The sequence below is a fragment of the Thunnus maccoyii genome, chromosome 9 (genome assembly GCF_910596095.1).
Source record: "Thunnus maccoyii chromosome 9, fThuMac1.1, whole genome shotgun sequence".
Taxonomy (NCBI): Eukaryota; Metazoa; Chordata; class Actinopteri; order Scombriformes; family Scombridae; genus Thunnus; species Thunnus maccoyii.
In genome coordinates, this window is record NC_056541.1 from 20,227,859 (window position 1) to 20,299,614 (window position 71,756).

A 71,756-nucleotide genomic window follows, 5' to 3' on the forward strand; every position below is an offset into this window, starting at 1 on the left:
ATATGCACACTAAGTAAAAAATTACCTAGAACTGTAGATGCTTCAGTGCTTTCTTTGAAACCTGTCCAACTCCATAACCTTTATTCCAGAAAGGCATTTTGGATCAGGTTCAACTTCTTTGCAATAAAAAAAAAAGAAAAAAGTTTTAAATGCATTTCAACAACCTTCAGAAAGTGGGTGTGAAGTTATTCATTTATGAGTCATAGCTGTAGGTGGAGAGAACAATAGATAGCAAGGTACATGCTGTTTTGCATATTTAACTGTGTATTCAGTGTTCAGTATCTGTCATTATGGCCTGGGGGTGTTTACATTGTCTACTCACCTTGTACCTCCTGCAGTTTTGTTCTTTTGACTGTATAGATTTTACGACTGTTAAGGTGCAAATAGTTTGGTGTTTCTGTGAGTTGTAATGTGCGGACTGTTCTGTCTCACATACTGTAGGTGCTCATTTCACATTGTGTTCTGTTTCTGTTTCTGTAAATGCAAACTTCACTTCAGAAGACCACGGAGGAAGGTTGGCACACAACTCTCTCCAATTGCAACATAATTATCCCAAATAAGGTTAAAAGAGTGAAGTCTAACTCCTTGAGGGTTTCATAAGAAAACATAAAACAAGAAATGAATAGTGAATAACCCGCCAATTAATAACATTTTCTCCCACAAAACATGCAACTCATTTGGTCAGCAGATCAAAGAAATCAGAGGCTTCATAAATTAGATTTAAATTACAGCAGGGAGGAAAACAGGGAATCATGCTGCATTAAAAGTTGTATGAAAAAGTAGTGTGAAGACTTTTCAGATTGTGATTTTATTATAGATTAAATAGGTTTATATTTTATTTTCAGTATAATAAATTTAATCTCAGAGTGTGTGGGCATGGCATCTGAAAAAATACACAAAAATGATTAATTTACACTTAAAAAGTAAGAGTTCTGATTCACCTTTATGAGCTTGTTTCTACTGTAAAAAACAGTTTTATATTTACAGCAACTCTCAGGAAAGTTCATGTTTCCAACTTGACTTCAGTGTCATTCAGTTAAACAGAAATAATGTATCTGCTCTGGACATAAGACGTGATTTTGTTGATATTGAGTCTGGGATGATACTATTCTGTATTTATTCTATTTCTCTCTAAGAAACACATTTAGACATAATAAATGAATAAATAATAATTATAATTATTTTGTTGTTTATTTATCTGGGAATGAGTGTGATTATAACCACTATTAACTATTTTTACATATCCACCACATATGATTCCTCTTGTTGTTTGGATGGTAGTACTACTTGTAGTAGTGTTAGTAGTATTTTAATGTTAGGACATGTTATGATCATCATAAAAAATGAAGGAGACAAAACTCGCCCATAAAATGGACACACAAAATGAAATATTATGTTTATGGTTTGTCTTGATCAGCTTCCACTCTGCCAAATAAAGTCCCATGGCAGCTCTTCATTATTCCCTTCAGCATATACAGTGATTTAATGGCATCTTACCAACGTTTTAAAACTTTTATCACAGTCCTCTTCATTATTCTGTGGCCTGCTCTCTCTCTCTCTCTCTCTCTCTCTCTCTCTCTCTCTCTCTCTCTCTCTCTCTCTCTCTCTCTCTCTCTCTCTCTCTCTCTGTAGTCATGGTAGGCGGGTTTTCCGCCAGCAGGGTTTGGTTGATTCTCTATTGATTTGTTGGAGGGGCAGAGGAGGAGGAGGAGAAAGTGAAAGGGGAGGAGTGGAGGAGAAACCCGGCCTGGTGAGGGAGAGAGAGAGGCAGAGAGAGAGGGAGAGAGAGAGAGAGAGAGAGAGAGAGAGAGAGAGAGAGAGAGAGAGAGATGTGATAGTGCGTGTTTAGGACGAGAGAGGAGAGCGCAGAGTGATCATAATCAAGGCAAAAGTCCGACCGCGGAGGGAGCGCACTTAAATCACGTGGGGGTGTGGATTTGTACGGGGAAAAAGTAAAAGTGTCGTCGGAGTGACTTGTGCTTACACTTTGTTTTCCTCCTCTCCTTGCCTTTCCAACCCCCCCTCCGCCCTGCATTCCGCGGAGCAGCTGTGTTTTAATGCCCCTGCGCACCCGAGGAGGAGAGGAAGGAGAGAAGAGTGAGGAAGAAGAGGCAGAAGAAGAAGAAGAAGAAGAAGAAGAAGAAGCAGAAGTGAGAAGGCCTGGACACCACCCCTCCTCGCCCTTTGGAGGTCTGTCCACTCTCCCCTCCTGGCCCTGCATGGACGGGGATGGGGAGAGCCGGATGCTGTTGCCGCGGGGCTGAGCGCCTCGCCTCCCCGTCTCTGGTGCGCCGCTTCCGGCCACTGCTGCTGCTGATCATCGCTTTGTGCTGCGGTGCCCACATAGGTGAGTAACTGCACTTAAACACTGCAACGACTTGCGTGCCTCTCGCAACTAATACGTGATTTTACGCACTTTGTTATCACATTTCGCTCTCATTTCTGCACAACATCCAAAGTAACTACATTTCTTTTCAGTTGCATATGGAAGTGATCAGCCATACTCTATCAGTTATTAAACGTGGGTAATCATTGTGTAGCCAATCTTTGTGTTAAGGCCCAGTGGTGCCTGACAATAGCTCTCTCTCCAGCGGCAGTGCAGCAGTCTGAGCACGGATCGAGTTTCTCCTCCTCTCTCCTGGGCCGTCATTCTCCTGTCTGCCCCTTAATGGCTCATGGAGGAGGGGAAGAGAAAGGAAGAGAGAGTGACTACCTCTCCTCATATCCATATATTACAGACTACAGCTTTTATCAATATCAGAATCTCTCTGAGTGTAAATCTGTTCATAAAAAGTTAGGATCAGTGATTTAATGTGTTGTAAGTCTGATCTACAGTGTGTTATGTTCAGTTGCATGATGCAAAATAATACTGTGCATCTTAATTAATAGTATTGAAGTGATCTAAGTCGCACAGGGAAGAGCACTTTAAAGAGATAAGCATAAATTAATGCTTCTCTGAAAATCTAACAATATTTCTTTATATTAGTGGTTCTTCTGACAATAATTAAGGGCAGAAACTGAAACAAAATCTGGACAGAAAAGAAAACAAAGCATTAAACAAAAGAAGAGTCCGTTCACTGGAAGCCAAAGGTTAATAAGGTGTTGTTAAGAATTACTGGCCCTGAAACACAAAGTGGCTTCTGGATAGACTACTGAGCTGTGGCTGTGTAGAGGTTATGATTTACTTGATTTGGTTTGTTTTAAATTCAGTTGGTTACATTTGACACAGATGTATGTTTCATTTGGTACAAAAAGCAGGATGTCCGACTTTTTTTCAGGTCGAGTCTGTGCGTGTGGTGTGTATGTGCAGGGGGTCTGCTGTTGTGGCGGCTGTCTGTTGAGCAGTCACACCTCCAGTAATTAGTTTAACACGGCTCAGGCAGCGGGACAAAACCGCCTCTGCGCGCAGCCTGGTGAGACCCACTTCACATTAAAGATCTTGGCACCTTCTGCAACATGTGCGCCACCTGGAAAGAATGTGTATTATTTAGTCTGTTGAAGGAAACAGAATGTTTTATTTTTTATAACTTGTACATTTCAGGGTATTTCAGACAAATTTCATCGTCAGCTCCATTTGTCTGTTTAGGTGGGGAGGCAGGAATGTCTGAATTGTTCACACTCCTGAGTGTCTAGTCGAGACAGACAGAAACAGAGGGTGCTTGCTGTAGTGAGCTCCCGTAAAGCTTTGTATCTCTGTGCTTGGAGCTGTTTGTGTGATTTGAGCTCAGCGTGTAAGAGAGTGCACAACAGTGTGATCAATAAGCACTTCACAAGCCATTCCCTCGGTTGAGAGATGATCCCAGTAGATCCTTTTCTGATCTCCGGAGATCAGAGGCAGTTGGAGGCTGTCGGATAAGTAGACCAAGCCTGTGAGGTTCGGCTTGTGGGTCTCTTGACCTCTGTCTGATCATAGAGAAGGTGCCTACGGAGCACCGTGCAGGAGGAGTACAGGAGGAGAGATGACTAAAGGGTGAGGAGGCTGGTCAGGGAATCAGGCTGAGAACAGAGTTTGCTGAAGGCTGAAAACTGAAAACTGAATAGTGCTGATGGAGGCAAATGATCTGAGGTGGAGAAAAAGAAAATCTTACAACAGATGGGGCTCGAGAGGAAAGAAGGGATGAGACTTACAGTATGAGATGATAAAGGAAGCTGTGGGGGTGTGAAAAAAAGAGGTTAATATTGTGGTAGGAGACGGAAGAAGTGCTTTGGGCATTGCTGACTGTTTTATTGTGTCTATATTAGATACTCACCCGAGGGGATGAAGCAAACCAGGCTCTGGATGTGTCGAATCTTTGTCTCTCATGCATTAGTCCTTCCCACGAGGAGTTTATCCTCTTCTTAATAATATTTTCAGTTCAATTCGGTATTCATCACCTCGACTCGTCTTACTACAAATTGCTTATTTATATGCATAGATTGGATTTTCTTTTCAAAGAAAGGCCGTGCATGCTTAGAGAGGGCGCTTAAGAGGACAGCTTCACAAAAGGGAGATCATGGGAAGCCTTGAAGAACAAAAAAAATGTGTTTTAATATTGATTTGGAACATAATTAATCATCATGGGGAAATCCTCTTTTTGGATGGGAGGGAGGCAAGTGTGCAGGAGCAGCATAATGAGACCTGCTGCTTGGATCCAATGTCTTGCTCAGTGAAACTTCAGCAGATGCTTGTCATCAGAGAGGTTTTAACCTTTATATAAGCCAGTGGTTTTGAACCCAAGTCCTTCAGTTAGGGGGTCGACTCCCTCCTCGCTGCGTCACCCTGCTGGGAAATGTTGGTGAATGAGCGCTTTTGTGCGTTTTAGAGCAGCTCATGATTCTGATACCCTCCGAAAGAGAATAAACCCGCTCTGATTAGATTGGGAGCGGTATTTAGGTACTGCCTGCAGATAGGGAAAGAAGGGAGGCTGTTGGTGCGCCAGTCAAAGAGACAATGCGTCCTCAGTGCTCGGACCGTCTGTACAGTGGTGGTTGGCATGGCATGCAGCCTGTGTATGTGTGTGTGTGTGTGTGTGTGTGTCTGTTTGTGTGTGTGTCTGTGGGTTGGTGTCAGTATTTAACAGGCAGGAGAGAGATTCTGAAGCGTGGTGCGAGTGGGGGTCCGTACCTGCACCCTGATTTCTAAAACTAAGAGCACTACTGCCCCCAAATGGTGGCGCCCAACTCCTTCATGCCCCAAAATCAAATACATGTGCAAAGAAAAGCTGGAATGTGCTGTTTGCTTGTGTGTGTGTGTGTGTTTATGTGTTAGCAGTGTCGTATGGTTGTTAAGTGATGGTGTGACATTAAGGGAATCTCTTGATTTCAGTTAAAACCATGTACAGTCTGATTTTGCTCGGCCATTAGGAGATCATACCACCATCTGAAGATCACGGACTGTGTGCGTTGAACGGAAGCACAACCAGCATTCTTTCTAAGATAGCTATTTGTGTATGTCTGTATGTGTGTGTGTGTGTGTGTGTATGTGTGTGTGTGTGCAGCTGCCCATACACTGCAGAGCCTCTCTCTGGCCTAATCTAATAGGAGCACGTTGTGACTGATGCATTAGGTCTGGTCTCTAATCTCTCTCTCTCGCTCTAACTCTCTCTCTCTCTCTCTGATGATCTATGATATAAAAGGCTGATTTGACCCTTGTTACATTCAGAAATGTTGCAATAGATAAAACATCAGGGACCATTTCGGACCAAGAAATTTGTTCCTGCTGGGTACAGGGACAGAATAATCAGTCTCCTGGATGCATTTCCTTACTTTAGCCTGCTCTGGTGCTTGTGGTTATAGCTGTAAACAAACATTAAAGTGACATAAAACATAACTTATTTAGTCATATTTAATAAAGGTACATTTGCGACGTGTATTTTCCGGTATGGTAGTGTGTATGTGTAAATAATACACCTTGTATTGTTTAGCTCTTTCTCTCTTTAGTACCACATGTGTTAGGGATTTGTAGTCTTTTTCTTCCCTCACTGGCTATATAAGCAGTATTATCTCACTCCTTGTGGGAAAATGGTCTTTATCTTTTCTCTCTGCCTGCTCTTTGGTTTATTACACTCCAGGTTTATTACACTCACAGAGCAGCACTGCTGATTGATTGAAACTTTCAACTAGCAGCAGGTTCCTTTTCCAGTTTTATTAGGTTTGATTGCAACAGGCCGGTATAAAATCAAAGCTTACAGTCCTTTTAGATGTCTTCCGCATGCGCATAAACTTTTTCTTTTCTAGTTCGATCCAACTGAAAGACTTGTGTGATAATCTTTCAGGCAGTTTTTAGCTGGTTATATCAATTTGCTGACAGTATCTCTGTCTGCCTGTGTCCTCTCTAGGTCAGTGCCAGGTGGCCACCCCTCAGTGCCGTATCCAGAAGTGCACCACCGACTTCGTCTCCCTGACCTCCCACCTCACGCCGGCCGTGGATGGCTTTCACACCGAATTTTGCAAGGCTTTGCGGGCGTACTCGGCCTGCACGCAGAGGACAGCCAAGTCCTGCCGGGGGAACCTGGTCTTCCACTCTGCCGTGCTGGGCATCTCAGACCTCATGAGCCAGAGGAATTGCTCCAGGGACGGGCCCACTTCTTCCACGCACCCCGAGGTCCACCCGGAGCCTTGCAACTACCACAGTCGCACCCAGCACGCCCACACACACTCCCATGCGCACGCACACACGCACTCCCACACTCACGGCCACAGCCACTCGCGGCCTGGGTACCTGTTCTGCGGGCTGTTCGGAGACCCCCATCTGAGGACGTTTAAGGACAGCTTCCAGACTTGTAAGGTGGAGGGGGCTTGGCCTCTCATCGATAATGACTATCTGTCGGTGCAGGTCACTAATGTTCCAGTGGTAACAGGCTCCAGTGCCACAGCAACCAATAAGGTGAGGAGAAAGCCGTTTTAAAGGGGGAGGCAGAGAGAACTTGGCTTTTTTGGGGTGTAATTTGCTGTGATTACACTTATAAGAGTTTCTTAAGTGAGAGCAGCCGGTGAAATCTACTTTATTCCTGTGTGAGTGTGTGTGTGCTTTAGAGAGAGAAACATTCTCCATAATGACCTCTAAGTTGCTTTTCTGTGCCTCAGAGTAAGAAATCTTATCACTGCGAGGCTGGAACACGTCCCTGCTCTCCCTGCTCTACTTTTTTCTCTCTTTCTTTCACTTTCTGTGTCTCTCGCTCCCTCAGACTCACAGGTGTGAGGCAAACAGCCTGATCTTGTGACTGTCTCTTGTGACTCAAGCAGTGTTGGAAACCTAACTTGGTTAATGGCTGCATATAGCCTGACCTCTAATAACATGGAATGAGATGTGTGAAAGGATCCACTGTTTACTTATGTGTGTGTTTGCAAGCATTTGTGTGTGTGTGTGTGTGTGTGTCTCATAAGTGGCACTCCTTGCACTCAGTAACCAGCTTAAAGCACTATGTGTGTTATAGGTCCTTATCCCTGTACGACAAAAAAGAGACACATGCACAAAGACACACACACACACACCACCAAATGGATGATGAACCACACAAGGTGATCTTTGTGGTGTTAAAGAAGCTATGTTGATGTTTCCCCCGATGATCAGCCCTCTCCTGCTTAGTCGATAGCTTTAATTATTAAAACACATACACACCCATGTATACACTTAGTCATGCACACGCTGGCTGATACACACACACACATTAAGCAAATAGTATGGTTGCTTCACTGTGGAGCTGAAGGTTTGACCTTGCGTCAGAGGTGGGGCAAGTTATTAGTCACGATTATTAGGGACACACACACACACACACACACACACACTCACACACACATACACACATTAACAGCCCTCCAGGCTTAATGGCCTACCAGGCCTCATTCCTCATGGCTGTCATGTGAACAAAGCAGCCATTCACCGGAACTATGATGCTAGTGCTAACCGTAATGCTCACACCACACCCTGTATCCACCACTGCTTCCACTCACCACTGGAGCCCTGTGTGTTTTTATGTATATGTGTGTATGTGTGTGTGTGTGCGTGTGTCAGCATGTTTGCTTAGCTGTGTCAAATTACAACTTGTTAAAAAGTCATTTAGTCTTTTCTCACATGTAGTGCAATGAGAGTCAATAACCTGTGTAATGGGTGAATGTTAATATTTGTACTGGTGTGTGTGAGAGAGACCTTTTAGCTTATCTGTAGAGCTGCAGCCATTGATCATTTATATTATCTATTAATCTGATGATTATATTCTCAATTCATTGATTAAATGTCAGAATAGTGAAAACTGTGCACCACAATGTCCCAGAACCAGAGGTAAAAGCATCAAATTGTGAGGTTTGTCCAATTAACAGTCCAAACTCCAAAAGATATGAAATTTACAATGACACGAGAGAGAAAAACACAGCAAATTAAAAAATAAAAGGAATTTAAACAATAAATCAACTATTAAATTATTTTCTGTTGATTGACTAAACAATTAATCAACTTATCGTTTCGGCTCTAGTTATCTCCCTAATGAAAATTGTGTTTGTTCTATAACTTAAACACACTTTAAACTACAACTTACCTGATGCTCCGTCTCTCCCCTCTATAGATCACCATTATCTTCAAGCCCTATGAGGGTTGCACAGACCAGAGGGTCTACCAGGCCGTCACAGACAACCTCCCTGCTGCCTTTGACGATGGCACTGTGAGCAGCGGAGACCCAATCCACGCTTCTGCTGGTGCCGACGGTGCAACCGGGAAGGTCCGGGCTCTGTGGATCTCTGAGCGCAGCCCGGGGCGCCATGTGGAGCTGCACGCTGGCTACATTGGCGTAACGGTGATTGTCCGCCAGCTGGGTCACTACCTGACCCTGGCGGTGCGGATCCCCGAGGAGCTGGCTCAGGCCTACGATGCCACCCAGGACCTGCAGCTCTGTCTGAACGGCTGCCCCAGCAGCGAACGCATCGACCAGGGAGGGCACCTGCCCCTGCCCCTGTCCCCACCTGCACTCGGCCTACAGCTTCAGCAGCTTCGGCGGCCCAGCTACTCCTCACAGACACAATCATCCCCCTACGGTGCCCCGCAGGTTTTCGGTGTGGAGGGGGCGAAGGAACGTTGTCGGGAGCAGCTGGAGGTGCCAGACATTTACTTCCACTCATGCGTGTTTGATCTCCTGACCACCGGGGATGCTAACTTCACAGTGGCGGCGTACAGTGCCCTGAAGGACATGGAGAGTCTTCACCCACACCAGGACAGATGGAGGATCTACCCCCGCGGCTCTGCCACTTCCACCTTACACCTTGATACTCAACATATCAAACACCTCGCTCTGCTCCTGCTGTGTGCACTGAGCGTTGGGTTCATGTAAGAGTGGATGTCTTTGTGCCTGCATGCGTGTGGGCTTGTGTATGTGTGTGCACTAGAAATAGAGTTTTGGGAGTTTTTTGCTGAGCACTGAAACTGAGCACTGGTTCCTCTCCCCTGCAGAGAGGTAACAACAGGCTGGACAGTTACTGGGAACTAGAAGTCTTTTTTTAGGAGAAGTGGCACACCTCCCAGCGGGCACAAGAGATACTGACAACACTAACAGCATCTCACTGCAAGGGTCGACCCGGCAGAATCAGCCGTCTGGGGAATAACACAGGAGATGTGATGAGGATGGGATGCCATAAATGTTCCTGTGTGGGTGAATTGAGTGTGTATCACACAATATGGATATACACTCCAGACTGTAAATAGTTTGTTTTGTCTTCAGTGCACAGTGTAATGGCGTAGGGTTTGTCTTATTGTGCCATTTGATGTGATTTTTCTTTAATACCTCAGACAGAGGATGTTTGTTTTAACAGAAGCACTTTATTTTGATTTTTTTTTTGTTTTGTACAAATCCACATCAGTGTTTCTTCCTCACACAAACTGTCCTCCACCAAAATCTCCAATGGCTCACGTTTTGAAGACCTTTTTAGAAGTTGGTTTTGGATCCTGTCAATGTAAAAGTCAGTAGAATACAAGGAGCTGCCATTTTTTTGTTAAAATGCATCATTCTTTCAGTAGCTGATTTGACACAGTGTCTCATTTTATGTCAGTTAATGTGAGTTGTTCTCTTTTGAATGTATTATGAATATTGTCACAGCAAATGCCATCAGTACTATTATGTTGTTGTATGAATTTGTTGTTTTTCCTCAGATTTCAAAATGTGCGTGTGTGTGTGTGTGTGTGTGTGTGTGTGTGTGTGTGTGTGTGAGTGCGTCATTGTTTTTTTTTAACCAGTTGGTGACAAGCTTGGATGTGTTTTTATTTCCTCTAAGAATCATGTTAGAGGCACTCCCACCTTTTTGCCAAGAGGCTGTGACCATATGGGCTCATGTTTGTTGCTCACCGTATTCTTTGTTGTGTTCATTTGAGCCAAAGACAGATTATGGAAGCCTTGTAAGAGGGGCGCAAAGGTTTTCATGTACAAAGGAAATCATAACTTATCACCAAACCAGCACCTTCCCTTTTCCTCTGTTTTTAAACTTGCTACTGTAGACTGTTTTTCTCCTACTGCCAGAATTGACAAGCTGCTCCTCACTGGGACATGTGTAAGATACTGGAGAGTAGACAAAACACTGCAAATCACTGAGAAAACTTCCCCACAGCGCCTGCTGTCATATGTGCCTCAGCAGTGCGTTGTGGGAAATGTATGCTTTTTTGATACCTGATGGAAATGTGTTAACTCTCTCGAGACTATGAGCCTTTATGACATATAACATTCTGTATAATTATGCCCCATTCGGTTGGCCATAAACTTAATCTCAGTTTTGGCATTGTGATCTCTTACATCATGTGTGAGTGTCAGTTTGGTGAAGAGTGACTGGTCAATGTTGAAATACTTAACTTATTTATGAACGTAGTGTCCTGTAGAGGAAGTTAAGCTCCATATTCTTGCTGTTGGATAATAATTTAAAAAATGTCAGATGTGATTGTACTGCCACCTAGTGGTGCTCTGTTGCTATGTCAGTGTGTTATTCAAGGCGCTTAAAAAAAAAACATGGAGGAAAAAAACTGTGTGCAAGTGTTTTATTTTAAAAACAATAAAGTCAAAACAAGCTTACTTCCTGTTTATTAATCATATTTTTAACAGGAATATAAAAAAGAAAAAACAACAACAAAAAAAGATGTATATTTGTAAACACCAAAAAACCTTGAGCAAAGCTATTACACTTTTTTTCCCCTTTTTTCTTAAAATTCAAGAAGTTCAGAATTAAAGCTGAATAAGACTCAACACATAGATCACACACAGACATACACACACATTCATATAACAGTGTGTTCACTAACCCATCTGTCTGAGGTTAAGTTTTTTGATCAGATACCAGGTTTGGCCTCACAAACATAACCTGTTTCCAACTGCCACAGTTGGCAACACCTGGGATGTCAATGAGAAAAGGCTAAAAGAGACGCGCTAAAAGCTAAGAGTGGCCTCTCCTGTGATCCTAAAAGTGGATAAGTTCTCATTTAATCCATGATATTTTAATCCAAAATTTAGTGTAAAACCATTTTCATGAAGCCAACCACAAGGATGGAACATGCTTATCATCTTCCCGTGTAGAAATCCTCACTGTGCAGAGTTCAGAGACGAAACAAACTCCCAACCTCTTCTTTCTGGGTTAGTTTGCTTTTGAAGGTCATGTGGAGCACCAGAAGCACTTTATTTCTAACCATCTGAAAAGTCAAACACAATGTTAAGATTTATGAAATAATAACATTCAGTTAAGTTAAATAGGATGATTTCCCACTCTGTAAGACAACAACATATACTGTAAAACGCATAACACCAAAGTCACCTGCACACATCTGCTCTGTGTCTCTGTGGTTAATGTTACACTGATGGCCCTGTAATCCAATTAAATAAAACAGACTCATTTTCTTACCACTTTATAACAGCGTAAGTGGTCATCAGAGTGTTAAAGACAATAATCTTCAAGAGAAGCAGCCTCATAGCCAGGACAGTCACCGTGTTTGTCCTCACAACAACATCTGGAGATCAAACCACACAGACCAACATAAAGAACCACATCTATCTGGGTCACAGGGAGTGTTTTTAATAGTTTAAAAACAATTAAATACTACCTATTGTCTCATCATCTTCATAGCAGATCTTGTCCTCTGAAATGATAAAAAAGTGTTAAAGGTTTAGTGAAAAATCTAAGATAATTCAAGCTGTGAATAGAAATAACAATTAACACATTCAGGCTCTGACCAACTATAGTCCTACCTGAGGAGGTGGTGTGGTGTTTCCTGTTGACTCTGGGGTGTCGTCGATGACTCACAGAGCAGCTGTATGATGGCCAGTCACTGGTCGCCACTGTGATAATTGCTACAGGGCTGTGGTCACGATGCTTCCTGTTTACAGCAATGCTGTATAGTGTGCTGGGCATCTGGCCTTCCGATGGTGACCGCCAGCTGACCTCGAGGTGCACTCTCCTTAGGTCACTCACCATACAGACCAGTAGCGTCAAGCCCAGCCTTTCCCCTGACAGGTGGACTGGAGGGGCAAGAGACGCCAGCACATCACCCTCTACTCCTCCTGGGTCAGGAGGAGGAAGGAGGACCACATGAAGGAAGTTACAGTTAAGCAAAGAGAGAAGATGAAGAGGCAGGATGACTGTCTAACCGAAGGCTGGGAACTGGTTGAAGCACAGCAATGCAGTGAAATGCAGTATAAGTGCTATAGTTGTAGATATTAAGCATATTTTTCCTACTTAACTTATGAGAAAAAAATCTCAAACACTGACATCAAAATGAATACATACTGTAACAGTTTATAATGAAATCCTTCATGCATTTAACATCATTGCCAGATATAATTGCTTATATGTTTGAACATCAGTATCAAAATCACAATCATTTGTTTTTTCCATAGTGCTTTCTGCCATCAAGTCAAATTTCATAAAAGATTTTTATGTTGTAACTCCAGTAGGAGTCAATACTTTTCTATAGGCTAAAGGACACAAGCAGTGGTACAGTATGTGCTACCAGATTTTTAAGCTCTTTCAGGCAAAGTTTTGATTTTGGGCAATATAAATAATATTGATATGACTTTACTTGAATTTCAGCCACTGAATAAACTCAAATACCCATGGTGGTCATGATATAAATACAAAACAAAAAGGTCTTCTGAAAGGTTGATATTTTGGACATAAGGTTTTCATTGATACAAAAATTTCAAGCTCATTGATTAAAAATATATAAATCACAATCAAGTGTTAGAAAGGAAAAGTTCAGGGCACGCTGGCAGAATAATAGGGACCCTTGTTGTCATACCTTTCTCTGTCCCCTCGTTTTCTGTCTTCTTTATTATTTATCTAATAAAAATAATCAAACAGTTTTTAAATCTCTTACCTGTCCATAAATAGATGATAGGAAGGTAAAAGAGACTCCTGGATGACTCCGTCATGTCTGTCTGTTAGTTGGAGAAGCTTCAGTGATGACTGCTTTGCGTGAGAGTGTGTGTTCATGAGCCTTGTGTATGTGTATGTGAGTGTGTGAAATGGGGGCATGCTGTTTGACTTTGCCAAGAGCATTGCATTATGGGGGACTGACATGCCTCATTGTTGTGACCTTATACTGATAACGGACCCTCCTCTACCCACCCCAAAACACACACACACAAACACACACAGATATGGAGAGAGAGAACAAAAAGGAAGCAGTGTGAGCTCTTACACATATGTGGCTCAATCTGCATTTATAATGAAGGAGAAAACCAGACATTAATGTGGACAGAAGAGAGTCAGTGAAGAGTTATTTGAACAACTGGATACACACCTGCCTACGGCTGTTAGATCTGAGGTGAGAAACTGATCATATCAACACAACCAGAACATTAGACAACACTGTTGTAGGGAACACCTGCAGACGCACACACACACACACATACACACACACACACACTAAAGAAACTGTTGTGTGGACAGCTGTGTGTGACTGTATATTAACCACCTAACTACCTAAGCAGAATATAAAATGTATTAATGATAACTCTACAAATTATATTGATAATAAATCTACTTATAATAGGCTACACTAACATCAGCATCTGAACCTTCTAACATTAGTTCGAAAATACATTACATAAGACATTAAACAGTGAGGCTACATTATCTGTCTCATTATCTCTCTCTCTCTCTCTCTCTCACACGCACACACACGCACACACCAGCAGCTTTTGTGCCTGAGCAGTAGGCGGGAGGTTTAAAGAGAAAGTGAAACCCAACAGTGTGGACAGACCGGATGATGAAGCAGAAATTATCGAGGTAAACCTTTTTGACATTTGCATCTACAGTATTCGACGTTTCTGTTTAAACATGAGCCCTGAAGCAGGCACAGTAAAAGCATTATTTTACATATTATAACTGTGCGACTATTAGTTACATTTCTGTTGCTTGTAGGTTGTTGTGACTAACACAAGATTAATCTTTTCCCACATGCTACAGCATAACTGCTGCTTGTGCAACCTGATTTGTACTGCAGCTATGCTCCTGCAGCTGTTGTCACCATACAGTTATAGCTGTGTCCTGATCTTGTTTTATCCGCATGGAAAATCATGTGATACAGTTGTTGGATGTTTGAGTCTCCTTCAGGGCGAGATGTATTGTGGCTAAACCTTAAGCTCTGCTAAATTTACCAGCAGTAACCGACCTCTCACATATGCTGTATGAGGAAGAGCCAATAACAGAGTGATTTAATGGACTGCCAGTAGAGTTATTTTAAAGTGACGGCCGCTCTTTGTTAACTGTTTTAATGTTCATCCATAATAGTTTGTCAGAAGAAGTTTTAAAGTGAATGTAGTAACCTTTGAAACCATTACCGCCAAACCAAAAGCTGACTGAATTAAGGAATTAAGACTCTGGTTTTCTAGTTTCTACAACAGTGTCAGTGTGGTGTGTCCTAAATTCTCCCCTATTGTCTTACAGGTTTAAGAAATAAGGTCCTGAGAACTTGCCTTACTTTTTTGATCCGACTACATTCAGTGTAACAACTGGACAAACCACCTCTGCAGCCATTCAGCTCTCCCATCAGGCGGTCCTTAGTCACTCCTCATGTTTGGGATGTGACAGACTGATTTCATTACTAGTCGTCAGCCTGCCACTCTTAAGGCTTTTTGTTTTATCAGTGGTTTAAGGACATTTCTTCTACAATGGCCTTGGTGAGGTTGTTAGTGCTGTCTCTGTTCCATGTGTCTCTGGTTGGGTCGCAACCTGCCAAAATTTCACAGCAGCCGTCAAGCCCTCCTCACCCTGCAGGAGAGCAATCTCCTCCTGGGATTGACAATCTGTCCTTCCCCTGGAGTCGCCTTCGTCTGCCAAGGTAGTCTCCATGCCAGTTTTTTATAGCTACTGTATACTCAGAAAATTGACAAGAAAATTGCTGGACTTCCATTTTTTACGTCATTTATTAAAAGGGCAAGATATATTTCCTTGTTTTAGATACATCATTCCTCTTCACTACCGCCTCCTCCTGCACCCAAACCTCACAAGTCTCAGTTTCACTGGCTCAGTGCAGATCCAGATTGAGGTCCGGAACAACACAAATTGGGTTGTATTGCACAGCAAGGGTCTGCAGATCTCAAAGGCCACCATACTGAACCAGAACCTCCGTCATCTGTCTGATCAGGTAGTTGTGAATTCAGAGCAGCTATTATTACATCTTATTTATCATTTTTACCTGCAATAGACTTAACTTCTTTTCTTTCCTTCCTGTTTTAGGATCTCCCAGTTCTTCATAACCCTTCCCACGAGCAGATAGGCATTTTCTCACCCTGGGTGCTCAGCAGTGGGCAGAAGTACTTCCTGTATATTGAGTTTGGGGCAGAGCTTTCAGAGGGCTTCAATGGTTTCTATAAGAGCACCTACAGGACCAGTGCAGGAGAGTTCAGGTAAAGAGGTAGACTTTTTCACAGCAAGCTTGGTAAATTATCCTACACATACATCTACAGTGCAATATTCTATTGTCTGTGTACAATAGTTTCTGCTTGTGTTTCTTTTTAGAACTTTAGCTTCAACTCACTTTGAGCCCACCAGTGCTCGGATGGCGTTCCCTTGTTTTGATGAGCCAAACTTCAAAGCCAACTTCTCCCTACGGATCAGGAGGAGCCCAGAGTACATTTCTCTGTCCAACATGGCTATAGTGAGTGTTGCATATGTGCTATTCGCTACACATGTTCAAATGTGAATGAAAAATGGCTACACTGAAATTTTTGTATATTTCAGTTCAAGACAGTTGAAGTAAACGACGGTCTGCTGGAGGACCACTTTGCCGCAAGTGTAAAGATGAGCACGTACCTCGTAGCTTTTGTCATCTGTGATTTCAAATCTGTTACTGCAACAACAGCCTCTGGTGTGCAGGTATGGCCTCTCTGAAGATGCTGTTTTTCCTTCATTTCTTGCTTTGAATATTAATATCATAGTCACAAATGTTTTGTATTGTTGTATTTCTATAGGTGTCAATCTATGCTGCCCCTGAGAAGTGGAATCAGACCCACTACGCCTTGGAGGCTGCTGTCAAAATGCTTGACTTCTATGATGAGTATTTCAACATCCCATATCCTCTACCCAAACAAGGTAAACTTCTTTTTCTATTTTTATGTAACCAAGTAACAAAGCTTTCATTTTTTCCCTTTTCGCCCTGCCAATTTCTGTCTCCTGACCTTTGTTTTCCTTCTCTCAGACCTGATAGCCATCCCAGACTTCCAGTCCGGTGCAATGGAAAATTGGGGTCTGACCACCTACAGAGAGACCAGCCTTCTCTTTGATCCGCTTACATCCTCTGTTTCTGATAAACTGTGGGTTACTATGGTGATTGGCCATGAGCTGGCCCATCAGGTGAGTGTTTCAGTGTATCTGCACTCAAATGACATGAAGGATTAAGTGTTTGTTTAGCTTCAGTAGTTCAGATACTCATAAATCACTTCATTACATAAACAGTCAATGCAGAGAGCTGAAATTCAAAATCTGTTTTGTTTGCAGTGGTTTGGTAATTTGGTGACCATGGAGTGGTGGAATGATATCTGGCTGAATGAAGGCTTTGCCAGATACATGGAGTACATTTCAGTCGAGGCCACCTACCCTGAACTGAAAGTGGTATGTGCTTAGTTTAATCTGACAACCGACTGAATTGATTAATAGTGATAGATTAATATTAAGCCCTGAAGAGGGGATTGATCATCCTGTTTTGTGCACATTCTTGCAGGAAGAATATCTGCTTCACACCTGTTTTGCAGCAGTTGGTCATGATTCGTTGAATTCCTCTCGGCCAATATCTAGTCCAGCAGATAACCCCACTCAAATCCAAGAGATGTTTGACACAGTCTCCTATGACAAGGTATGGTTTCAGTCACAAATGTGTGTTGTGCTTTCAGTCAATCACAGTTTACCACAAGTATATTATCTGTGCAAAATGATTACCTGCAGATTCAGTGACAAATAACACAAACATTAAAAAGACAATTAACCCATTCATGTTTGAAAATGTTAGAAAACACAACACCCAGTGAGGACACACATCTGACTGCATAACTATTGATTTATATATTATATTGTTATTATATTGTATATATTATATTATATATTATATTGTGACAGAAAATCACCCTTTTCACATTTATAGCTAACGACAGTCCTGTTGGCTTATTGTGTAAAAAGACTTCTTCTCTCTCCCCCACCAGGGAGCATGCATCCTGCACATGCTGCGACACTTTCTAACAGATGATGTGTTCCAGAGCGGGATAGTGCGATACCTCCGCAAATACAGCTACAAAAATGCACAAAACCAAGACCTGTGGGACAGTCTGGCCAATGTATGAACACAAATTACATGTAATGCACTGTGTAATGTAATTTATGTAAAAAAAAATTACATTATAAAGGGGCAGCAAGACAGAGCTTTTAATTTGTCAAAATGATCTTAGCCAACCTTTTTTGTATGGAGCTGTACGACTTTTTAAAAAAAACCTTTGCTTGGCATTACAATCACACAAAGAACAAAGAGTGACCAATCCATTTACAGAAATCATGTATTTCACACATTTCTGTCTGCCTATTTTGATGTTTAATCCATGTACTACAAATTGGGTACATTACTGCTATCCATCTCTTAATGTGTGCTGCAGTGTGTTTCCCTCAGACAGCCATTGTTTTCTGTTCATTTCACCAAGGTTTAAAAACCAATTTGCAGACTTGATTGATTTATATAATTAGTCAAAGTGAACATAATGTCTGTTTTTATTTCCATCAAAGTTACAATGTCTTTGCCCAGTAATACAATTGTAAGTGCAGATTGATTGAAATGCACTTACAAAGCGACATGGTGTTCATTGTGAGGGATTCCAAGCTCAGACATTTTCAAACTGTACAGAAATTAATTCAAACATTCAAAAATCTAAAAGACTGCAGCATACTATAGTCAGCAGTAACGTAAGGTAATGTGTTTTGTAGTAAATAGATTAAACCTAAGTGTTCAATTTCATTTTTCAGACATGCTCAGAGGAGGATTTCATCTCAGGAAAACACTGTTACAGCAGCAGCCAAGCCTCCAAGAATGCAGTGAGTAAACACACAACACTGTTGAACATCAACTCACTGACCTCTCCTCATGGTTTACCTCTTATAATATATATATATTATGTGATTATCACAGACCTTGTGACTTGGTGTGGTCACATGTATTTATCTCTGATTGTCTTTTACAGTACCTGTTTGCAGGGGAGCACCTGAACCTGACAGCCATGATGAACACTTGGACTCTGCAGAAAGGTATTCCTCTGGTGACTGTAACCAGGAAGGGGTCTCGTCTGCTGCTTAGACAGGACAGGTTCTTGAGGACAGTGCTGCCTTCTGACCCCCACTGGTCCACATTGCAACAGGGGTGAGTATGCACACACACTCACAACTACATAACCATTGTCAGCAAGACTTTTTAATTTTAAGTATCAGGGTCTGATTTTATGTTGTGCATGTTAAAAATATTCTCTTCTCTTGTATAGTTATCTTTGGCATATCCCTCTGACATACAAGACCGATACTTCTAGCACCATCCACAGACACCTGATGACGACACACACAGGTAAGGGGGAAGAGACAATACATTAAATTCAATCCATGCACACATATTCCTATATACTGTACGTATTTTTTGTTTTGCCTTTCAATTGTTTTTCATCCTATCTTTGGCTATGTGTCATTCAGACAGTGTACCCATAGGAGAGGACGTCAACTGGGTAAAGGTAAACTCTGACATGACAGGCTACTATGTGGTTCATTACGAGGATGGTGGTTGGGATGAGATGACAAAGCTACTGAGAGAAAACCACACTGCTCTCAGCTACAAAGATAGGACTCAGTTGATACACAACGCTTTTCAACTGGTCACGTAAGCATATACTGTATGTGTGTGTTTGTTTGTCTGTTTTAGAGAGCTAAAGAGAAAGAGATATTTTCAGCAAAACAAAATTGCTTTGTTTACCCCACCTGAAATAGCACCCAACCTTTCAAATATTCTTTATCTGTGTCTCTAAAGGGCAGGTCATCTACCACTCAATAAAGCCTTAGACTTGATTGGTTATCTGCAATTGGAGACACACACAGTTCCTCTCCTTGAAGGACTTGGCTATCTGGAGACCTTCTACCGGCTCATTGAGAAAAGGAATGAGCTTGATCTAGCACACAACCTGGGGGTAAGAAGACAAGTATACACAGCGCGCATGAAATCCAGGCCAATGTCAGTATGAAACTGAGTTCATGTAATATGCTGTTTCTCTGTGTGCTTTGGTGCAGATGTACATCCTGCGATTTTTCCGTGGTGTCATTGACCAACAGACATGGAGTGACGCGGGCTCTGTGTCAGAGCGACGGCTGAGGTCAGAGGTCCTCTCTCTGGCGTGCCACCTGGATGACCCTCCCTGTCTGGAGCAAGCGCGTCAGAGCTTCAAAGACTGGCTTCAGTCCGACGGAACACTCAAGTCTGTTTGTCTAAATTATATTTTAGCTCACGTCATTATCAGCTGTTGATATGATTCACATAAACAGGAGGCTGTTGTTTTTCCCTGTGCAAGGCTGGACCATATAATTTGATATTTCATCATGTCCCTAATATGCACGTCTCTGCTTGTGTTTACTCCAGCCTGCCCACGGATGTGGTGGACACTGTGTTTTCAGTGGGAGCACAGGATGACCACGGCTGGGATTCACTCCTCCACGCATACAACACCTCCCTCTCTGCAGCACAAAAACGAAAAATCCTGTTTGCCTTGACCTGCAGCAGGGACACCAACAAACTACACAGGTACATCTTCTCCCACTGTATTCTTCACTCTGTTAATGCTGCCATCATGTGGCAAATATGGGGTATTGTATCACAGCACTGGTGCCAACAGATTCCCAGTATTAATTCTGATGGTAAACAGGTAAAGGCTCTTGAAGTGATGGCAAATAATGCGGTGTTAATAAATTGTGTGTGTTTGTGGTGCAGACTGCTGAAGCTAGGTCTGGAAGGGAAGGTGATACGATCCCAGGACCTGTCCTCTGTCATCCTGATGGTGGCCAGAAACCCGCAGGGACATCACCTCACCTGGAACTTTGTCAAAAAGAACTGGAGCACACTGGTTGAAAAGTTAGTACAATAGACATACAAAATGACCCTGTACTATCAGTCAAAGCATGTAATGCTATGAAAATACAGTTTGCCCTACTTTAAAATATTACAACAATATCCTGCTAAGTACTTACTATGAAAAAAAAAGATTTTTACTCATCAAGCATGTCTTGTGAATTGGCAAAAACTGTGTGTAAACCAGTAAGACTTGCCTTTTTAGTGGCATCTGTATAGTCTAATAACAAGTGGAACAGGTTTTTGATTTGATAACGATATGATTATACCACAAAAAATTGATTACACAACTACGAAAGCCCCAAATTATATTGTACTCTAGTATATAGGAGGAGATTTTGGTCTCTGAGTGTCTTCTCTGTTGTATTTCTGTTCTGCAGATTCCAATTGGGCTCATCTTGCATTAGAAACAGCATCATTGGCACCACCGGCCAGTTTTCATCTCCAGAGGAACTCGACGATGTAAATATGCTCTTACAGTATATTGTGAACTGCTTCATTTGTTATAAGACAATTTAGAAAGAGGTGCACTGATATATCAGCATGCTAATGATGTTAGCTAGTTGGCTAGTATTAGCACTACCAGCAATATTGTTTCAGTGTAAGTATTGCCAAATGTTGATTAGTATAGTTTGATTGATAGACACATTTCACCATATACAACAAAAATGTCTAATTAATGACGATATTAAAGTATTGTGGACTTTTTAAAAACACTTTAAAATAGGGATATACTTAACCTAACCTGTGTTGCAGCTGCATTTGGACTCAAACTCACACAAAAACTCAAATAATAATTGTTTTCAGTTGTTAAATATTTTGGTATTGACCTATAAAAACATATATACTGTATATATATATTCCTAAGCATTGTCAAATATGTGCTACCTCTGTTGTCAATATAACAATGTGACTTTGACAGAATAGGGAGATTTACTTACATTTACTTTTTATACATTTTTTATTTTCTGTCATATGTTTGTGTGTATTTGTGTAAATGTATGTGTGTTTGACCCCCAGGTAAAGAAGTTCTTTGAGTCCATCAAAGAACAGGCGTCTCAGCTGAGAGCTACCCAGGTTGCCCTGGACAACGTGCAGAAAAATGTTCGCTGGGTCCAGAGGAACCTAGAGCCTCTGAGAAACTGGGTGAATGAGAAGAATTAAGTGGAAAAATGTTGGAGGACAGTTTATGTGGAAATTGTAATGTGCTTAACACTGGAGAGTTGATAGTTTTGTATGTAAAAAAAAAAAGTTTTGTAAATTTTCAGGGGACTTATTTAGAGAACAGCATTGTGTGTGTGTATGTGTGTGCGCACATTTTTGTTACCTCACTGGGACCTTTTCCGGTACAAACACCAACCTTGTCGGGACCAGTAGTCCTCATATGGACCAAAGCCCAGTCCTAATGAAGCAAAACGTCATTTCTGAGGTCCTGGTTAAGGTTAGGGTTAGAGGTTGGGTTAGGCTGTCCTTAATGTCCATGCAATGTCCTAACAATGATAGCTGCGCAAACGTGTGTGTGTGTAAGTGTATATGTGTGTGTGTGTGTGTGTGTGTGTGTGTGTGTGTATGTGCGAGAGAGAGAGATCCATAGCAAAATGACACACAAATGCTGTGTAAATGATTGTTCACCAAACAGACAATAAAAAAGTTCACTGTAACTATTGGTACCTTTGTGTCTGTTATTTAAACTGAAACATATAATTGTGTTATTGTGTATGTGCTATGTTCAACCATTGTGTCTGCACTTGTGTGTATGCGCGTGTGTGTGTGGTATAGTCACTTTAAGGGACACAAACCAGATTTAAGACCAGTTTATTTGGGACAGCTTGTGCAATTGGTGACAAAAGCCATGTCCCCCAATTGATTTTTGGGTCAATGGTTAGAGTTAGGGTTAGGTTTAGGTTTGTAAGTAGGTATGGTTAAGTGTGTGTGTTTGTGTGTGTGTGTGTGGGGGGGGTGGACCTGACAGTTTTTTTTAGTTCGGGTAAAAACTGTGGGTTTGGGGTTTGAGGTTAGGGCAGGGTTGAAGTTATGCCTGTAACAGTTAGGGTTTAGGATTAAGGAATGACTGTAAAGCACTACAGAGTCCCCACAAGTATACGTGCATCTAAGTGTGTTTGGTGCTGTTTAGCCCCGCCCCCGGAAGTATCAGCCAATAGGAAGCCAGTATTGTAATTTGATGGGCGGTACCAACAACTGGTCGGAGAGGCAGGAAAGTGTCATTTGCTCTGTCGTTAGTTTGCCGAGCGTCTGGAGAGATTTATTTACATGCTGTAAATGTAAGGTTTGGTTTTTACAATTCCGCCGTAGCCCCATATTGGTCTACAAAACAGCTATGGGCGATAAAGTCCTGGAAATCAGTTTACGTTAGTAAGCTGGATATCTTTCAGTCAGTTAGCTACAATTGTTAGAAGTTGGCTAGTTCAGAGCTAGCTTACTACGTAGCTGACGTTAGTACAGTGAGGATAGGCTGCTGTTTACTGTGAGCGTCTGATCCACATCTACAAAAACATCACGTCTGCCGAGCTGCTGCAACCGTGTTGAGTGCCCCTGGTTTTGGACGCGAGGAGCCGTTTTCAGATACCCTACCATGGATCCATTTGATAGTAACAGTACAGGTGAGGAGGGAAGATGGGGGGTACAGTAACACCAAGCTAACTAACAAGCAGCAGCAGCAGCAGGCCAGCTAATAACTAACGGGACATTAGCTGCAAGCTCACTGGGAGTGACATTCACTCGAGGACACATGTTGAGAGGGGTCGGGTTGACTTTTGTCAAGCCAAATGAAAGCTACCTTTATGTCTTCTGAATGACTGGCTTGTTTTCTTACAGTTGGGATTCCCAGAAGCTAACTTCATCGCAGTGCCAGTCTGTTGTCAGTCCTGCATCAGCGTGATAACATTAAACTGCACACGACTGTCTCTTCCTTTTAAACACTAAATCAAAGTCGACTGTGTGTGAATCTTGTAGTTACGTGATGGTTGAATTAAACTTGTACACGACACATGTCTAACAGCTTGAACAATCTTTATATTGAGCGATAAAGCTACACAGCCTGCCAGTGTACACACTCATATTGTGAGATATAAACACAGCAGCTCTGTTTGCCTTTCGGTTTGATAATAGCTATTTTTTGTCTTGCCGTGGAGAGCAGATAAGTCATGCTCAGCTTAACTATGGCTACCAACTGCTTTATAACCTCAGCTATGGTCCCTGGGCGTCCAGGGTTTTATTAAAACAAACAAAATAGACCAGTACACGCACTATATAACAGCTCTCAGGAAAGGTGTGTGCTCTCCTTGGTGGGTGTTGTTTCATTTCAGTTTTTTCCTCCCCATTGAAAGAGCAACAACCAAATCACAGCTTGTTTGAGTTCCTGTTTCTTTGTGTATTTGGTTGTGACCAAATGATTTTAATAAATACAGAAATTATATTTGACAGTCTCATTTTGATCAGATTGTGATGAGATACCTCTTTCCCAACCATAGTGATAACAGTGTTGTAGCTCAGTTTATGCAGTGTGTCTGGCCTGAATCAGTGGACACACCTGTCAAACTTGGACGCATATATTTAACTGCAGTTCTGTGACTCTAAGGTAGTCTTGATACATGTTTTTGGTAAACAGGAAGGGCACAGTCAGCAAAAGAGGTGCCTTACTTCTGTATTTACATAGAAGCGTGACAAAAGTACCGGAGTGGTTTGTCCTTCCCGTTTGCTCTACATGTTTTTTAAATTGTTGTCTAGATGATAACTGTCACTGTTAACTACCTCTCTTGTCTGACCATGTGATCTGGCTCGTATGATATAACTAACACCATAATATCTCAGCAGCTGTCAGAAGTAGGGTTAACATTCATCAAAGTTTAATGTGGTTTTTTTTTTTGGGTTTTATTTTTATCATATCCTCCTCTGGACATTACACATTACCTACTACTTAGCTCCTCGCCTATTAATAGACGTTCATGCCACAGCAGTGTGGACCAGATAGAGAGACTGTGACAGCCCATACAGTCTTATCAAAAACACTATACAGGACAGACAAGGAGCTAAATCCACCTCTTACATTTCTTGATTCTTGTTTTCCTTTTGGGGAGATAGTACGCACTTCTGTTTAGTGTCGTCGGCTCTGTTTGTACACTGTGTATACAGTCTGTGTTTCCTGGCTCTCTCTGTGGTTTCCACTGAAATTCATCACCATCTAAGACTGAAAGTGCATTGTCTTTACCATGTAAAGCATGAGTGGAGTGTGAGGCAATATGGGAAACTTGCAACGCATAGTGTTTTACTACTTTCGTCGTTATTGAATTAGGAAGTTGAACATACCTCCGATTGTTACAAGAATGACCTGAGTTGAGGAGTTGGCATCCTAAATCATGTGGCCTTTGTAAGACACTCTTGTCACAATGCTGAAGATGCAGGTTAGTTTGTGGAAATGCATGCTTTTGTAACCTGCAGTAGCATGTGACATGGCCAGATGACATTTTCTCATTGTGTTTGTGTTTTCTCACTTCTGAGGACAGTTTGTCTTTTGTTTGGGTCACTGCACTTAAACGACTGAACTATGAAGGAAATTGATTTTTGTCAATGTCTGTCTTAACAGATTTCCTAATACTGGTACTGAAAAGCCGTAAAACCACCAGCCTGATGAACCTACTATGTAGGTCAAAGAACCAGGAAATAGTCCAGGAGGTTTACTAACAGGAAACTGAAGAAACCCAGTCAGTCCTTTGTTACATGAGGCTTCATGTCGCCTGCACAATCCAATGACAGATAACAAGCTTTTGTGTTGAATGTTGGCTTGTTGCCATTACTCTCTACAGAAAGCTCCAAAAACACTGCACATATGCTAACATATTGTGTGTGTGTGTGTGTGTGTGTCAGCGTATAATGATACATGATTGTTTTTTTTTGTTTTTGTTGTTTTTGTTGTTTGGAGTTACCTTTCAATTAAACATAACGTGTGTTAAAAGGTTAGGCATTATAAGCTGCAGTTTCAGCCTACAGAAAAAAAAACAACAACTTTAAGTTGGGTTATTGTGCTGTTTTGAGCTGCTCTATTTAAGTATCCGTCTCTTTTTTTGTGTGTTTATGTATGTATAAACATGAATTTATACAGGCTATACAGACCGGAAAATCAATTCTAAATGTATATAATCACGATTCGTTTCTGTGTCTCGCCTCTCTCATTTCCCCTTGTGAGAATCCTCTGTCTTATTTCTCTTCCTCTGTGTGGTGTAGATCGAGCCAACCTGCCGCGGAACATGATAGAGAACAGCATGTTTGAAGAAGAGCCTGATGTCGTGGATTTGGCCAAAGACTCCACAGCATTTCCGGTATGCTAATGTAATCTTATGCCATGCATGCTATGCATAACTAACAATGCATATCTGCACCACTGCACATTTCTCACAAGTGCTTTCATCTGTTGGCAATATAGATAAAGATCAATGAGAGGATGGTTGACACAATTCGAGCACTTTCCATCCTGCATACAGCATGCTCTTTCACTGGTCTGTAAATGTTTTTAGATCTGTCACCTTCAACTATCTGAACTTCTCAATATTGGAGAAGTATTTCCTGCAAAAAGAAGCCTCCTTAAAGCATAACAAAGATGTTGTTTCTTCATTAGGCCTATATTCTGTCTGTTATAATAGTATCTATATCTTTCTCTTCTGAGCCACATTGACCCACTTTCCCCCACAAACGCCATACATACTGCATCATAAAGCCTTATAAACTTAATTCCCATCCCTCAGTCCACACTACCTCTATCCTCCCTCACTGTCTCACATCCAACCGACCTTATCCTAAATTTCATTCTCCTTCACATCCCTTATGTTCATGATCTTCGTTTCTGCATCAAACACCCCAGCGCTCTGGTATAATGATGATTTTCCTGTCATCTATACACGGTACTGTGTCGATGGCCCTTTTCTGTCCTGATCATTAATTTTTCCTTCGCCTCCACACATAACATCCTATGCTAATTAATTTACATGCAAAGGCAATCCAGTTATTGACATTATATGGGGAAACACTGCACAGCTTAACTATAGTGTACTGTACATGCTCTCTGCAGTCGTTTCCGGCCCTTGACCCAGATGAAGTGGTGTACGAGCCTCGCAGCTCACGGTTGCTGGTGCGTGGCCTGGGAGAAAATGACATGGACGAGGATGAGGAAGACTGCGAGTCTTCAGCCCGTCTGCTGGGCATGTCCTTCATGAACCGCAGCTCTGCTCACAGATCCAGCTCTTCCCCTTACACCAGACAGGCTCCACCCAGGTAATGTTTCGAAAAAGTCTAGCGGGATATACCTTGTGGGACTTTTGTCTCAAAGCGGAACTGCATAAGTAATGATTTATTTTGTATGCAGTTGTCCCTGTGATTGGTATTTGTAGAGTTTAATGATGAACAAATGTTGAATTTATATGAATGTATTGTTATTGTCCAACCAACCTCTTTATGTGGTTGTTTCGAAAACTTTCATTTAAAAAAAATACTGAAGAACTTACGTAATTTTCAGGAAAGACATTTTGAAATAGTTAAGCTTTACGGATCTGGTAACTTCATTAATAAACACATAGTAGAGAGTACCACACTATCTGTTAGTTTAATAACAATCGTATGTCTTCCATGACCACAGCTTTGACAAAGATTTACATAGACTCATAAAACAAACAGTGGTGGTGATGGTGAACAGCTTGCACTTAGATTTGTGGAGACACATTTCCTGAAATTGCTGCTATATTCAAGGTCCTGACGGTAACATTGTGGTTGCAATAGCAGAGTAAAGAAGCAGAAGCATCTACTAAGTAAGATGCCAACAATATTTCAGTAGTAATGCACAATCATCACAAAATCCTGTATAATTAATGCATGTTGGTCAAGGTTGCTCCAGCATCTTGATTTACATCTGTACCAACAATACTACGCAGGTGAACTTTCAATTGGATTTCCAGACCCATAGAAGGATGATAAATCTGAAAGTATCCGGGGGGTTTTTTCATACAAGCTGCCCAAATGACACAATTTCAACTTGTTTAAATCTGTCTATAAATCTAATAAGACTTCACTTCCCATGTGATGCAGTAACACTAAACCACCCAAATATGTACAGGTTAAGGGGGCATGGAAAATTGCTTTAGTCAGCTGAGCAACAAAAATCCAATTTGAAGCTTCACTTTTGCAGCCTCCGTCTGCTCACAGCACCACCATCCTCAGCTTCTTCATAAACACCACTCCTTCCTGTCCGTCTTTATTTGTAGAATTTGTCAAAGTAAGTACTCTTATCTCTCTCAGGTCATGTTCACGGCCCTCAGCTCGCACCATGGTCGTCTGTGTGTTATTCCTGGTGATAGTGGCCTCCATGACCATGGTGCTGTACTTCTTACCAGGGTGCACCTTTACCAAGGTAAGAAAAGTAATCACTAGTTCTGTTTTGTTTTGTGAGCACATGTAGATACACAATAATTACTCTTTGTTTCAAGATTGTTTCCATTTTTATTTCTGTCATGCTCAATCACACATCCGTTTCCCTGGCTAACCGCAACCCTCAATCCTTTTGCAGACGGGTTGTCGTAAGGTGAACAAAACCACTCCCTTTGAGCCGGTCTACCCTATATCCACCAATGGTGAACCGTTCCCTTGGGCACAATTCCGACTGCCTCAAAGCATACATCCTCTCAGCTATGACCTCACCCTGAACCCTGACCTCAACAGCATGACCTTCACCGGCAAAACTGTTATCAACATGATTGTGCTTCACAACACCAAGCGCATCGTCCTGCACAGTGCTAATCTCAACATTACCAAAGCTACCTTTAAGGTGAGACTGCAAGAGGTTTGAGATTTAAGCGTACTGACCAAGTAGAGGTGACTCAGATGTTATAGAGCCTGCTTGTCTAGATATATAGAACTGTATACGAAGATGTCTCAGTTTTGTCTTTGGTCAAGTGAGAACATGCATTTCGAGCATAAACAAAAAGTTTAGTGTGCGTGTGTACTTTCTCTATTCCAGCTGGGTGATGGGAAGGCCAGTGAAGTAACTGTACTTGAGTACAAACCCAGACAGCAGATAGCTGTTAAGTTCTCTGAAGACCTGAAGGCAGGCCAGCACTGTGTTTTGACCCTGGATTACTTTGCCAACCTGTCACACACCTATGATGGTTTCTACAACAGTTCATACACTGATAAGGATGGAAACAAAAGGTACACTTGACTAATTTGCTGTGGCCTCAAATACTTTACAGCAGCTGAAAGATGTGCTACAGAGTGAGGACTCTAAATAAAAGTCTGTATGAAGAGGATCATGTGTCTTAACAGTTAATCTCTTGACCTTCTGCTAAGCTCATGACTCGACAAATCAGTGCTGTAAAAATAACAATTAAAAACAGAAATTGGATTTTTAAATAGATTTTTACAGTGTTTATCGAATTTACTATTTCAGCATGATCATGCTCATCTCCCTCTTGTCCCCAGGGTGCTCGCAGCAACCCAGTTTGAGCCGCTATCAGCCAGGAAGGCCTTCCCTTGCTTTGATGAGCCAGCTTTCAAAGCCACCTTTCTGATTAAAATCAGCAGAAAACCAAGCTACATGACCCTCTCCAACATGCCTAAGGTACTGTAACATTCATTAAGTGCAATTTAATTTTATATTGTTATATATTGAATATTATATTTTATATTATTTATAATATATATATATATATATATATATATGTGTGTGTGTGTGTGTGTGTATATATATTTATATTGTATTTGTCCAGGGTTTAAACACTGTCATGATGTGCTTAATGCTTTATTTGTTTGACATAATTTCTTCCACTGTATCATTTACAGAGCATCTGCTATAAGGGATGGCAGTATTTGACAGCCAAATTTGAGATTTAATACAAAAACAGAAACACATACTGAACATACCAAAAAAGTAAATAGACACCAAATAATTACTGAGTAAGTTTAGTCCAGAAACAGTCAGTGTCGGGGTCTAGTAATGACTAGCATTAGGCTGGCAGTATATACCAAATTAATTTGGCATATTCACTGGCAAAGTGATGGGTCATGACCTAAGAAAGACCTCAGTGTGCAACATTATATTATGTCACTCGCTCTGACGGAGCTTAATTAACAGAGCTGTGTTCCACAACATGCCAAAATAGATTTATCATACCACCAACATTACCTGCTTGTCATCTTGTCCTTTTGATGTGTGTCTCAGGCTAGCACCACAACACTTCCAAACGGCCTCCTGGAAGATAAGTTTGAAAAGACCAGCGTCAACATGAGCACTTACCTGGTGGCCTTCATCGTCGCTAACTTTACTCCTATTGAAAAGAATGTCTCAGAAATTCTGGTAGGTCTGACACAGATATGACTCCTTCTTGCTTTCAGTGCAGCCTGAAGGGTTTTACACCAATATATTTTTGCATTTAATATTCAGTGAGGTTGTGACCTTGCTGATAAACTGTTACACACTATATCTGTGTGTTTTAGGTGTCTGTGTACTCTGTACCAGAGAAGAAGGAGCACACTGACTATGCTCTGGAAACAGCCTCCAAATTGCTGGAGTTTTACAATAAGTTCTTTGAAATTGTATACCCCCTCAAAAAACTAGGTGAGTACATACGCACACTTGCACATTTCACACATGGTGCAAACACAGGCTTTTCATTCCCCTCTGCTTTCTTTTCACTCCTCTTTACACACCACAATATGCTCTGTCTCTCTTTTGTCAGACTTGGTAGCCATCCCGGACTTCCTGGCAGGAGCCATGGAGAACTGGGGTCTGATTACCTTCAGAGAGACAAGCCTGCTTGTGGGGAAACAGTCGTCTCCTCTGGAAAAACAAGTAGTTGCCTCTGTAATAGCGCACGAGCTCGCTCATCAGGTAGTTGTATATGCCTGTGTGTTTGTGAAAGCAGCTGAGACAGTAAATAATCTACAGGTACTAATCTAGCTCTGATGTTGTGTCCCAGTGGTTTGGGAACTTGGTGACCATGAGCTGGTGGAATGACCTGTGGCTCAACGAAGGCTTTGCCACTTACATGCAGTACATGTCACTGCAGACAGTGTTGCCTCAGCTGGACATTGTAAGTTCACACATCTGACTCGTAGATTAATCCTCACATATTTTGAAGCAGATAAAGTTGTGCCTTGGTAGTAAGTCGTGTGTCTGTTTGCAGGGTAATTTGTTTCTGGCGGTGCGGTTCAGAGCCTTGGACAAAGACGCACTAAACTCTTCCCACGCGGTGTCGACAGAGGTTAACACACCGGAGCAGGTGGAAGAGATGTTTGACTCTGTCTCCTATGAGAAGGTGCACTTTATACATATTATAAGTACTTCCATATTCAGCTGTTTGTCATATATACTTGATCTCTTGATCTGAACTGCAGTAGCAGTCTGTTTCGAGTCTGACCACAGCTGGTTTGTGCCTCTGTCGTCTAGGGTGCATCCATTCTTCTGATGCTGAATGCCTCCCTGCCAGGGGATCAACAGTTCAGAAAGGGAATCATTGAATACCTAAAACAGTTCAACGGATCAAACACAGACACTGACGACCTCTGGAACAGCCTCACACAGGTAGCTGTGTGTGTGTGTGTGTGTGTGCGTGCGTGCATGTACTGTATCTGCGTGACTTATTGTTATTTGCTGACATTTTTCATTGATTTAACAGTTGATACTTTTAACATATAACTCCCCTCTGCAATCTTTCAAGCAGCCATCTAGCTAAAATATGCTCTTCATTATATCATCACATAGTAACTGATCACAGAGGACTTTCTCAGGAGCTCTATTATCAAGACAAATGGTAGAAAATTACTGGTAACAATCATGCATACAGTTATTATTTGTTTATATGTATAAGATTGTTCATCGTTTGGCTTACTCCCCTCTGAAGGGAGGTCAGAGCACTACACAGATGCAGACAGTAGGCTGTATCATTACTGACAAGAGGTTTTGAACCCATTGCCCTTATATGAGGGGCAGTCTGCCAACTCAATACTCACCCCCCACCTCCCCTGTTAAAGCTTTACTTGCACTTTCACAGTCTCACATATATTATGTGGTTGTTTGCCACAATGATACCAGTCCTAAAAGTCTGTCAGTATTAAAAACTCAATTAACCCACAGGGGAGGCAAAATATGTACAGGTGAGGCTAATAACAATTAAGAACGTCAAATATCCCCATCCTCTTCTTCACTATATAGCCGATAAAACAATGAACATGACATTTGACTGCACAGACTCAGGATTTGTCTTTCTGTCCTCAGGTTGAGGTCTCTGCTCAGCATCAAAATGTGTCAGAGATGATGAGCTCATGGACATCACAGAAAGGCTTCCCATTGGTAACTGTAAGCCGCAAGGGAGATCAGGTGACCCTCACACAGGAGCACTTCCTGCTCACATCTGACAATGCCACGCACACTTCCAGGTGGGCTATTTTAACATCACACACATACACGTACAGGGTCTTAGAAACACACTGCAACCTAGAGATAATTGTGTTTTGTCTTTAGCTTGTGGAATATCCCAGTGACATACGTAAACGACAGCTGCAGTTTGGCCCCTGAATGCAGACAGGTGTTCACTCTGAGGACCAAGTCAGGTAAAACAGTATTAGTCAGTAAACAAGTATTAATTCTCTTCTCAGTGTCCCAGGTACTGTGTTAAATGATGATTTTTTTGTGATTTTGTGTTTTTGTGTGTTTTCAGGGACTCTTAAGGTGCCAGAAAGTGTAAAGTGGCTGAAACTAAACTACAAAAACACCGGCTTCTACATTGTCCACTATGGAAATGATGGTTGGACTGCGCTCATAGAAGCCTTGTCTAAAAATGTCAATGTTCTTACAAGTGAGGACCGTGCCTCACTTATACACAACATCTTTGCTCTCTCCAGGTATACAACACAACCTAAATAGTTGAATTTTTTTCAAATGCACTCAATAACTTGAGAAACTAAAGGACAGGAGTAGTCTCCAATTCCTGTATTTGACTTTAAAATGCTTCCATTTCTTTCTTTTCTCTCTCTTTGTTGTTTCGTCAACAGACTGGGACGTGTGTCCTTCCGTCTTGTCCTCAACCTTTTGAACTACATGTCCAATGAAACTGAGACCTCTCCTGTGACAGAGGCCTTGTTACAGCTCAACAGAATCTGCCAGCTGCTCGACAAAAGACAGGAGCAAGATCTCGTTTCCCGCATGAAGGTACATACTCTACATACACATCTACATGTCAGGAAATTGATTTGAGAAATAAAAATACCTGTTTAGTATTGAATTTGAATTTGGCAGTATGCTTTAGATGTACAGTCATGTTGATGTAGTGGTTCTTTTAAAAGTAACATAAAAGCAGTAGCTGAAGTTTAAGCTGTAAAAATGCTTACATGAAATGATTGCCCGTTTTGAGAAATGGTCTTTTGTGACATTTATAAAATATTTTTTAAATCAACTACAATACTGAAATATATTAATTTGATAAAATCACTAGCTTCATGGCAGAAAATGCACAATAATACTTTTCATTTGTTTAACTGAACCACTGTTTTTAATCTTTGTAACTGTGTGTCTGATTAATTTCCAGACTGCTTAACTCAGTGTACTGTATGTGTACTATTTTTTTCTCTTATATATGACAGGCATACATTCAACATCATTTTGAGTCTCTGATGCAAAACCAAACATGGGGGGAGGAGGAGAGTGTGTCTAAACAGGAGCTACGCTCAGCTGTTCTGGAGACAGCCTGTGGTCTGAATAACGAAAGTTGCATTGAGCGGGCCAAAGCCCTGTTTAAGCAGTATGTCAATTCCAGTGGGACTGTTCGGTACGTAAAGAAACACTTCATTGTTGAGTTGTAGCAGAGTCCAAATAAACTTTATTGAATGCGTATCTGACATCTGAGTTGTAGGAAGCAAAGTGAAATCAGGTTGTTTTTGTATTTGTGTATTTCTGTAGGATCCCAGGCGACCTGCAGAAAGTTGTCTTCACTGTGGCTGCTCAATCAAACGAGGATTGGTCAACCCTGCTCACCATGTACGGAAATGTCACCTATGATGCAGAGAAGCGAAAAATGCTACAGGGCCTAGCATCCACTCAGCATGCCAGGAGTATCGTATGGTAAGTATTTGTGTGTGTGAGATTGCATCTGGCCAAGATCAAGCATCAACCCTGCTGATGACCTGCTAAGGCTACATAGTCTGATCATGTCGATTTGATCTGAAACCAATGTGAAACAGAGCAACAGTGTTTTAAACATTAATACATTTCACTCACATGTTAATAGAAGTCAATTCTGCTGCCCCCTCAACTCCTGCAGCACATACTGTACACTTCGTATCAGCTTATCTATGTTCAGTTAGCAGTCGCATGACACTGTGAATTGACATTAAAGGCATGAATTATTTTGGAAAATAACCAAACTTGTACTTGACCTGAGCCAGAAGTGTTATTTATGCACTGAACAGAGTATTTATCACGATCTTTCTAGGATTCTGAAGGCTGGTCTGAAGGGGGACATCATCCCGACACAGGAGTTGCCTTTGGTCATCGACAGTGTGTGTGATGGCTTCGCTGGCTACTTGATTGCCTGGGACTTTATACAAAATAACTGGGACCAGCTCATAGAGAAGTAAGTGGTCTCTGGCAGCCTCATGTTTCACATAATGGCTTAAAAATGAAACAATAGTTAATCAGTGTTATTGTGTTTTTGGCTGTAGGTTCCCTGTGGGCTCCTTTGCCATCCAGAGAATCATTAAGTCTGTCACCTCCCAGTTCTCCACACAGGCACACCTTGATCAAGTACGTTTTTTTAAATACATATTTTCTAATAGAACATATTAATACTGCAGTGTATCTGAGAGTCTTTGCTCTTGTTTGTGGGGAGAGATGAACTGTTTACAGCATGCTTTTTAAGTGTGTTACTTCAAATCTTATCTGGCTGACATCTCAATGTGTGTTTGTCGTGCAGGTGCATGGTTTCTTCTCCAGTTTGAAGGAGCGTGGCTCTCAGATGCGAAGCGTGCAGGAAGCTTTGGAAACCATCAAGCTGAACCAGCGCTGGATGGAGAGGAACCTTCCAACACTTCGAAAATGGCTCTAATACAGGCACCCCATCCAGTCTCTGCCCCACTAACAGTTCGCCTGGCAACTGGGGCATGTCGTCAAGACAACAGCAATGTTTGCACTATTGTAGGACTGCGTCTCCTAACTCCCTTTATCCAGGCCAGAGTACTTATCAAAGCCAGAGGTTGTGCTCTACCTGGGTGGACAGGGTGTTTGATTTTCTGAGATTGGTCCTGTGAGATGTAGTTGCTAGCTCAGGGTGGCTCTGATTGTGCATCTGGCAGAGTGATGTCAGATGCAGACTCACACTCCTCACACTTTATGCTGTAGACCAAACCTCTCCTCTGCAGGTCTCATCCAAACCTCATGCCTGGGCAGACAATCATGCTTTCAGAGAGCAGCGCTTCACCCACACTCCCCTCGCTCAGCCTGCTCTCAGGCACTTAACTGTGCGAGCTATTTAATGGCCACTTCTAAAAGTATGAAGAATGTCATAATTACAGTATGTGCTGTCGGTAAGTCGTGGACTTTTTCTCTACCGTGGGACGTTGATGCAGCTGTCAGAGATTTCTCAGCGATGAGAAATTGAATTTACCGGTACTTGAGATGGAATTACTGTTAGAATTAAACTAACCTTGCATCGCTGTGTTACGCAAAATCTGTATAGAAATAATAACAGCCTGTCATTCTGTACTTATTCATGCAACCTGAAGCATTTACTATGTTAGTAATGGTTTGACTGAAAAAGGGATTGGTTGATTGATAGCTTAAATACCAAACTTGTATTGGCATCAGTTGAATGTACTGAAAAACCTTCCCACTGTGTACAGTAGATGGCGTACTGCACAGCAATGCAGGTTTAAATCAACAACCAATGTGTCTTAGATGAGAGCAGACAGTGAACACTGGAGCCAAATGTTCATTTCTTTCTTTCTCGCTTTTATTTCTCTACCAGTCAGAAGATCAAGTTTTATTATGATTGCTTTTTGCCTGCAGCGCAGCCACTGTACAGACTCATTCTTAAACTCAGTGTGCTTGCAACCTTGTAGTTATTATGTAAATATGCTCAACCCTGCTACACTTTACTCCTGCTGTTTTGGATGTACTGTTTTAAACATTTTGACTTTTAACATTTTAAGATTTGCTTTATGTTGTGTGTATATAGAGTGTAAAGAGGAAATGTATCCATAGAACTGGTCAAGATTCTTGGTCAAATACTTGTTACTGTATTCTTGATTTACACCACCGCAGGGAGGTCATTTGCTGATATATGTTTGTGTTTTTAAGGGCTAATGTGCATATTGAAGATACAAAGTGTATAGAGGAACATCTATATTGGACATGACGAATCTGTCCAGTAAGCGGTTCCTCATCAGCCAAATTAAAAAAAAAACCCCAGAAGGTTTAAAGTTACTCCAATGTTAACCAGCTGTGATGCTCCTGAGAGTGAAGAGTAGCTTAGTATTTATTGAGAGGGTGTCTTTACATGTTTCCCCAACTTTTGTTCCAAAATGTATTTAATTACAATTGTACACTCATCCTGAGTTGCTGTCGTTGAGGCGGTACTGCTTACTTATTCACTCCATCACTGTCATGGTGTTCAGGATAATTGATCTCCAATAGATCTGCTCATATTGCTTTCTTAGACCATCCCAGTTATATGTGTCAAGCTTGTCTCTGTGTTTTTGTCATGTTATCTTTGTCTCATTTATTATATAAAACTTTGTCGGCAGGATTTACAAGTTCATATAAAAATACCAAATGAGTGTCATAAAGGAGGTGACACTTGCTCAAGTTCAATCAGTGGTAGTGGTACCTCCAGTTTGGTCATGTCGGCATTCCAAACTGGTGAAAAGAGAAAAAATTAGTGATGGTCAGACTGTACATTTAGTATTTTATTGCAGTTAAGCTCTGTCTGGAGGTTGTCAGCAGTATTGTCATTGACTCATTCCATCTGATCCATCATACTTTCACAAACGCTGATAATGTCTTTAGCTAGCATTTAATATGCCTTTAAATACACATCTTTACAGTTTACCTTTCAGTCCTGGCTAATTGTGAATTATTGTCTTTTATTGTGGGAAAGTATTGGTCAGTCTTGGACATTTTCCAGCACTCACCAATCAGTTCAGATAATCAGCTTAATTGAGGCTCTGGGATATTGATTTCCCATCATCTCTTGGTTCGAAATCGATTGGACCACGTGAAGTCAGTTGCAATAAGCTTTTCAGAGACAGGTGATGTCATTCAGGTACAATGTCGGTGGCTTGATGAGAGGATTGTAGTACCATGTGTGCAGTAGACCCAATCAGATTGTTTTTTTTTTTGTTTTTGCACTGTGATTAAAATGCTGCAGATGCTTTTTAAACTGTGTTGCTCTTCATGTGAACAAATTATAAATAAAAGTTGTTTTCTGAAGTTATTAGGTTTCTTTTTTATGTAAACACAAAGGGCACTAGTATCTTTTGTGTTTTTAACCCTCCAAACTTGTCTTTTTCTTCTTCTACCTAATTTTTTTTTTTTAAGTTTTGGGATGAAGATTGTTTTTGAAACGGTAGATGTTTTTGGTTTATGTTACTTTAGTATCCAGCCACTCACACTGAAGTGAAATGATCCAGTACAAAATACACACACACCGCAAATTTCATTTTGGAGCAGAAACTTAACAATGAAGTCAAAGAAAATCTCCACAGGATTTAGGGTCATAAACCTATAAGGAGGAATAGATCTGAGAACGGATATAAAACAACTTCTGGAAGTTTACTAAAGCATGAAGGCTCAGTTGTAAGCAAGTGGAAAATGCATGTAACTGCTCAGACAGTTCTTAAAGATTGGCCTCGTAACAAAATGAGTAAAGCCAGCCGGGAGGAAGCCGGCCCCAAAGGAAAAAAAGGCAAAATAGCAGCCTGGAGTTTGTAAAAAAATGTAGTAAAAATGTCCATATGGCACAACACTCAAGATGATGCAGAACACTGTGTGGCAGAAAACTAGAAGATGCTGCTGTGCTAAGCAATAATGCAGAGAAGCATCAAAACAAACATATTGAACGAATGGCCTGATCACAACAAAAAATAGATTTCTGCTTTTATAAGATGTATATTGAATTTGTGTTGTAAAACTCTGAGATTACAATAAACAAAGTTTAGATGGTTAATGTGATAATTGATGAAATGCCTTTTAACATGATGCTACTCAGTTGCACCACCAGAGGTCTTTCTAGCTCTTCTGGAAACTTGCATATTGACCATTATCATACTCTTAAAATTAGAGATTATACCTTTTTGTTTGAATATATTGCTCTGCTTAAAATGTGGATTTAAATGACTTAAAATGATTCACTTATACACTGGAGATGCTCTGGGAAATGGACAGAAGGCTGAAGGCTTGAAACTGTAGTTGAACCTTTACTTCATGTCAAGTCTGCAAAATAAAACAAAGCCTTCTGTCTTTTAAAATTAAGCAATTGCAGGTATTTGTGCATTCTTAATCCAGCCCACTATGGCAAACTGTTCCTTCTATGTATGTAAGTGTATTTTGTGCTTGTTATAGAAGATCTGTTTTGTGCCTTAAAGACTTGTTTTGGCAGAGTGCCACACAGCTGGAAGACATCATTGAGCCAGTGTTTTCACCCTCATTCTTTCTTTCATGGCCAATCAACCCGAGTGCATGAGGTATAAAGACAACTGAAATAAAAGGAGTAATCCAAACTCAGTGTAATGAATGAGTAAGTTGTACGTGACCTGACACACGTCAAAGGGCCTCAAAACATTTGTTATTGACAAAGGATGACAAAGACACTGTCATACACAACCGTTTGTCTTTATTTGAGTGTTCTAAGTATTTGAAATCTTTGTTTTATTCCGAATTTGCAATTTTGACATAAACACACGCGTTCATTTGAAGGGTTGAGTTCTCATTTAGTTAAGTTTTTAAAGGTGCAATGTGATTATTAAAATATCAACCTCAGTTGTTGTGTTTTAATGTTGTTGTACATCCTTGTTAAACAAATAATTTATTTTTATTCTACCTGATAAATCATATCAACGTGTCCTGCACATCTTTCAAACGTGATGTGTGTTCCTCAATCGGCGATGAACTGTGTTGTAACACAGGCACAGATGCCGTGACAGCTTGTTGGCTGGTGTCAGTCCACTCCTTCATTTGAACCTAGGATGACACAATGCAAGAGCACAACAACATCAAAGAGCACATACCACATATAGTGCCTCAGGTTTATAAGACATTAATTATAGACTGTGTCTCTCAAACCTCACGCAGGTTAATATTATCACAACATGCGAAAGGGAAAATGTCATAAATTGTTTCTGGCCAGAGATTTCCCATAATTCAACTCATAAATCAAAATGTCAAAAAAGACAACGTCTCTGTGAGGAAGAGCACTATCTCCTGCCCACAATGACAAAACAATTACATGTCACTTCTGTTTGCAGCAACACTTGAAACAAATTAAACTCATAAAGAAACTAGAAGCACTGAGCAGTGACTCACCCTGCGGTGTTTGCACACACACACGCAAACCAGACTAAGTAGTGAAATGATGTTAAGCAATACACGCACAATATATAATTAACAGTGAAGAGAACAACCATCATTTTATATCTTTATTTTTCATTTCAATTGAAAATGTTTCAAAATGATGACAGGAGTGAGACAAGTGAGATGTTGAGATTACACGAAGTGTTAATAAGAAACATATTTAATATTGATTTCAAACCGAGTTTCACTACGTAGCATATTTTTCAAACATCAAATATAACTTGGAAGTATGTTACATGCATAAGTTGGAACATCAATGGATGTGGAAATCCTGCTAAAAGAGGCATAATAGAAGCATAATAAGGCTGACAATGCTTTCATTTTTTGAAAGCAATGTCAGCATTTCAAAGAAGAAGATGCAGTGAAATTGAAACAGGGCTGGGTTGGATGTCTTATTCATAGCTCTTTCTCTAGTAAAATGGGGTAGTCATACTGGTAAACAACAAATCAAGTTTCATTTTACTTAATGAGGTCAAAGACAAAGATGGAAACCACGTCACGGCCCTGAGGAGTGCCATCGAGCATCTGTAGAGCAACCAACCTGCTGCTCAGCGATGACTGTGAAAGCTTAATAACACTGTGTGAGAGAGACTTTGAATGTGCAATGGAGAAAGAGGAATGGATGAAAATTATATCCAACAATGGGAAGCTAAAGGGAAATTCACCCAATGTAGAATAATACGCAGATATTATTGGGCACCACTCAGACTCAATAGAATGGGTTTAATAAATAGCAATTTGTGTTGGAAATGTCAGAGAGACACAGGCACTTTGTTACACTTCATTTGGGAATGCCCAATTATTCAATGGGTTGGGAAGGAAATTACCAGTATCTCCAAGATTATGATTATTAGCGGACAGAAACCAAATACACAACATATCAAGTGGAGAATTTCCGGTAATCATGGTAGACATCTGCTAGGACAATACTTAGACACTGGAAAACACCCAAATCTCCAGAATTAAAAGAATGAGCAAATACCATGATAAAAACAGCCTCACACGAGCTGCTTATGTTTAACAGGATAAACAACAGAAACAAGAGTATGGCTCATATCACACTGACTGATAAGCCTGTAGTATGAATGTTATCTCCTGATAATAATTAATATTATAATCTGTTGCATTGATATTTTCCCTTGTTGTGTTATTATCAGTATGTCCCTTATACTACTGATTTTATTAATATTCTATTTTTTGTTTTGTTTTTCATGCCACTGGTGTTACATATATTGTAATCAACAAGGAATGTCTCACAATGTGAAACACTATACTGTCACATACCAAAGATAAAAGAAATAAAAATTTGCAGAAACCTGCAGTATGTATTAATTTTACTGAGGAGACTGTGTCCGCACTAATGTCTCCACAGACTTTATTGTATCTGTTGGAATATTTGTTAAATTGGTGATGCATAAAGCATGTTAAAATTTTCATTTATATTATAGGTTTTACCATTTGTCTCTCTAAATACAACACGTGAGGCTGTCTACAGCAACCAGTGTAAGAAAAAAAAAAAAAAAACTAGCCATTTTATCAGCAGACTTAATACAAACAAAAACATATTTGTATTCTTTGCCGGTCACGGTTGGATTTGACAAGACTGAACTAATAAATAACAACATGTGTTTGGCAGACGTGGCCATAGATACACGTTGCTGATGTTAGTCTATAGCACGAAACAGCAGCAGAAACTATAGCATATCCTCATACCACAACAGCTCAGGCATAACTTTCTAGAAGCATGTTGTAGGTATGTCGAAGATGTTTATCACCTCACGTGACTGAATAATGTACACAACTTTACTTATATGTGCTGAACCTATTGATGTCTCCAGTATGTTCTCTATGCAGGAGTATTGGTGGGTCCTGCTACCAGGGAGGGACAAGGCTTTTACTTAAGTAAAATTATCAAAACCGCAATGGAATAATACTTCGTTAAAAGTAAGTTCAAAATTTTACTTCAGTAAAAGTGTTGAAGTATTCACAATGTGTGAAAATGTCAAAACAGAACTTTATGTGAAAACTGGTTCCTTTTAGTGTTACGTTTTTGCATTATTGCATTATTTCGTGTTGACAGAATTAGCCTATACGGCAAATTTTCATACGTTATCCCTGGCCAGCTGTTAAAAAGACACCCTAAATATACAGTGACATATCTTATAGATATGTCACTGTATATATATATATCATAATAGATATGCACAAGATCGCACAGCACACATACACGAATATGTTTGCCCTCACTTGTAAGCATTATCGTTGTAGTTTACGTTGTAGCTGGTCAAAAAAACTCAACAAACTGATGGCCAGTTTAACTTTAATGAGGCGTCATACAACATTCATACAGTTTTAGCTCATTACATGTTTTGCATATAAAATCCAAAGAAACTAGCTACTGTGGTTGTCAGATGAATATCAAGTGCTAAAAAGTTCAAATTATTTCAATTCAGTATTAAAAACCCATTAACAAAATAAAAACTCTAGACACATAAAACATAAAATATCCCATCTGACATGGACAGGTCTCACCAAGAGGAAATACTCAAGAGTAGTACCAGTACTTTGAAATTGAAGTTGAGTGAGTAAATGTACTTAAGTTACTTTGCACCTCTACTTTATATTCAGCATTTTGATGTCTTTGCAGTGCTGAAGTAAAGCTGCAGATTTAAATCATCTTTCTTTGAGAATAAAGCCCTCAGTAAGCAAAATGCAAGGTCAAAGTTTAAATGTATGCTTGTAGGGCAGGAAATTAAAAATCAGAAGAGATGAGAGAGCAGATAAGATTACTGTATCACAATACCTCAGTCTTTGTGTGACAGACGTTCTGGACACATGCACAGGCGCCAATCTCAGGTGATTATCAAGTCACATGACTATATACCTTGTAAAAGACTTGAAAGGCTTGTTTCTCTCAGATCAGAATTCCTACGTGAAGATGTTTTATGCATATGGGCCTGTGTGTCATACATCACACAACCAGTCCATCAATCAATCATTGTTGGCCCCATTCAGTCAAAAGTCTGGTTGGAACCATTTGAACTATGCAGCCCTGCTAAATAAAGAGTTCATGCTGACACATTATCAGCACGTCTATCGCTCAGGTGACCTGCCTCCAGGAGCTTCAGCGCTGTGGGCATCAGAATGATCTGTCCCATCTATTAGTGATTCAGTGAGATTTGTCTGATCACTGATACGCTAAGAGTTATGGGTGTTCGAATGAAGCAATGTTAACAGCACGTGAGTTGTGTGTCTTGTTGAGGATGAAAAAGAGTCAAAGGCCTACTGCAACCTGCAGAAAGCTACATGAAAATGTGAAGATATTTGTGCTGGGCTCATGAATGGGGTTAGCAGCACAAAGCATAATATTGTAGTCAGGAGCACATCTCTATCTTGTCTCTTTCTTTTTTCCCCTTTTTCTCCCTTGCTGTTTCCAAATGGTGGCAACAGACCAGCAGTATGAATGGAAACGTGGTTGCTCCAGTTACTATTTACTATCTAGTTTATTTTTGTGAGTGCATGTGAGTGCATAGAGAACTAGCATGTGATTGTCAGTGCTCTGAAGACTGTGATGGCAAAGTTGTGCATTCGAAGCCAGAACAGTCGGCTGGTGAGAATGTTAATATGTCAGGTGATGTGTGCATGCTTAGACTGTATGTGTCTGGAGCTGGCAGAGGTGCTACTGTGTCCTCATTTAAGGACACAGTGGTGGTTGCAGGTGCACCTTTGACCACAGGGATTCTGAGTCTGTCTCAAATACAGTTTTGGGTGTCATAGTAAAGAGCTCTGCTGTGTGGTGATGTCATATTTTGATGCAGTACTTTAGATAAGAAACAATATGATGGGATAAAGTTATTTTATTGTTTAACACTTTTACTATATGATATCCATCATGGCCTTTTACAAAACCGAAATTTCCACAGGCAGTCTGAGGAGGTTGGCTGAGTCTTAGATTTTGTGATAACCTGCATGCTTCAGAGATGTTAGGATAGGAACATGTCCTACATTACATTTGTACTCCTCTGACAAGACGCTGCACAGCTGCTGAGCTGCACCACTAGAGGTCACCCTAACTTTCCTCTCTCTGGGCCACATAAAGTACATCTGCTGCTTTCGGTTCTGGATTCACTGAAATGATGTGACTGTGATGTTTCTGAAGAGCAGCTGAGATCAAATTGGACTGGACTGTATATCGGAGTATATAAATATGTCTGTGTTGCACCATGAGCACAGCTCAATGACTTACCCTTGAAGAATGATCTGAGCTGTGCTGTTGCACAACTTATGTTATTATTGTCATGTTTAATGGATTAGAACTGAATTAGAAGAATTGGCAGACGTCCAGAAATTCTGTTGAAGTATTCAGTAGATCCGGGCAGTAAACAGCAGTTACTTCAGGTCACACTGCACGTGTAATTAAAAAAAAAAAAAAAAAAACGGATGAGGAGTTTCTTATGAAGCTGGATTTGGCAACTTGAGAGATTTGTTGAATAGGAGCCACATCATGATAACTCTGAGGGTTCATGATGACTGTCTTGTCTCTAAGTCTGCACGAGGAGGGAGAGATGTTATTTCCATCCAGTTTTAGAACAATTTTGGTTAAAAAAAACTGAAACTAACCTGCTACCACAAATTAATTCTCATTCAGTCATTATCTGTAAATTCAATTTGCACATAAAAAGAAAAAAGCTATCGAAAATTACATTCTTAAATTGACTCCTAATTTAATTGGTCTCAGCCAAGTTGTAATAAAGTCCTTTTCTAGTGAGGCTGTTTAGGGTCAAACGTGATAAAAACATGATGTAAGCATGACTTGAGATCCAACAGATTAAACAGAAAACCATCTGTAGACATTATTTTCTTGCCTCAAGGTGCTTCTGCTTTCCTGATAAATTCACATTGCATTGAATTACTGAATCAAATTCTTATTGAGTCGGATACACAAGCCTTTGCAGTTTTGTAATTTGCTTTGGAGAATGTGCTTTGGAGAAATTACTGGAAGCGTCTGGTTACGTGTTCTGTGTTTATCTGATCTGCTCTAAAACTTATCTCTGTACTGTATCTCGCACTGATGGATTGAGGAAGAAGGCACCGCAAGCTTCTGCAAAGGTTAGCGTTGCATATCTTAACAACAGAAAACCTTGAATTTCTAAATTGTTCATTTTTCAGGAACTACAAAAAACTACAAAAGCTGCAAAAATGTGCAGCTGGACCACTACATGTTTCAAGGATTATTTCATTGTGCTTTAAGGAAAACTTTGTAAATCACCCCCAAAATTTCTTAACCCTTCTGATGAAAATAGATTTATTATTTCATACCACAATGCAGGTTTAGGAAGGTTTCCAGAGTCAGATACCCCCTGCCAAATGAACTAAAACTGAAATAAAATAGTATGTTGATCAGTGTTATTGTTAATGATTGCAGAGAACGGATACTGTGCTGTAAGTGTAATGTGTGGAAACAAGAAACAAAACCTTTACCCAAAACTTGTTGGTGGAGGCCTGGAAGAAAGAGAAGATATGTTAATGGTAAAGCTACTTAATGGGCCTGAGACTCAAGCTATCCAGGTGTAGAACATTTCCTGACATCCTGTTCCTATTGACCTGTGAAAAATGGAAAAATCTTACCAAGAATGAACTTTTTAAGCTTAATGATTCCTCTACCTCCCCCTACGGGCTCTTTGAAAAAACTGCAATCAATAGTCACTCAGTTCAATAGGATAGAAAAAGCTGTGCATTAAGACAGCAACCTTACAAAGAAGGAAGTGCTCTGATGGGATTAATCTTCCAAATTTTGATTTGGGATTCCTGGTGTCTTACCCTCCGCCCATTACAGACTTGGCTGAACTCAGGCTCCACAACTGCCTGGTGAAAAATAGAAGAAAACTTAGTCCATCCCTGCAGTCTGGAAAATATCATGTATTTGAGCATTCCACTGAAAACTGCAAACAGAAAATTTGGCTCACTGATGCACCAGCTCCTCTCCGTATGGAATAACATCCAAAGTTTTGCCAACAGTGACAATAAAATATTTCAAAATTCTCCTATTTTTAATAACAATGACTTTAAAATAGGCAATAAACCAATAATTTTTTTCACAATGGAGTCAAAACAGTGTATAATATTTTTCAGACATTGTGGGCCCACAGGGGTTGCAGCAATTCAGAGGCCTCCAAACCAAATTTAACATCCCAGACACCTCCTTTCTCCTTCTATCTACTTTACGCTCAGCAATTAAAGGACATGGCACACCTTGATTGTCCCTTACAGTCTATCCTCTACACAACCTTTTAGCTAATAATAAGTCCAAAGGTGCAGTCTCTGAGATGTACAATATCCTGGTGAAAGCCTCCTACAGGCCCTTCCATTTAGATACACTGTGGAGAACTTCATCCCAATCCCCAAACCAGAAAGTTCATGTGGACCAACATATCTGTCATCAAGAAACCCAAATCACCAGATGACACATTATAAACTTATCCACAGGGCTTATCTCTCTCCTGAAGGCTCTGCCATTGAAAACCAGAGCTGACCCTAATGAGTTTTTTTTTGTACAGATAACACCATTCGCAGATTTAATCACATGGTTCGGGACTGCCGAGAGGTCAAAGGTTATTGGGAAAATGTTTCTACTGTTCTCTCCACTCTGTTGAGGAGACTGATCATTGTATCACAGGACATATTACTCCTCAATGATACATCAGCACTGGAATTGAACATACAGGGCAGACAGCTCCTCCTTGCTGGGATCATTGCAGCTAAAAGGATGGTGGTCCGTCACTGGAAACCTTCACATTTGTTATCAATAAAAGAATGATTGTCATACAGAAAGATTGCCCAACTATAGCTCTCCTGTGCACAGTTAAAAGCATCAGAACCCCAAAACTTTACTTGCTTGGCAGAGCTGCTGGAAAACATCAGAAATTGCATGAATTACTGGTAGTTATGTTACATTATTGCTACATTTCTGTTTTTGTTGATTGTATAAAAGTTGCTTGAACATGGATGAAAACATGTCAACATCACCTGTGATATATCCACATACATATCCAGTATGTACAGTATATCTGTGATACAGCAATACTTATATACTATATATTTCTATTTATAAGTAACTTTTAAAATATTTCCCTCGAACTTTAACCTCTTACTTTGAAATAAGATTTCAGTGGCTTTATAATAAGATTAAGTAACTTTATCAAGAGTCTCAGTGATGATAGGGTGATATTGGGGAGCGGGGCAATGTTTTTGTTGACTTCATTTGTTTCAGGTGTTGTTGTTTTGGGTTTTTTTAAGACTATTTTTTTCTGTTTTGTGTTGGTTTTTTTGCCTGTTCGTGCGTGGGGCTGTGGGTACTTTCTGTATACTATTGCCATGTACTAGTTTGCACCTATTACGTCTCTCCAGATCTGTTTAATTTTATGTTACGTTTTGTATATCTAGATAGGCTGCAAGAAAAGTAACTAAATAATCCAAATGATGGTTTTTAAACTTCTTATAAAAAGCTGACAACCTCCTGATCATCAGTTTGCAGCAGCACAGCATGTGTTCCTGCACTGACAACATCCATTTGCAACAGAAATTACTCTTCCAACTGCAGAGCAGCCAGCACTAAGGCAAGTGGGAAGTGTCTTAACATTTTCCAATGCATCTTGACAATTTGTTTGACCACTCTGTGCTTTAACTGTCACAACAGCTGCCTCAGTGGTCTTCAGTTTCCTCAGTCTGCCCCTCTGTCCCTGTCTCCAGCCACTTTTCACTTCCCTGCCAAAAAGGGTGATAACAACCCAGAATGGTAGCAGATAATGAATAATGTAACATAATCTGTGTCACTTGCCCAACCACCATACCTAGTTATATAACTATAGTTCACATTTTTAGTCAAACCCATGCCACCTGGCAAGTAAAGCTTGAATCTTCTGAACATAATAGGCCCTCATCAGGTCACTATAGGTTACAACATCCCAGTGAACTGTACAACCGTCCCCATCAGTAACTGCATGCTCCATTAAATGCTGGAATGTTGCTGGGCACATTATGCAACTCAAATGGCATCACCAGAACAGAGAGGCCAATAAATGCAAAAATCTCCTACCTGCCTTCCAGCATGGCCACCTGCCTGCCTGTTCAGTTTTGACTCGTTTGACTGGTTTGGACTGCCTTGTTCCAGACGAAAAGGAACTTGGTTCGAAGTGTCCCAGACATAACAATTCATCTTTGATTTCACTTTGACCCCTCACGGAGGCAAGACAGAGTAACACATATGACAAGAGAGGAAAATAAAGTAGACAGCTGCACCTGTGCACCAGTAGTTGAAATCAAACACTAGGTGAATACAATTGTAACTCACCTAATAAAAGTATATGGGCACTAGGTTAACTCCTTACGAGTCAGGCTGTTTTAACCCTGTGTGTATCCCATTGCTTTATTTAGCAAGCATCCTTTCTGCTAGTGCAAGATTTCACGTGGGAGAAAGAGAGAAAAACGTTGAAAAGAAACACAGAGCTACAAACTCTATTTAGATAATTAAAAGAGACTAATTCTACGGGGAAAATGTGGAAAGGAGTAAAAAAAAAACAACATAAGAGACAATTAGTGTTTTCTTGACTGGTTGTTTGTTATTGTTATTTCTATCACACATACCAAGAGAGTTGGATTGTGTTTTTCTACTTTGGAAGCTCTTCTGAGTTATGTTAGCTCAGAGCATAGTGTCTTGCTAGCTAAAGAGATCATTTCATTTGATTTATTTTGTGGATTAAATTTAAAAACAATCAGAGTCTTTTGGATTTGCACTGTATGTTCACATGTATTTCATTTGGTTAATTCATGATGAGTTATGTTAAATGCTATTTGTAAAATGAATCTCTGAAAGAGTTTTTTTTTGTTCTGGTTATGAGAGATTGAATTTTGTGTTGAATTTAAGACATGGGGAATTTCTTTCATTTACTAAATTAAGTAATTAAGTAATTTCAGGTGTAATACTGTGAATTTTAAGAATAATTCCTAGAGGCAATAGGAAAAGAAAATTTGAGTTATTTAGAAAATGAAAAGAAACAGACAATGGAAGCATTTATTTATATGTATTATTCTGTACTGTATGTGCAGATTGTTTTTCCAGTGATCGCAGACTGATAGCTTGGAGTCCATTCCTGGCTGGATTTGATAGCGAGCCAGTTCCAGTGGTGAATCCCTCCAGAAGGAGCCTTGTAAGCGCTGTGGCCAGCTGGATTTTATTTGTATTGGATTCCACTCTGCAGAAGTGACCCCACGGAGTTGCAGGAGACTCCAAGATAATGAATCATGAGCACATATTAGTTTATCCTACCCGGGTAGAGAAACCAGAACAATTTATCATATTTTGTTTTGTCTTATTTACAAAGAGCTCTGTTTCATTTCAGGGTTTTCAGTCTAAGCTGTAACCTTGATCCTACTACAGTTTGTGAGGTAGATCACATAACAAGGCAAATAAATATTATTAGGATGAATCACTGGTGTATGCAGACTGTATTTTCTATTTTTGGTTTTATATATAGGCCTGTCCAAAGCTGTATAACATGCTAAACAATATGCAAGATGCATAGTAACTAGCTTGCTAGATACATACGTAGCCATCTCTATACTAAGTATTTGGTACAAACTTGGATCGAAGCCGTGGTGTAGTAAAATCTTTAAGGAAATCATTAGAGTATTTTCTCAAAATGTGTTTACAGTCCTGTAGCTTGGATTAATTTGCAAGTGTAGAGAGGGAGATTAGCATTACAGATGTGGAGAAGATCAGATCTTCTGTTGTCCATTGAGAGGCATCCTAATTGAGCATAACGAGGTCATAAACATTTACAAACTCATGGCCAAAAGGATTCCCCTTTTATTTCACCAATCTTCCTTCTCACTTCCCTGACAGGACTGCTCATAACAGCTGATTCTCAAACTGTTAATAGTTTCCATGTTTTTACTACAGATGTGTTTGAGAAATAAACATTTAAAATATCACCCATTTTCTGTATTTTATTACAGAGATGTTTGCAAAATAAATGTTTAAAAAGTAAACCCATTTTAATACAGAGGTGTTGTTTTCCTTATATTCTGAATCAACCTATAAAATATTAATCTTAATTACACATGCATCATTCATCATGCATCATTGTTCTCTGCTGATAGGGGCCCAATGAATGTATCAGATGTCCTTTACATTTTTTCACCCCTCAGACAGACTGAGTCCGCCACTGCTGTGCAACATATAGGCTAAGTGTTTTATTGTAGGCTCTACCATACAGGAACCACATGTTAGTGCACTTCTCTGAGAGGTTTAAAGAAAGAAAATCAACAAATTATTGCACGTTAGAGGCCATAATTTATACCATGAGTTACAACTATGCACATCCAAAAACACAATTTAAAGAACGCTAGCATTATCATGATAAAAACGGAGCCATGCCAACTCTATATTACACTCTGATACAATCTACAATATAAACTATAATATATCTCTAACTTAATCTTTGTACAACTGCTTGTGAGGAATATACATGCACTCAAAACTGCAGGATTGGAGAAACAACTGCAGCACTAGGAACACCTCTGCAGCAAAGATGTTCTGATGATTGTTGTACCCACATTTGGAGCCTCACTACAAATTCAAATGACTAATCCCCTATAAATCTATATTTATCTATCATCTAGGCCTATATATGGTGATGAATGGTTCTTTACCTTAAACAAGTTGTTGTAAACCAACCAACCAAAACTTACTGTATCTGATGTTTTACCACCAAATAAAAGAGGGTAAAAAAACGTATATGTTAAAAGAATAGGTCAAGTCAATATGCTTATTCTCTGTCATGGCGAGAGTTAGATAAGGAGATGAATATCACTCTCATGTCTGTAGGGTAAATAGGTTGCTGCAGCCAACAGCCAGTTTAGTTTAGCATTAAGACTGGAAGCAGCTAGACTGGTTCCTGGAGTCTTTGCTGGTGCAACATTAACTTTAATTACTGTTCCGAGTGAATAAATAGTCTGACACGTAACCCTCCTTAGAACGATGACTTGTTGATTTTATACTTTTGTTTTTGTTCATGTTAATTTGTGCTTTAGAGGTGTTGGTATCAGTGGATTAATTTTAATCATGGACAGAGCCAGACTAGCTGTTTTCTCTCTTTATGGTTAGCGAAGGAAACCACTTGCTGGCTTCTTATTGAAATGCAATCTTCTCATCGAACTCATGACAAGAAAGTGAATGAGTGTACTTTCCAAAATGTCAAACTACTCCTTTAAACTAAGTTAAACCAAGCCAAAGGGGGACTAATGCTGTTCTTAGTGAGGTTTAGGGTTATAACATTTCAGCATTCTGACAGGGTTTGGTATTGGTTTTGATATTCTTAACTTTGGCTTTGACACATAGTACGTGCCAAAAACAGGCTGCTGGTTACCTCTTACCCATAGCTTCAGTAGAATCACTGCGTCATAGAGGTAAAGAAAGTAGATTTTTGGGGCCACGTTCCACTGTGCAGCCTTTCACATGGCTGAAGGGACACCAATGTCTTCCAAATTGGTGCAAAATCAAACAGTAATTATAATTACATCCACAATGCATCTAAAAGGCATCTCATAGTTCTTTTGTCTTCTTGTCTAATTTAATTACACGCTGCTGATTTGATGACCTGGGTTGGATGGTTACAAATGTGGTGACCACTCCAATGATGAAGGCTATATCCAGGATCCTGATTCCTCCACGAATCACCATAGACTAGGTTGTTGCTACTTATACCTCTCTGCTACCCAGATGGTAATTGGGATGGTCAACGCACCTGTTATGGTCCTGCCCACTGGGCTAATGCCAGTGTCCCTGGTTGGATGTCATAGAGTTGTGCTGGAAGAGCTTTGGAAGGGCAACTTTTACTTTAGGACAGTTTTTCTCAAGCAAAATAGCTCCTCATGCAATTATTTCTTATTAGACTTTGAATAAATGCTTTCAGGCAACTTTAAATAAATCAACATTGACAAGATGTATTATTATAAAATAATTTATTAATAAAAAATACACATTTAATAGATACATAAACAGGACAAAGTCAAAACTTAGTATATGGCTGGACCATGTATGAAACGCTAGAGGGCTTTCAATTTGTATGTCGCCTGGTTACCATCAGACATTGCCAGCATTTTTAAGATGTTTGTTTTTATGTAAGTTTAAGTTTATTTATTTGCATAGCACTTTTCATGTAATAGTTATAACTCAAGGTGAGAAATATTAAAAATACTTAAAATACATTGCACCAGATTTTTGGTGTAGACTACATAATGCTGTTGTAAGAAGGCTTGAGTTAAGATTCAGGCTATTTTTCATATATTTTATATATTATTTGTCTTACCCACAACCCAAAAAAATAGCTTTAAAACAGAAACTATTGAGTTAATCATAAATGCTAAATGTAAATGATCTCAATACAGTGTGTTTCATGTGTGTAAAGTTTGCATTCATAAATGTATTTGTTATAATGCTTTTATTTTATTAACTATGAACACTAGATGCATAAAACATGCAGAAATTGACAGTAAGATGATTCACAAATAAAAAATATATTAAAACTTAATAAAGTGACATATTAACAGTCCTATAGCACCCTGTTTACTAGTGCACACATATGAAACACGACTGTATCTGCGGACTTTCCGCGAGTTGGTGCTCCTGTGAGTGTCATCGGGAAATGTGTGTTTTAAAAACTGACTTCAGGGCTGCGCTCACTCTCAGTCCTGCAGAGAGTGAACTACACTAAGGGCTGCAGCGCTCAGTCCTGCTGAGGCTGAGTGCCCATGGACATGACTGTAAACACCACCTGATGATATAATCATTTTGAAAGGGCAACGGCCAATGGGGAAACTCTAACACTCGGCCGTCCGACCAATGGTGTAATTTCATCACTCAGTCAGTGAATCACTTGCTGTGTCCAAAGTCACTCCCTATTTACTATATAGTGCGTTCCAGCCTCCGCCATTTTATTTGAGTGTCCAAATGCTGAGTGTATAAATATATCCACTATATAGTACCCTCAAAAATTCGACAATGGACAAAGTGAATGAGGGAGAGATTTTGGACACAGCCAGTGACTCAGTCAGTCACGGACAATTCTGTTTCTAGGGTTGGTCCAGCCAACAATATTACAGAACAAACTAGTGCAACACATTATCCATTCATTCCATTAAACCATTGGACTCAGAAAGGAGCACCAGCATAGGTTTTCAACTTATAGTAAAATACACTCATTTACATCCTTCATACATTTAAGCGTATCATCTCTTTCTCTCTTTTTCCGTCTTTGCATAGGTTTAGTTTTAAACATTATCAGCAACAGTGACCTCAGTTAGATTGTTTTGTCTGGTTTCTTCTTCAGTACCTTGTTGTTCCATGTCTAGTACATGGTCTTTGATTTGTGTCTCGTCATTTTTACCCTCTGATGCCTCACTCGTTACTTTGCCTTCTTCCATTCTTTCAAGCTCCAGCCTCAGTTGTTCTTTCTCGCTCAGTATCACTTCTTCTTCGATGGCCCTCTGCTGCTCATCCTTCTCTTTCTTCTCTTTCTCCGCCTTCTCCATTTTCTCCTGCTTCTTCAGTTTCCAGAAGAAGCCCAGGTTTTTCTCGGGGTAGGTGACTTTGGCGAGCGGCAGCTTAAAGATCTTATTGGTCTCCGCGGTGATGAGGAGAAAAGTGAGGGCAGAGAGACAGAAAGGCCAGGTGCAGGCTGGCAGACCAAACTGTAGACAAAAAGCATATTATATCCTAGTTAGTGGTGTGTGGTTTTTGTGGGCTAAATTATGAGTAGGATCGAGAGAAAATGTGTACTTACCCTGGACATGATGTTGGCAATGGCTGAGCCGAGGTATGCGCAGAAAAAAGCTGCAGGAGAGAAGAGGAGACCATTACATGAGATTGTAGATTACAAATATCTGGCTGCTCTATGCCATGGTTACACATCATGTGACCATCATGTCTGTATTAGATGGAATTTTAGATAATGTTTTCATCTCCTGCATGTCTACTCACCGCATGTGATGGCAAGCAGGTGCACCTGCCAGGTGAGAGCGTAAAACATTCCTCCGATGGCAATGCAGGCTAACACACAGTTGTATCCCCATAGACCAAAGTAGATGTCTCCAAATGGAGCTGACAGAGCCAGGCCTGCAAAACAAACACACACAAAGATAAATCACAGCTATCACAGAAGCGCCATGTTCAGTATAAGTTTGGACTATCTTAATAAATAATGACCCCCCCTGTTATTTTGCATATTTTAAAGTAAGTTTTTAGGGTCATCTTGGATTTGGGACATAGTGATTGTGGCTTGAAATCATTCTGTCAGCATGTAAGCATGTATTGATGTGGGTATTGTTTAGTCTTCTTACCAGAAACCATGCCAACTGCAGATCCCAGGACAGCATGAGCACAGGTGATAGGGGAGGAGATGAAGAGTGAGATGATGAAGATTCCTCCTGTCCAAGGGTTGTCGCAGCCATAGACTTGACCTATCCCCACAGGCACTGACATGAATAGCTAAAGAGACACAGACAGAAAGGTTAAACATAACTGCAGGTGCACAAGAAAGCATGATGTACACCCTCACAGGTGTCAGTTATGTTGCCTCTTCCTAGACCTCTTCCCCACAGCTGTGTGGGTGTGTATTGTGTTTGATTGACTTCTCCCTGACTCTCCTGCTAGCTTTGATGCATAAAATAGCTTACAACAACATAGCTCAACTTACTTTAACCTGAGGAGAGGTCTTGGAACCAGAATAACAGAAAACACCAGTGTGGGTGTGCAGGGCTTTATGCTCCTACAGAATTTTTTTTTGTCGCATTACTACTGGGTCAGAAGTTTAAGGACCTTTTCTGACACTGAAAAAGTTGAGGAATCTGTCAGATCTGGATTAGCCTAAATAATTCATCATCAAATGTCATAGGGGCAAGATAAAAACACTTGACACCAGCTCACATTGAGGTATATGTAAGGAGAGTTTCGTCATCACAAAACATGGCCTGTCACTGACCTTGGCTACATCAATCTCAGCCCATGTGATGTTGGGCAGCTCCGAGCGAGGTTGAATGAGGACTTGGGGGAAGTGGTGGTTGTAGTGGCCGGTGGCCACCATGTGGAGACACACCAGGATATTGAAGGGCAGCGTGAACACTGGCAGATCCCACCGACTGTTAATAGATGCCAGGGCACTGGACACGATCGGGCTGAAAAGTAAGGATACAACATTCCCATGTTTAGATTTAATTCACTCCTAACACACACAAATATGTATGTACATTTATTACAGTGTATGCTCATATCTCAATAACATTCAGAGTTGCTTTTGCACAATGTTCAGCTCTTATGATTAAACATACCAACTAGCACCAGAGATGCCAGTGATACTTTCAACTATGGGCTCAAATTAGGGTCATAAGTATTGTAGCTGTATCACCATGTCTGGATGTGTGCATGTTCAAATGTGTGAATGTGTAAAAATGTTTTGATCAAATGAATTCAAATGTTTGAATGTGTAGATTTAATTTTTGAATCCACAACTTTGTGAACAAATGAAAAAGATTTGCACAAAGGTTTGCAGTTACACATTTTTCTGTTTGTGGATTAAAAAAAAATTCACACAGAACTCAAATGTATGTGTGAATCCCAAGTTTAGAGCTAAAAATCAAATCTACGAGTACAAATACTTATGTCCCACATTTGGTGCTTCCTCCTGAATAGTCAGTGGAGATGCTCTGAAACAATGGGGGCATATCCACTGAAGGCACTGAAAGCATGCACCAACTGAACAGCCTCTGAACTTATTTCAGTAAAAATGTGACTTAAATGTCTAGTTAACCATCACCAACCATTATGTTAAATTGTTGTTTTTTTCATTTGTTCGCAAAATGTCATGCACAGCTTCAGATCTCCTTACATATTCAAAAATTAAATCTATTTGTTCAGATATTTGTTATACAGCTACAATTCTTATGACCCTAATCTAAGCCCATAGACAACCAGTTCTCTCCATTTATCCAATATTAAATCATCATTGACTGACTGAAATGAACAAAGATTGGCTGAGGTCAGGGTAATGAACTTTGAATTTAAATAGTTGTAACAATTTGTCTTTAAACTCATCTGAGGTATCATGGTTAGGTTATCATACTTTCTTACATCTAATTCTAATTTCTGATACATTATGAATCTAACATTTTACCATTAGTCAATCTAGCTGCTTACCACATCATAGACATGAAGATGTTGGGTAGCAGAAGCCACCAGTACCAGTCTCCTGCGTTGGAGAACACAGCCATCAGCAGGCCCACCAGGATGCCGTTGTATCCGTACAGCCCTGCAGCTATTGCACCCCTGTAGGGAATAATTTGATTTAATTAATTATTTTCCTGTTGCTCAACACCGTGGTGCATGTTATGTAACCAGTTCACCTTCTACTGTTAGAAGGAAATCATCCTGTTCTGTTTATAGTTGTCATGATTCATATCAGCACAGTCAGCAGCTGACGAACTAAACCAGCCTATTGTTGTTGTGATTGACAGCAAGTTAAAAAAAAAAACAATGGGGATCTTGTGGACTTGTATGACACATGTAAATGAAAAGCCTAGCTTCTTCTAAAAACAGTAACATAATATTTCAATGCAATCTGTAGCATCACTATAGTCAAAAAATAAATGAGTGCTCAAACCTGTTCTGTTGCAGAATGAGGGCAGAAATTGTGGCAAAGAGTGTGCCCACAAAGCCATTGAGGGCCCACCAGTAGTTCTGCAGGATGAGGCCGGCAAAAATGATGAGGCCACTTAGAGGGTTGTTGACAAACATCACCTGGGCAGCTCCACGCAGAACCCAGTCCAGTATCTGCAGCAAGATGAACTGTTCTGGATTGATGGAAAGAGAGAACAGAGAGTGTGTTGACATTTTCCCAGAGCTGTGTAATAGGCTTCCAGCAGTGAATGTGAGGCAGGTTTAGGTCCTTCTCTGGCTCACAGTTGTGTAGCCAGGGACAAAAATGAAACAATCCTGGTTGGCTTCTCAAATAAAGTTGAATTTATTTGACTGTGAGCAAAACTTGCTCTTTAAAGACTATCAAAAGACACACAGTGTGAAGTAGAGCCAGGAGACAGAACCCATATTAGAAAATATTCACATGGCACATGTTGCATGTTTTTTTCAGACTGATACATTTTCTATAACCTGGCACAATGTCAATTAGTTTTTCAGTGTTACATAATAAATATCATATGGTAAATGCAGTACTTCCCTGTTATTTAAATTCCTTCTGGTGTCTCTTTTCAGATACTAATTGCATAATTGAAATCAGGGTGGGGTAATTGATCATTTGACAGTAAAATTATGCATCTAATTTGCATATGGACTAAAATTTGAAACACTGTTTAGCACAAAGAGCAGTGTAGGGATCCAGTATGCAGCATATTTTTCATAGATAGAGTGATTGTGTGTGATGTAGCTACTCATCCCTAACACAGATGTACCCGTGTGATATCATGCAATTTTATAATGATGCCATTTCCAGTGTACTACTGAGCTTTGTTTATCAAGGAGAGTTATCAGTTAACTTACTTTGCATCCATTTTCCAAACACCTCCATGTCTCCAGAGAAGTAGGAGACTCCCTTTAGGAAGCGAGCCCTGGCCTTCTGCAGGTTTGTGCGTCCTGCAGGCTGCGCAGAGTCCTTCTTGTCCATCTGGGGCTTGTCATTCTCAGATTGCAGGTCAGGGTGCGCCATCAGTGGCTGGAGTTCCTGGAGCAACAAGAAATTACAAGGACTGTTTGAATCATGTAAAAATACACACAGTATCTAATTTATGCCGTACATCTGATATGGGAGTGCTGACGTACGGTGAGGGTGGTGGCAGGAAAGTTAGAGGGCAGTGGAGCAGAAGCGGAACAGTTGATATTCTTCTGAATATCCTGAGAGGAGAGAAACAAAGGTGTCACTCAGCAGCACACTCAGTCTTCTTCAGCTTCAATTTATCAACCTGTATGAAAAACAAATGTGAAATAATCTCATGTATTAAGAAAAATGTATTTATGCATTGAATATGTGTTAAAATATGTTATTTTAATGTGGCTCTATTACAGTGGAGAGAAGGTGAAGCCAAAACCAACAGGCAGCATTTTAATATTCATATCATTATTCATACAAAATGTAATTATTTGGCTGTATTGTGCCACCATGATTTGAGCTAAGTTTTTAATTTTTTAATGAATCATCCATCAAAATCAATGCTTTCAGATAAAGGAATAATCATATTAAACCTACAAGCTTTTAACATTATACCTACAGCCTTCTATACAAATAAACAGGCACCCATTAACTACAGTTTATTTGTAGTTTACTGTCCTGCTGGACTTTGGCAAATAGTTGCAAGTTCTCCTACCTTTGTGCAATGTGATCCAGGCATATGTCTCAGAATGGACACAGGCTGTATGGGTTGTCAGCTTCTCTCAAGCTGTACTCCGGAGACTTACACTGGGCTTTTATAGCATCAGAAAAACCCACCTCTTCTCTACACTCCACCTCTCTCTCTCATCCACCTCTTTGTTTCCCCTGCTCATCCTTGACAGCAATCACAGGCGCTCAGCAGTGATAATCGTTGCCACACCCAAGTTTCCTCCTGCTCCGACATTCCTTACCACACATGAGGTGAAGATGAGGTCAGGTGAAATCTGGGTTTGCACATTTTCTTGAGTTGTCGCAGGTGTTTGTTGCAAAACTCTAGTTTGAGTGAAAAACCGCAAAGTCAAACTCTGTACTCAGGGACCTGATCCCTCTCCTACAGTCTAACACTTGAGAGGCCATGGGCTCCAAATATCAAAGTTCAATGTCAAACCCTCTGAGCCATCTCATATTGGACGTCTCTGACCACAGTACATAAATAGTAACTTAACACCTGCAGAAAATCTTGGACACCTTGGAAAAGGAAGGAAATTGTGATGGGTATTTTTAAAAAAAACATTTTCTGACAACTTACAGAATTTCACGAACACTCACGTCAAGATTTTTTTTATTCAACAATTTAATGTAACATGCATTTTAGTTTTGTTCATGTGATGCCCTGGAACAAATCTGAGCAATTTTGACACAGACTGTCCATGAGCTCACAAGCTCCCCCCAGCAGATCCTGAGAGACACAACATTTTATGAACATTTAACACATGTTCAGTTACAGGAAGAGGTGGCAGTGAGGGCAGAACTCAGCGTTGTTGTAGGCAGACTGAATGACCGCCTATTGATAGAAGTAGGACGTGGACATAACTGATTGGAGGTTGTATGGAGCATGTGACTATAACTGACTTCAGTGTCTGTCTGAACTACTGTGAGGCTTCATAGATAATTAATCAATTAACTGAGAAAATAATTGGTAGATTCATTACCAATTAAAATATTCATTAATTGCAGCAGCAGTGTGGACAGAGGAGCGCCAAATTTCAAAAGACTCTGCTTCATCTGCAGAACTGATGAAGAATTTTTTAATAACAATGACTTACAATAGGAACAAGAGCCATGCAGTCCAACCCTCTCAAATAAAAAGCTAAAAGCACAATCAGAGAACTACAGCACAAGTGCTTAGAGCGTGTGAAACTGGCAGCTCATAAAACACCACAGATGAAAGCATAAGAGTAGCTTCAGTGCAACTATTAGAAACCTGTTTACAGGAGAATATATTAACTCAAGATGATCTCTCTCTCTCTCTCTCTCTCTCTACGTCGACAAGACCAAAGAGCTGATCGTAAACCACAGGAAGGAGAGAGGGTCTACTGTGGAGAGAGTCAGCAGCTTCAAGTTCCTCGGCGTCCACATCACTGAGGACCTCACCTGGGACGAGCACGCCAGCCATGTGGTGAAGGCACAGCAACGGTCCTTTCACCTCAGACGACTGAAGAAGTTCAGTATGGGGTCCAAGGTTCTACAGGATTTTTTACAGAAGCACTGACAGCACCCTTTCTGGATGTATCACCACCTGGTATGGTAACTGCACTGCACTCCACCACAAAGCACTGCAGAGGGAAGCGAATGTGAGCTTCCCTCTATCCAGGATATGTACAACAGGCGGTGTGCCAGGAAGGCCCACCGGATTATTAAAGACCCCAGCCCCCCCCAACCATGTACTGTTTCAGCTGCTACAGTCTGGCAAGCAGTACCACAGCCTCAAGGCCAAGACCAGCAGGCTCCGGGACAGCGTTTACCACCAGGTCACCAAGCTTATGAACAGTGGACACTAATGGCCTGCAGCCTGCATGATGTGACACACACATACATAAACACACATATAAAGTATGTACATATACATATAGGTATTTATCCATATATTATAGGTGGGACACATGCACACCAGACTTCACATACGTACACTCATATGTTTTACACTCTTCTGGTTGTTTATTCTCTCATCTATCACTACGGCTTTTAGTGTTTTAACTTTTTTTTCTTACTACATCGTCAAGGAGCTGAAACCAAAGATTTTTACTCTCTTATACCTGTGTAAGGAGATATAACAATAAAGAAACTTTGAAAACTTGAAAACAAGTTTAAGCTCAGTAATCCTGACCATCCACAGCTTCAGATGCACCCTGGTAAATTGTCTTCAACTCTACAACTACATGCCAGTGAAAAGTTTCAACAACCTGAAACAGATTTGAAACCTTCAACCAGGAAGGTCAGCGAAACGATTAGTTCCAACCTGGTGATGAGTTACTCTTTAATGTTGGACAGCCAATGTGCTTTTGAGCATTGACCATGTAGCATTATGTTAAAACTAAAGCCATGAATAAAACATTTCTATGAAAATACTGTAATTAGGAGAATATCATTGTGGTACAATTTAAGGACAATCAATCTTCTATCTATGAATATATAATCAGAGAAAATAAAGGCATGTTAAGACTAAACACAGTTATTAACCTGAAAAGTAGATAAGTATAATAATAATAATGTACACCTCTTAATTAAAAATAGATTTTCCAGTACAAATACAGACACAATCAAGGCAATCATTGTCTTGCAGTGCAATTAGTAAGACAATGAACTGACTGACACACTGTGAGCGTGTCACCAGTCATAAACTAACACTGTCAATCCTGCTCAATCCTGCTTTTGAATGAATCATTCACCTTGCTTAACGCATATAAAACTGATGACTCAATGCATGATTACAGTAAAATGTACTGAATGTCAAGAATAACACCTGCACACCAGCACCTGCTCACACTTTTAGACCAAAATGGTGTTGGAATTTAAAAATGCAATATTCAGAGGTCAGTGCAACGCTGATCATGACCATGAGTAATTTGTTGTGTCAGAGAGGAGCATTAAGAGGCAAAAGTTTGTCCTGAATGTCTATCGAGGTGGCATGCCTCTACAGCGACAGGTGTCAGACCAGTTCTTTCATTCAGGATCATGACAGCAAAAACAACACAAAACCATTCATACTGTAATCTGTAACCTCTAGTATTTACACAGCTTTACATGAGCACAGTGATGTTTCTCTGGGTGGTAGTGGGATTTAAAATAATTGTTTATACTGTTGCACTAAATGTCTTCATCAAATGATTTCCAAGTCACATTATCGGAAATAGTGCACACACACACACACACGCGTGTGCGCCCACACACACGCCCACACACACACACATACATAGGAATTATACAATAGATAAATTATAGATGATGATGATGCTCCAAAGGGTGTGTTTGTTCCTTGTGTTTATTTAGTCATTAAACACAATTACAGCGTAGTTATAGAGCTGATGAACAACAGTGATTAATGCTGCAGACATCTAGTCATCACTGACGAAGGAAGAAGAGCAATAGCCCAGCCATGAGGGTGTGGGCCAGAAAAAGATTTCTAACAACTTCGTAAGACTCATTAAAAGAGGAATGAAGAACAAACTGGTCTGGCGAAATATTTGTGGCAGCTTTTACCATGATATTTCCAGGAATGGTTGTTCAAGAGTTCAGAGGTAAGCAGCTGGTCAATGGCAGGTTATCGTTTATCAGACGATATGGTTCAACTGCTTAAGTAGTGATAATGTAGTGAGTTCTGTAGCTGTAGTCACATATTTCCTTTTGTATTGATTTTATTAACAGAGGCAGTGCACTCGAATAAAAATCACTTTAAATGTGCCAGTTAGCCAGAAGACTATTTTTCCATCCTTTTTAGTCTCTGGGTGGATGTCACTTAGTCATCCATGTGCATATCATCACTGTGATATTATTGCATAATTTACATGTAGTCATTGGTTACCTAATAGAAACAGAAAACAGAAACAAAACAGTGACTGTCAGATTGTGAATATGGTAGATTTCCCCTTAAAATATTTCACTGAAATAGATATACTACTATATATATATATATATATATATATATATATATATATATATGTATATATGTATATATATATATATATTCAAATGGGAACACAACATCAAACTCATTGTCGGATGTCCATTCTACGCAAAATGCAGGTCAGTGTTGCAAACAGTACAAAATCTCCAATTTTCTAACACTAACATGGATAGAGAAAGTCTAAGAAAAAGTCTAACACAAGAAACAACATAACATTTTATCATCAAAATGTCACAGTTATGTTAAATCTTTGTGTTTTTTTTTTATTTTAAAAAGAACCTCACTTTGGCATTTCTACAGTAAAATGTTTTGTTGTTATTCATTATGTAACATCTCAGCTCATCTATGACAGCTCTTGAGTGACAAGTCGTTCATATTTGTGAGTCAGCCTCCGGGAACAAGTTGTCCTGATGCAGAGTCTCTGAGTGGAGCAACTTCTGAAAGAGCATTAAACCTTCAGGTTTTACTTATTCAAAGCCACACCTGTCTTACTGTACGTGCCTCACCTCACGTCAGATTGACTTGATTTACTGATTTATGGTGTGACGAATCACTTTAGTAGAGTGGAGTGATTCAATAGCTTTACATGGTAGTGATTAATTGTCATGTAATCATAGATATTAAAAGTAAAATTAGTAATTTCATGTAAACATTATCAATAGAGATACTTTGTGTTGTTAGAGAACCAAACCTGTTATTTGTGGCTTTATAAATCTCAGTTTGATGCAAAAGTCACAAGACACACCGAGAGTCTGGAAAATTTCTGTGCAACAACCACATGCAACATCAGTGGTCTGCAGAAGAGTACAGTAGGTTGATGCTGACATCTGGTGGAAAACTAAGAAATTACACATCAGCTGTGTCCATTTATTTCCCTCTCCTCCTCCTCCTCCTCCTCCTCCTCCTCCTCCTCCTCCTCCTCCTCCTCCTCTATGATCACTTGACCTGTAGACCTCGCCTCACACTGGACCAAACCAGCACTTTCCTCCGGATCCATTCAGCTCTGGGCAGCTTCGTCTTCACTGAGGACTATGTAAAGACTGAATTTCTCTTAGACTGGACACAAAATTCTCACAAAATAAAACCAGTAAGACTGAGCTGCACACAGGATCAGACACTTCTGCCCTTACTTCCCCGAGAAACAGATCTGACAAGATTAGAAGAGGCAGCCGTTCAGTGTTTTCATGCAGCCAACTCACCCTCATGCACACACAAAAAGGAAGGGGCCACAAAGTATGCCCCTATGTGTTTGTTTCTGTGTGCATGCATGCGCGTGTGTGTGTGTGTGGGTGTGATGGGGTGGTGGGTGGTGAGGGGGCTCCAGCTTCTGCCAGAGTCTATGGAACCTGATACTTGATGACTCCCCATCACAAGAATGTGAGTTTCCTTCTCTCGGAGCATCTGGCCCGACGCCCGGCCACATCTCCATCTGTGTGTGTGTGTGTGTGTGTGTGTGTGTGTGTGTGTATGTGAGTTGTTACTATTTGCCCCTTTTTCAGAATGAGCGGCCTCTTTCAGCACAGTGAGACATTCTTTGTATGATCCTTGTCCCATTTGTTTTCTTAGTCTTTTGCTAACCTGCTGTCACTTTCATTTGCAACTTTCAGTCTGAAAAAAGGAGCACTTCCAGGATTTGATCTACATGAGTCAACACACATGAGTAGTGCATTGTGTAAAGATGGAACAGGAACACACAGAACCTTGAAAAACAGCCTCTCGGATTATTTATATATAAACATTTTATGAGGATTAAAACAACCTGGCAATAATGTGAAAGTGGCGAGTTTTCTCTCCCTGCTTAATGCTTTTCATTGTCGCAGGAAACTGGATGGTGAACACACTCACTTCTACAATAACCTACAGAACACCTTAACACAACCTGACCTCCACTTAGTTTAACGTCTCACCTTGCTTCAGAGATGTAGAAATGTACTTCAGGGCATCTCGGTACACCGTGACATCACTGTCAGGTGTGGTTACAGGTGCACACTTCTGACCACATGCAACCACTGCCGAGTCTGGTGCAGTCAGAGGTGCAACAGACTTAAAGCTTTCAACCAGAGAGGGCAGTGAAGCTTTGCTTTTTAGCCTGGTGAGTTCTCTAACTTCACGTCCTGGGAGCATCTGAGGGAACCCACTCAGACGCAGGATGACATGATAATACTGCAGGGACACGGTGAACTGCTGGTGATGCTTGCTGAATACTAAATCAAGATTAGAATACTTTGTATGGCAGAAGAAGATTAGTAGAAGATACAGTTTCTATTCTTAAGAAACTACATGTGTGCATTACATAATCATATGTATTTGCTCTAGCATACTACATAAAGCAGCTGATATTCTATTCTTTCTCTTCTGAAATCAATGCCATTAACAACTGGTCAGGTTAAAAACATAATTCGCCTGAAATAATTAGATAACACAGGACCAGTTAATGTGATATTAAAGTATTAAATTGCAGATGAGGGTACACATGGATTACAGGATCTAAAAGATGTGAGATTATGAAGATTACAGGATCACTGCAGTTTTATAGTTTCAAACCATTCCCTTCTTTTTAATGAAAACCTGAATGTTCAGGTGTGTGTGTGTGTGTCTGTGTGTGTGTGTGTGTGTGTGTGTGCCAGGTTTTACTCATGTTGTGGGTACATAAATATTGACTGGCCTTTTGGGGACAAACAACAAATCCCCATAACTTAAATCATTCATTTTAGAGTGAAGATTTGCTTTGAGGTTAAGGTGAAGGTAGGATTTCGTTATGGTTCGGGTAAGTCTTCAGGAAATGAATGTAAGTCAGTTTCCTCTGAAGTGATGGAAACATGACTCGTGTGTGTGTATATGTGTGTGTGCTCAAACACCTCACCCCCAGCCTCATAGCATTTACAAGCAGTATATAAACATTTAATAAATGGTTTATAACACAATATAATGTAGATATTACCAGATATAAGAACAGCATAAGTGTTTATTAATGTACAGCATTTGTCAACAATTATAACTTCTCCTATGAAGACATATTGTAAACTGTGTTTTACTATATTGTCGTTTATTATCTGTTTATACACCAGCCCACAGGAGCAGTTACAGTTGTTGACATTTAAACCTATATCTGCTTACAACTAGATTATGTCATAAACCACTCATTTAATGTTAAAAATGCTAGATAGGTGTGTTAAAGTAAAGTGTTATTAATAAACTTTCTTAGCCAATGTTGACAACTATTTCCCAGCACTTTCTGCATTCCCTGCATTTTTTCCACGTTGTTAAAGTCAACATAAATGGCCAAAAATGGTCAAATGTTTTGGCTCCATTGCTTCCCTCAGGAGCTTCAATATTAAATCTGTCATATAGGAAGTTTCTTAAAACACGCTGACATCCACTGGAGAGGACAGATGTCGGCAAGGCTTTTCAAATCTTTATCAGTAGAACAAACAGTTTTTATGTGGTAATATATCTTCATGTTTATTGGAGTGTTTTCATTCGTAAAGGACAAAGGTAGCAAATACAATCAACAGGGGATAGTTACAACCCTGATCACCTCAAGATGAAAAACATGAAATGTCCTTTATATATTAATCATATCACAATCTTTTTACCTTTTTCACAATAAAGTCTTATATAACTAAATGGGCAGATTGTCATACTGTTTGGAACTCAAAGCTGGATGTGTACATACTTCAGTTATAAATAGGCTTAGATAAATGCATCTATTGGATCATGTTGTCTAGATGCAAAAAGTCCATCAGTTAGTGACTCATTCACCATCCATAGAGCTGCTTTGTGTTAGTCAAACAATACTTATTAATATTAGACACATTACAAACATTTCAAAGTCTATTCATTCTCAGTCAGGTTGATGTGTGACATGAAAGCTCTAAGACACAGAACTGGGCATTTGCAGAGTTTTTGTCTTCACCCTCAGCCTAAAACTGATTTGAAGAATTCAACTGCTTCTTGATACAACTCTCCCTGTTCATAACTGTATGAATGTAGAAACTAACAGCAGCACCAACTTATGTTGGTCAATTTACAATTTTTTTTATGTTTATCAAAAACATATAACAAATTAAGCAGTTAATCTGTTTTACACATGAACACTTGTTACTGTAGTGAATTTAGATTAGATTAGATTCAACTTTATTGTCATTGCACAAAGTACTGAGACAACAAAATACAGCTAAGCAGCATCTAACCAGAAATGCAGAACAGGGCAAATAAGCCCAACAGTTACAAACATTATATACAGAATACCGTGTGGTGTAAATATGTAAATGTTAGAGGATCTAACTGAAAAGTAAGATGAGGAAGTGAAATTAAATTTAGACTCATTCCCACCAACTATACTCTTCTCCATGCAACAATAAAACCTCTTCATAAAATAAGTCTGTTTTTGTGAATTGTTTTTCACCTATTAGTTTTGCAAAAGCTGGCTGATGGACAGGAAGAGAATACGGAGAGAAAACTCCCCTCTGGCACTGCCACTTGAAAAACATCATTAAGTGCCTCGCTTGCTCGCTTGCTGGATGAAGTGCTGGATTCTGTTTCCCTTCTTTAACATTCAATAAACTGCACTTCCCAGAAACCCAAACACGATATAGCAGTTTATATATGTATGTGTGTGTGTGTGTGTGTGAGTGTGTGTGTGTGTGTGTGTGTGTGTGTGTGTGTGTGTGTGTGTGTGTGTGTGTGTGACAGCAGGAGAGCGAGAGAGAGCAGGTACGAGTGAAGACAAAGGCTCACTTGTTCACAGCGGTGCTTTATCCTCATTACACTCCTCATTTGTTTACACTGTTAACTCTCTCACTTCCTCCATCCTTCACTGCCTCCCTCTCTCTCACTCTCTCTCTCTCTCTCTCTCTCTCTCTGGTGACACATTCATTCAGTACACAAACTGTAATCAGTGTTTACACTCATGCTGCCCTTCACTCGTGACATGCAACTCAAACTGTTACTGTAAATTGGTCCGTGCACTGTGTTGGCAGGACATGTAGGTTTACAAACATTTCACATCTGAATCAATGAGCCAAAGTGCTAAGTAAGGTGAGGAGAAATTCAGACCATAAGAAAACATATTTAAGAGGATGACGAGGAGGGCGAAGTCATTTGGATGAAAGACACGACTGGAGATGATTGTGGTTAGGTGGTAGAAGTGTCTCGTAGTGCAGAGAAGATGTGAGTGAAAGCAAAATAAAGGGGTTAACTGTGCAGCTAACTCTTGGCTCACAAAGAGACAGGCCCGCAGAATTAAAATCAGACAGACAGAGAAAATGAGAGCAGAAGGGAGAGATGAAGAGAACGAGAAAAAGAAGGGAAGAAAGAGAGGGAGAGAGAGAGCAAAAGACAGAAAGTAATTGGTTCTATGATGGCTTCCAGCTGCATGGCACTCGGCCAAACCAACTCTTCATGACACGCACTCACACACTAACACACACACACACACACACACACACACACACACACACACACACACACACACACTTCGAGTCAGTAGTGCACCATAAACATAAGATCTTGGTAGTTTCTGACAATATATGTTAGCAACTGTGACATGCTAGGTTGCTCAATGTGAAAAATCCATTTCGTGATTGAAATAACGACCTGTTACTTCCAATAACGAGCAGATTTCTTTCAATTCTGGTGGCTGGAAATGTCTAACATAAATGACAATGTATGTTTGTCCACAATGGCCCATGGATTAAGGGCCCAAAAGGTTTTTGGGGGCGGTTTTTTTGTTTGTTTGTTTTTTTGTAGAGATGTACACTCTGCAGCAGAGCACTCTGAGGCATTACAGCAGCTACCACTAGGGTGCAGACTAAATGACATTACACATTCATTCAATAACTTCCCTCTGTAATGACATCAGGTTCTCAGTTCAGTTTAAGATGCATAAATTGAGATACAAAACTGGAACTTGTTTGTGCAACGACTTCAAGCCTGTTAGATGCTTTAATAAAGACTCGCATGTAAACAGCAGAGTTGAAACTAATTTGATGATTCCCCGACAACTGATTTAAGCTCATATGGACAGATGTAAATGGTTTTGGTGGTGATGTATGTTTGTGTGTATGCGAATGTTGGAGGCATAATGTGACATCTGTTTGAGAGACAGTAAATTAGCAAGTTTCCTCCCCGCAAGCGAAGCGACAGAGTGTCTCACACATACACACACGCACACACACACACATACTCACTTATAGGCGTACACAGTGCACAACAGAACGTAACCACACAGTCATCACACGGGCTATCATAAACATTAAATATTGGAAACATGATAAATAACTCAGTGACAAATCAGGGCTGTGTAGCGGGAGTAAACAACAGATTGATGCTTGTGTTAACACTTTTACAACATTCAAACACTATAAACAAATAAACGATCAAAATGAGTTATGATAATGGCAAAAACAGAAATAATTGTATGTGATATTTGAAAATGAAACAAAATGAAAACCATCCCTCTTTTGTCCTTGGCTAATTAAGAAATTAGACACCAATACTATTCCTAAGGTAATGAAACCATTGGATATTGTACGAATCCAAACATAATAGCCAGGAAAAGTTCCTATTGTCTCTCACAGGAGGAGATTTTGGCATGTCCAAGAAAGCATATTTTTTTCTGTACAGTTTGTGAGCCTTCTCTAAATGCAAATTTCACTGTAACAGACATTCCCAGAAAAGACTTGAAAAAAATAGAAGAACAGAAGTCATTAAATATCTTTCTTCTGCATGCAGCTGAGCTTGGCTGAAATATTTATTGAGACAGAGATGGGGAAGTGTATCTGTCGGCCAGTTTAACCGCTCATTTTCAGCTCTGTGTGTATCTCTGAAGGAGAATCTCTCTAATTGATATGCAGCTGACACTTTGTGTTACACTGCAGGTTAGTGATAGGCTGTTCAGTAATACTGTAACTGCTAAAACAAGGCTTCAGATGGTTAATCCATGTCTTGAGTCGGTAAAGCCGTCTGCTGTTTGACATTCTCACAGCTTCTTGCTCTCTCTCCCTCCGACCCTAGTTGCCTGGAGGCTTTATCCACTAAGTCAAAACATTGGCAGCTCCAATATTGTAATTCCTTTTTGAAAACTGATTTTCCCCTTTATGGCTCATGCTCATCTGTTTTTCATGTGGCCATGACCAAGAGAATAATGTTATTAGAGTCCAAGTAAAGACAAGGGCACAGTTTGGATCAGATAGAGTTTGATGAGGGCTGGAAAGAGCAAGTAGGCTATCTTTGTGGCACGCCAAAACTCTCTCCCTCTCCCTCTCTCACACTGATGGACGTCCACTGCTCCGCACTCAAACAGATGGTAGAGGCATTAGGAGCTGGATCTTCAGAAACGAGAGAAGTGAAATTATTATCTCTGACATTTCAATACAGCCTTTAGTCCAAGCTTCCATGAGGACTTCCAAATCCATTCAAGCTAATCTAGACGCCTCTTCACACAGCTTATCCTTCTCAAGGCTCTTCCTTTCTAAGCCCGTTGGATCACTGCTCGTCAAAATCATCTCAAACAATTTACAGTGTGTAGAGCGCACCCACAACATAAAGACACCATCGTGTAATGACATTTAAGCCTTCAGACACTGACTGGAAGTGACTGTATCCATTTCTCATGGTGTTTATGCTCTCAGCAGGAGACAAGCCAAATCCCAGGCTATCCCATGCTAAATTAACGTTGCACGAGCTGAATGTGGTCCTCACTTTTGCAGCAATATGAGCAGTTATCAGAATCACACAAGAGAGTCTTATTATGCTTGGTAGTAAATGACTAATCTTTAATGAGACCCACATTTAACCTTCTAATGGCTCTTTATTAGACTAACGAGCTATGCCCCAGTGTGTGTGTGGAAGAGAGGAAATGTGTGTGCAGACTATATGTGAGCGCAGCAGCGAAACACTAATTAAGCTGTCGGATGGTGCAGTAGATTAGGCGGGCCCCCTGCAGAGTCTTCGGCCCCGATAGGCAAACAGGCTTCATCCCTCAGCCAGCCAACCCAAATACATCTCAGCCCAGCGCTGTACGGAGCTCAGCAATAACATCGACGCTCACTACACCCAAATATCTTTAGCCCAGTGAGGCCAGATCAGATGGCCTGCCAGAGCCAACAGACTGCTGGGTGACTCAAAGAAGGCATGGACTGAGATTTTAGCCTCAGCTGAAGGGGAGATTATTTGCCGTTCTCACAGCAGGGTCTGTGTTCATACTCACACATTGACTCATATGCATTATGCACATACAGTATGCATTCGCAGATAGATGCACGCTAACAAATGCAAACATAAACACACAAACTGATGTCAGAGATAAAGTTTGGTAAGGAGAGAAACACGAGAGGGGATCGAATGTTCTGCAGAGTGCAAAGCATTTGTTTCATGGTTTGAAAAACCACAAGATTATAAACTTCTTGTATATTGTGTGTATGTGTGTGTTTTAAGATGTAGTCATGCCACCACAAAAGGAAGGAAACTCTATAGCCTCGGCTTTGCACAAATAACAGTTGAAACTACTATAAGAGGCATGATGGGGAGAGAGTTAAAATAACTTAATCATAGCCTATAATTGATATAATTTCTTGTCTCTCTGTCTGTCTAGCTCTTTCACACGCACACACACACACACACACACACACACACCCCACAGCAGTTTTGATCTATTCAACTCTTACAACATTCACATCATTGTTGTGTGTGTGTGTGTGTGTATACAGCAATAACTCCGATGCATCTGCTCTCAGTTTACATAAATTAATGAAGTAAGATTTGTTCTTTTCCTTCCCTTTGAGTTCCACTCTGTGAAAGTTTTGGGAGTTGTGCATCTACGGCGGCTACACATCCTGACCTGGGTTAAAATAAATTAATGAAAGAGGTTGTGCACATTACTCAGCAGATGAATAACACATATTTTATTGGTCTCTGTTGGATTTGTGGCTTTTTCATCCAGGGTGGCCACAGATTCTAATTTGGGTTTCTTAGATTACAGTTCAGTAAAGTATCAGATACAGCATCCTGTCTAAAGGAAACACTGCACTGTTACTCACACCTCACTGTGTGTGAAGAGACGAACATATATTTTTAGTTAAATTGTGACCATTTCAGTTGAAAGCACATCCCGGGCTGTGTGCATGTACCTGCGTGCCTGCGCATGGCTTGCATATGACTACAGCTCATCCTGGAGGATGCGAGGCTGCTCTCCCAGGCTCTTAAAATGGCCGCCTGGAGGCATGGAGGAATAGGGCTCCTTTTATTAATGCTACACCTTTGATTAATCTGAGCAAATCTGTTCCCCATCCAATGGCTGACAGCTCTGGGGCCGAGGCAGGGACCCCAATACACACACACAGACACACACACAAACACTGTCAGTGAGTGTTGACACAGTCCAGATGTTGGCAGCTCTGTTCCAAATGAAAGCAGGGCAGCCGGCCAACAACCTGAACCACTCTCCCCATCAAATGATATGTTTACAATAATACTGTTCTGAGGCTCAGGAGACACACGCACATGTGCACATGTATGCACACAGAGACACACACACACACACTCACATACACAGCATGCAAGCGCATTCTCAAAGCAAGGGAAATGAACTAATGGAAAGCCAGCGTACCACATTGGGTGCAAAAGCGAACCAACTTGTGGTGGAGCAGAGAGAGAGAAATAGAGAGAGAGTTTGTTAGGGTAGAAAGCAGAAGAAAAAGCAGAAAATAGAGAGACAGGGTGTGACAAATAGACTGATCAAAAGAGAGGAACGAGTCATTATCATTGCCTTGTTTGGATCTGTATTCCCCCCGCTATGTCAGTCAGACAGAGAGAGGCAGGGGATGGAAAAATAATAGTGTAGTTATGTAATGTGCCTCGCAGGGCTGGAACTGAAACAGACAGAGACAAAAAAACACCACTGGTTCCACATGGAGTTGCAGCAGAGGTCAGACTGTACCTACTGTTCTCTATAGCATTGGTTCTCAAGCATGTTCTGCCTTTGGACCCCAAAGAATGAAGTGACCCACTTTTGCAGAAGTAACACAACCGAATGTTGAACTCTGACACCAGACGCTGATTCTTTATTTTCCCTGTTATCAAGCCAGTTCACTTGATTAATTGTCGGTGTGCGCCTAGGGGCTGTAAATATTCATTATTTCTCAGACATTAGGTATTTATCACAAA

General features: G+C 40.3%; 4 protein-coding genes across 4 annotated transcripts; 3 read left to right on the forward strand and 1 right to left on the reverse strand.

Moving 5' to 3' along the window:
- The first annotated feature begins 1,800 nt into the window (after positions 1-1,800).
- On the forward strand, positions 1,801-10,977 carry rgmb (repulsive guidance molecule BMP co-receptor b). The gene is made up of 3 exons (XM_042421476.1): positions 1,801-2,347; positions 6,318-6,865; positions 8,541-10,977. The coding sequence occupies exons 1-3, from the start codon at positions 2,230-2,232 to the stop codon at positions 9,297-9,299; spliced, it is 1,425 nt and encodes a 474-aa protein (XP_042277410.1). The 5' UTR covers positions 1,801-2,229; the 3' UTR covers positions 9,300-10,977.
- A 3,198-nt stretch (positions 10,978-14,175) lies between these two features.
- Positions 14,176-22,225, forward strand: erap2 (endoplasmic reticulum aminopeptidase 2). Its single transcript, XM_042421045.1, has 21 exons — positions 14,176-14,226; positions 14,887-15,280; positions 15,400-15,586; positions 15,679-15,848; positions 15,961-16,099; positions 16,183-16,317; positions 16,413-16,533; positions 16,640-16,794; positions 16,939-17,052; positions 17,162-17,293; positions 17,637-17,768; positions 18,445-18,513; positions 18,660-18,835; positions 18,954-19,033; positions 19,156-19,339; positions 19,487-19,643; positions 19,744-19,928; positions 20,090-20,251; positions 20,438-20,578; positions 20,956-21,037; positions 21,596-22,225. The coding sequence occupies exons 2-21, from the start codon at positions 15,111-15,113 to the stop codon at positions 21,737-21,739; spliced, it is 2,835 nt and encodes a 944-aa protein (XP_042276979.1). The 5' UTR covers positions 14,176-14,226; positions 14,887-15,110; the 3' UTR covers positions 21,740-22,225.
- A 548-nt stretch (positions 22,226-22,773) lies between these two features.
- LOC121903722 (leucyl/cystinyl aminopeptidase) lies at positions 22,774-37,055 on the forward strand. The gene is made up of 22 exons (XM_042421044.1): positions 22,774-23,196; positions 25,817-25,911; positions 26,658-26,860; positions 27,878-27,989; positions 28,146-28,403; positions 28,596-28,786; positions 29,057-29,195; positions 29,796-29,930; positions 30,071-30,191; positions 30,313-30,464; positions 30,553-30,666; positions 30,760-30,891; positions 31,023-31,157; positions 31,851-32,011; positions 32,097-32,185; positions 32,293-32,476; positions 32,627-32,783; positions 33,215-33,399; positions 33,531-33,692; positions 34,063-34,203; positions 34,292-34,373; positions 34,543-37,055. The coding sequence occupies exons 1-22, from the start codon at positions 23,169-23,171 to the stop codon at positions 34,672-34,674; spliced, it is 3,108 nt and encodes a 1,035-aa protein (XP_042276978.1). The 5' UTR covers positions 22,774-23,168; the 3' UTR covers positions 34,675-37,055.
- A 14,691-nt stretch (positions 37,056-51,746) lies between these two features.
- slc14a2 (solute carrier family 14 member 2) lies at positions 51,747-58,116 on the reverse strand. Its single transcript, XM_042421809.1, has 10 exons — positions 57,621-58,116; positions 57,079-57,150; positions 56,800-56,980; positions 55,907-56,096; positions 55,444-55,572; positions 54,233-54,425; positions 53,592-53,739; positions 53,233-53,367; positions 53,036-53,085; positions 51,747-52,943 (listed from the first exon to the last, which is right to left on the reverse strand). Exons 1-10 carry the CDS (start codon positions 57,642-57,644, stop codon positions 52,524-52,526), a joined length of 1,542 nt encoding a protein of 513 aa, XP_042277743.1. The 5' UTR covers positions 57,645-58,116; the 3' UTR covers positions 51,747-52,523.
- Positions 58,117-71,756: the final 13,640 nt, after the last annotated feature.

Excerpts from the sequence above, each read along its gene's own strand:
- rgmb (XM_042421476.1), top strand. The coding sequence starts at position 2,230 with ATGGGGAGAGCCGGATGCTGTTGCCGCGGGGCTGAGCGCCTCGCCTCC. Across the intron at positions 2,348-6,317 it reads GTGCTGCGGTGCCCACATAG|GTCAGTGCCAGGTGGCCACC; the intron begins GTGAGTAACTGC and ends TGTCCTCTCTAG. Across the intron at positions 6,866-8,540 it reads GTGCCACAGCAACCAATAAG|ATCACCATTATCTTCAAGCC; the intron begins GTGAGGAGAAAG and ends TCCCCTCTATAG.
- LOC121903722 (XM_042421044.1), top strand. The coding sequence starts at position 23,169 with ATGGATCCATTTGATAGTAACAGTACAG. Across the intron at positions 27,990-28,145 it reads CAGGGTGCACCTTTACCAAG|ACGGGTTGTCGTAAGGTGAA; the intron begins GTAAGAAAAGTA and ends ATCCTTTTGCAG. Across the intron at positions 33,693-34,062 it reads CATGCCAGGAGTATCGTATG|GATTCTGAAGGCTGGTCTGA; the intron begins GTAAGTATTTGT and ends CGATCTTTCTAG.
- erap2 (XM_042421045.1), top strand. The coding sequence starts at position 15,111 with ATGGCCTTGGTGAGGTTGTTAGTGCTGTCTCTGTTCCATGTGTCTCTG. Across the intron at positions 16,318-16,412 it reads CAACAGCCTCTGGTGTGCAG|GTGTCAATCTATGCTGCCCC; the intron begins GTATGGCCTCTC and ends GTATTTCTATAG. Across the intron at positions 18,836-18,953 it reads TGGTCCACATTGCAACAGGG|TTATCTTTGGCATATCCCTC; the intron begins GTGAGTATGCAC and ends TCTCTTGTATAG.
- slc14a2 (XM_042421809.1), bottom strand. The coding sequence starts at position 57,644 with ATGCCTGGATCACATTGCACAAAG. Across the intron at positions 53,740-54,232 it reads CTGAGATTGATGTAGCCAAG|CTATTCATGTCAGTGCCTGT; the intron begins GTCAGTGACAGG and ends GTGTCTCTTTAG. Across the intron at positions 53,368-53,591 it reads TGCAGTTGGCATGGTTTCTG|GCCTGGCTCTGTCAGCTCCA; the intron begins GTAAGAAGACTA and ends TTTGTTTTGCAG.